The following is a 61,803-nucleotide window of genomic DNA, read 5'->3' as shown; positions in this document are numbered from 1 at the left end:
GCGCGGCGCTCGGCCATGGCCGCGCTGCTGAGGCTCCGCGCGGCTGCTCCGCGGCGCTGGCGGCGGAGCCGAGGAGCCGGGAATGGGCGCCGTAATGCTCCGCGCAGGCACGCAGCACGAACGGCGCGGCCGGCCCCGCTCCCACCCTCGGCGCTCGCAGCGCCCGCCCGCCTCCTCCCCCTTCGGCGGCGAGGGGCCGCTCCTCGCAGACATACGGCGGGGCGGGCGGCCGCGGCGCCGTGAGGCGTTTTTGTCCCCGCGCGGGGCAGCGCAGCGCAGAGGCGCCGCCGGGGCCGGACCCACGGACGGACCCACAACCGGGGCCCTCGGCGGCGGCGGCGGCTGCCCCGGAGCGGCCCTTTCCCCCGCCGTGCCCGCGGTGCGGGGCCGGGCTTGCCTTCAGCTGCCTGTCGGGCCTCGGCTGCCCGCGCCTCCACGCGTGTCCCCGAGGGACATCTGCCCCCGGCTGAGCAGGGGCGAGGCTGGGCTCCCTGTCAGCCCCGTTTGGTAGCCGCTTCTGCCCGAGAAAGGCCAAAAATCCTCCCGTGCCCAACAGCGATTCATGAGGTGGCTGGGACAGGGTCACGACCGCCTCTCCATGCCACCTGGTCACTACTACCATTCCCTAAGTGCTGTATTTAAGGTGGTAGTTTTAACAGGAGGAGGAGGCGGGGGGGGGAGTAAAAGACCATTTTAGTGCTCCAAAAAAGGAGGTTTAACTGTTACCTAGGACACTCTCCAGCAGATACCTCTAAGTCACTGCTACACGACATATGCTGTGCATTCATCTAGACCAGAGAACTATTAATAGTGATCGAGGAAGTGTCCAAAAGTAGCAAGTGCTAATTCATCCGATTCCATCTGTTTGCATTGTGTGAATGTTTCTAGCACATTGCGACTGCAATCCGAGTATACCAATTTTTCCACTAGGAGAAGCCACTGATTTCCAGCTGCATGTAATTATTCTGCTTTTGTGTTTGTATGTGTTTACACAGGGGGTGTCAGGCCCTGAAATCTGCAAATTTATACATACGTGAGTAATCCCACTGGGGTTAATCAGACTCTTTGCATATATAAAGTGAATCCGATGTAGATAAGCTTGTGGCCTACTACCGAAATATGCTGTCATGCATAACACAGATGCACACACGCACGTGCATGCAGATGGAGACCCCGCAAAGCAAAGACCTATTGTATGCCACTGAGAAAGGGCTTCTTTTCCCAAAGGGGGAGGGGAGAAAATATTTAGAACCTGACCTCCCAAATGGTTGCCAAGGCGAAGATTTTTCTTCTTGAGTTACTGCCCGTATGTTAGAAGTGCACACAGGACAAGTCCAACACATAAAGTGGACAAGATAAGCCAATCAGCTATTTACATTCTTACACATGAATAACTTCTCGTACGTGAGTGGGGGCTCACAAGATCAGACCTTAGCATGAGTGATCCCCAGAAATGCTTCCTCTTTCCCATCCCCCATCCAGTATGGAATTTCCTTTCCAAAATGCCATCGGTCTGAGATGCAGGATGGCTGATGTAGTCCTGCCTTAATGGCAAACATCACTCCCTAACTCTTCTACACTGAAACTAGAAATCCATCATTTCTGAAAAGGGAAATTCTTATCACTGCAAGAAGGTGCAAAGAACAGTGCAGCCCCTAAGGCCCTGAAATACAGAGTGCAGAATATCTAAGATTGATCAAGAGACCTCTTGGATTTTAGGTTTCATTCTTCTCTCCTGTCAGTCACTACTACTGACAGAAGAACTTGGCTTGATTCATTGGCAGGACATGCAAAGTTGGCTCACTATTATCCCTAAAATCTAAGTATAGCTTATTTAATACCTTTCCGCACCTCTGGTCTGCGTGCTAGTGCGCTGTTTAAAGTTGGAGGGTACATTTCAAAAGGCAGTAATGGCACAGGAGACTTCAGGGCTCTGCCTGATGAGCAGGGACAGCATAGCTTGAAACTGCTGGCAGGTTACCTACCATCCATCCTGCCCGCCTCACCCCATGCAGGCGTCTGAGCTGCGTGCCAGCCGGTTCCCATACCACCGCAGCGTACCGCACAGGGCCTTGAGCCTTTGATGCCGCCCTTACTCATCTGTCGGAGCCTTGTTCTTCGTTGACTTTTTCTGCAGCTTAGAGCTCGGCGAGATGAGCTCTGGCAAATTTAATCCCAGCAGTTTCAGAGGTTACCACCCTGTCCACCCCAACGCTGTGCTGGAGGCTACCAGCGGAAGGGCAGTCGGATGAGACATGTGCCTGCACCTCAGCCATGCCAGACAGATGTRCTCTGACATCTGGAAATGCAAGGAAGGAAAGTCTGTGCTTGGATACCAGAGTTTGAAACTGCTAACTGAGGTGGAGACACATCCTGCTCTGCCACCCTTGCCAGAGATGCAGTTGCCTCTTTGGAAGGGCAGGGTAATAACTGGGAGCAATCAAGTTTTAAATTACTGCAACGGTGTTTTCCTGTCTGTCCCTTGATGTCCCAGCATCCTAAATCCTTCTTGAAAACAGGGCTTAGATGCACTTTTGACAATTCTCCTTGTTATACAGGTGTTTTGTGGTACTTGTTACAATGGCTTGGCTTGTTGATCTTGCTGCTTTGCTAATTAGAGTAAATGCACTCTTCTCAAGCCAGTACCCATAAAACCTTTATCCCATGCTACTGAGCAGTGTGAAATGCCACTACAAATATACTGCAGATTCATTGCTTCCCCACAATTTCACCTCTCATTGAAAACCTGGCTCTTCCTTCACTCATTAAAGCTCTTACATGCCCTCAGTGGGAGGGTATTGCATTGCAGATAAATAGGCTTTCTCCATATAGTTGGTCTAAATATGAAGAAAATCTCTCAACTCAGTGAACCTCACCAAGTGAATTTCAGAAAAATAATAGAAACATTTCTGGTTACTTTTCCGATAGCAGCAGCCCAGCAACAATCTACCAAGTTGGTGCCAATGAGTTTAAATACTTAGAGATCAGTGAGGCTGGTAGAAATTTATACATGACCTTGTAAAGAGAACCATGAGCTCCTGTAGACTGACTCAAAATTTTGCAGTGTGTGGAACATTAACCAAAAGAAGTGAAGGGAAAAATGAAGAACTGTGAGAAAAAAAATGCAGCCTTTTACTAGTATATTCCAATAATGCCAAACACTAAAATTTATGGTATCAACAAATCTTGTCTCCATGTTGCTGACAAGTCAGCATGACTGATCTTGTGGCGGAGCCGGGCTGTTTTGAGTTGTAAGGTACATGCTGCCACTGACAGGCACCGTGAGTCCCATAATCTTTTTGCCTCTGTTTTCTCATCTTAAAAGTGGAGATAACTAGTTGAAGGAAACATTTTGTCTGAAGAAACAAACTCATGCTTTGCAAAGAGGAGAATGTGACCAACCGGACACAGAGAGCTGTTACTTAGAATTTCAGTCTGCAAAATGCTTTTCCCCAAACGTCTCTGCAGGAACCAGCATCTTTCTCTGATTCGCAACTGTTGCGTGGCAAATTTTACCTGGAGTAGAAAACCGAACTATTTTCTTTTAATTTAAAAATGAAATTGTATGCAATTGATAATATATTTGGAGTGTTATGCTGTTTATTTTTCACAAAGTTGTTTGTGTATATATATTGTCCTCAAGGGCGACTGATATCTCAGAGTGAGGATGAAGACAAATCAAGACTAACTTCAGTGGAGGGACTGTGTACACTACAATTAACACTTCCATATGGCCCAACTTAATTTAAATTAATGTTTGCATGGAGGTTACATATTCCCAGTAACCAATTTAAAGCATGGAGCTTTATCAGCATTATGAGGATAATGAATAGTTACTCTGCCTTAACATACTGCAATCCTTAATCATGTTTTAGGAAGAAAGGAAGAAACCTATGTTGGTCTACATACAATTCCAATCGTGCAATGAATCAGCTGTTGAACAGCCAAGCTGAAGAGTGAATGATGGCTGTAATGGGACTGGAACCAAGCAAACGCTTCTGCATTCTGGACAGGATTCCAGCAATGAAGAAGTATAGGTAAATATTGCCAAAAAGGAGTTAGTCCATTTGTGCAGTTCTCATCAATAAGGCATCTGATGTTCCAGGTAGGAGGTTTGTGAGAAGCTGGGGCGTGATCCTCACTTGTCCTGGATGCATTAGTACTCTGTCAGGACAAAGACTTAAGCATACATTAAGCTGGAAGTTGAGGAACACTGTCAGAGCTGATGGGTCTCCATCATAGCTCTTACATGTCCTTTCTAGTTACTTTGCTGACACGGAGGCTGGGGAAAAGCCCAGCAATTCATCAAAATGTGGACTGTCGTGCTAGAAGTGACCATTTACTCTTTTCAGATAAACCTTGTAACAAAAAGGCAAGGAAGGAACAGCTGAGTCTACATCTGTGAGCAGTACTTATGCTGAGCAACTACCTATCCAAAAGTTCACAGCCTAGACACAGTGCGCTATTAGCATGCATGTATCTCTGAAACAGCATCTGCGCTCCTCTCTCCCACACTGAAGGGGTGTGAATAAAGAAGCACTTCAATCTGTTCAGCAAGGCACCTGTCCATAAACCACATGCACCCTCTAAAATAAGTAACTAAAATGTTTTTTTAAGAATAAATTTTTACTTGGTTATAATAGAATTTGACAAATACATCCTGGGAATACAGATATAACTCATTGAGCCTGATAATTATAAGGTTAGGTCCTGCACAAGAAAAATCTTTTGGATTGTACCCACAAAACAATCTGCAAAAAGCAAACTGATCTTGGGTCTTGTTTGTTACTAATCTATCTACTCAGTCCATTGCTTCCTTGTTCTTACGTAAACTTCCTCAAAGCAATCAAGCGTATTGGAAATGTGTTTCCACTGAAAGTGTGTCCAGCATAATTCAACAAACAATGAAGTAAATATGGGACTGTAAATTAAGAGAGCCATCTACTGGCAGCTAAGTGAAACGTTTTTAATTCAGTAGGGGCCAAATCTCTGCCTCTCTCATGCAATTTCTTTTAAGTTAAGGGCCTACCCCTGGGTCATATGAACTACACAAGCATAATTATCTTTTCAAGATACATATGGTAAGAGCGCAGATGCTAATGCTCTTAGAGCAAGAAGGAGAAACCTTGTTTGGCTAGTGCCCAGAGTGTCTTTCTCCGGTGTGAAAGAGAAACTAAGGATAACAGGGTAAAGAAGGGGTAAGAGCTCTCTGAATGCCTGCAAGCTTCACCACATCCCTCACAGCTGTGTTATTTCTTTTAGAGATGGCTGAAGTCAGGCATAGCAAAGGTAATGACAGCAGAGCTGGAAGCAGAACCAAGGTGCTTCGAGTGCTTCAAAGATCAGTTTTAGAGGGAATTGTGTTCTTCATCCCAGCCATCAGATCACAAAGGATGCACACAACAGGGAAGGGAGATGCTTTGTATTTCTGGATATTGAATCAACCATATCAGCTACTGCATGAAGCAAAACAGCTGTGTGTAAAACAGTCTTCTGTCTAGCACAAAATTTCCCAGCCTATGAGCCGGCCCACAAGAGGATCGGGCTTCCTCCCTCGGGGAGAGGCACCGTACTTCCTTGAGGACCTCATGAGGATGAGGAAACAGCAGCGGTATGGAGTTCCTCCCTTTCTTTTGACTTACCTCCACTGTTTTAGGAAGAACAGCTGGGGACACCAGCAGGCACTGGGCAGGAAGAGTGGCGAGACTTGTGCTTCTACTGCAGGAAAAGCTCCTTTGGAGGGAGAAATGGGAACTTGAATTTCTGCAGACGTCTTCACATGGCAGTATATGATGTCTGCTTTGCTTTTGCCTTTATTTTTGCCTCCCAGCATTACTTCCAGATTTCTTCATTTTGATACATCAGTTCTTAAATTAAATCTCCTCAGACATGGACTCCCAGTCTTCCCAGCTGAACTTTCACGGATTTCTGCTCATGTTTATCATTTTCAGCTACTGTTTATGTTTCTAACCTGAATACTGTTTTCAATCTCTCCCAATTTAATATTATCTGTAAATGCCACTAACGTGCTCCTTATTTCCTCTTCCAGATCTTTAACCAAGATTTTTAATTAAAGGTAGTCTTAGCACAGATTCTTACAGTATCCAATTAGAGCCTTCATTTTCCTAGCCTAAACTTGGGATAAGAAAAATGTTAAAAAAAAAAAAAAAGGTGTGGGGGGAGGCCAGAAAACCTTCGTATCTTTTTGGACAGAGTGAGCAGGACAAGCAGAAGCACGCTGGCCAGATCAGTGGAGGCAAACACCTCAACAGCAGCCTCTGGAGGGGGTACGCTCACTGTCTTGCCCTTTCAACCTGCATTACTGCTTCAAGGATGCTGCACGGATTACTGCCACAATTGCTTCCACAGACAGATTGACATACCAGGCACATTTGAGCAGATTCACTGTTTGGGAGATATGTGAATCTAGCCTGGAAAAGGATCTCAGGGCCACACGTAGCAGAGAGCATAGTCATTGTCATAGCCTGTGCATGCAGCTGGCAACATTTCAAGAAGCAACTTAGGAAAATCCTTTGCTCCCTGAAACGATCCCTCAAATGCACATGCTTCTTTGTGTCTTTGCTATGTGCGTGCATTGACTACTAAGCTTCAGGTCCCAACTTCTTTGGGAAACCCATGACATTCTGGAGTAATGGGTTTGCCTCAGAGACAAAACACTCATCACAGCTGTTAGCTTTTAATCAATAATGCTACTCATCTTTATAAAACTCTGTATCACTACCATTTATCTAACCATTCTATTCCCAACAGCTGTGTTAGTAAGTGCAAACAATCCTTCTACAAACAAATCTGAGGTTTTCTGTTCTTAAATGGGTGGTGGCAACCTTGGTGTATCTATTTTAACAAGTAGCTCTGCGAGCAGCAGGATTAGTAAAGCCTGGCTTCCACTGTTCTCCATTCCTTTATACTATTCCAGGGTCTCTCTTTATGTGAGCAGCCATTTCTACAAAAACTGCAGGTATTTAGTATCTTTGAGGGTCTGCAAACTTGATTAAATTGCAGGGAAACAGATCACAGATGGCTAACTTCTCTTAGAAATGAAACTAAAAATACACAAGGAAGAATTCCCTTCTCCATAACTCCTTGACCCAAGGTCTTCTCTGTTTACACAATAAATGGATGTTTTAAAAAGCGCATATTGTTGGCCACATGTTTAATGAGCTTTTCTAAATGTACTGCAGGTTACTGATGAATGCTAGATGCAAATGCTGAGATGACTTGCCAGAGGCCATCCACTAAGCCAGTGGCAGATATGGAGTAGAAGCTTCATTCCCCAGACTCCACCACAATTCAGGATTATCTTGTCATTATTATCTTATCATCTTCCCCAATATTCAATATTATCTGTCATTATTATCTGTCAATATTATCTTACCATTCTGCAGTATTTGTATTGTTAAGTAAATGTTGTGTAACTGTGGTATCTCTGCAAGATCCATTTAGCCAATAGTATCTTCCCTGACTTTTAATATTCTTGGCTTTGCCTGTTTGTGTTACCTGCTTAGTATTACTAAAAAAATTCAAGACAAATTATGTTTTCTAAGAACATAGATTTTAAGTTTTTGCTTGCTAGTACCATATAATTTAGCACCAGTAAAGCTCAAAGATGGTTTGCATGGCCCTTTTTGGCTATTACAATGTTCAAAGTGTAAACTCTGTGACTTTTGTTAGAAGTTTGCTGAATACAATATGTTCTCCCCCCTATAGTCTTTCCTACAGAAACAGGAATTAGCAAATGTGAAGAAAACTGTCTTTTGATATGTAGTTATTTATGGTTGCCTGTGTAATTATTTTGTAATCAAAGCTTTGTTTCGTATGATCTGACTAATGCAAAAAGCAGAAAATAAGTATCTTCACTCTCATAACCTGATTGCCTGAGGGATTTACAATGTATATCCATATGGCATATTATGTAGCCTATCAAATCAGGACATGGTTATTAAATTTCAAGGCAGGAAGGTGCAGGCGACTAATTTCAGGCAAGGGAACAGTCATTTCATCTGATCAACTGAATAACTCTTTGTTCATAATTTAGCTAAATCCAAGCCACCTTTTCAGCTCTCAATATTAGAAACCATATACAAATGGACAGGCACACTGATCTTTGTCTTTGAAAATAAAAAACAAAGACAATACTTTAGAGATATATTATTTCTAAAATAGGTCATAAAATTCTGAAGGCAGGATGCCTGTTGCCTTCTGTATTGACAGAGCATCCAGTACTCTGAGGGCCACAACATTTCAGGAATTTAATACAAATTATAAGCGTTTTTTGTTTTATCTTTAAATCTTTATCTTTGCCTGGAAGACAAAGATGTACAGTGCATGTGTGGATTACCTCTCCTTTTCAGTGTTAAAAAGAAACCATATGTGACTATTCTTTAGGATTTTTTTAAATTTTATCACTGTAGTGTTATTATTATGCTGCTATATAGAGATGTTCACTGCTCAAACTATAAGTAGTCTCCAGAAGAGATCAGTATTGTAATCTCTAATTTAAAGAAACTGAAACACAGGCATGAAATGCTGTTGGCAAAGGTCAAGCAATGGGCCTAAAGGCAGAGACCATAAGTCTGGTCTCCCACCTCCCAGCTTCATGCCAACAGCTAGGTCTTTGAAACAAGACTTGTCTTCTATTTACACATTAAGATTTAATACCTAAGATCTTCTTTATGATGGATCCTACTACATGAAATTTATTACGTCCACATGAGATTACATAAGGAGATCACACACGAAATACAGACGATATCTACTGTTGACATCTGTCCTCCTGGAGCTTAATTTCAGATCAGATACTATAACCATGTGCTGATTACAAAAAATTAAAAGCAGGCTGACCATCTTCAACCAGCAGAAGGCAGTAAAATCATAAAATAGAAAAAAAAAAAAAAAAAGAACAACTTTTAACTGTTTCCATGAACCCAAGCTCACAGTTAGAATAAGAGCCCTGGTACGCAGAGAACATGGGAGTATATTCTTTATACAGGATGGCGAGGAGTAATGCCAATTCCAGACATTCGAACAATTCAAGTCACATCCTTCCCAAATGCTATACTTTTTCCTTTCCTTCTTTTTTTTAAGGCCATACTGACTGATACACCCAATGATTTTCCAGCAGCTGCACAAACAGGTTAACAAAGAACCCATTTTACAAAACGCTTAAAAAACACCTCGGCCTGTCCAGCCTAGGAAAGTGAGAGGAGAGGCGATTACTCTGGCGTATTTCTAGGGAAGAGACATAAAAAACATTTAAACTGGAAAACAAGCGTCGGCGTTAGAACAAATGGATATGTATTAAGGCTGAAAATACTGCCAGTTTCAAAAGAGGGGGGGTTGGAAGCGCTCTGCAGTAGTGAAGGGGAAAAAAAAAAAAGAGAGAGAGAGAGAAACCCAAACCTGGAAATCGAAGGCTTTTCTGAGAGGGGGCGGCGCCGCCGCCTCGCACCTCGCCTCAGGCAGCGCCCGCGCCGCCAGGACTACAGCTCCCAGCAGGCCGCGCGCGGGCTCGCCCCCGCGCCCCGCGCGCTGCCGCAGCAGCGCCCCCTGGGAGCTGTAGTCTGCCCTGGTCCCCCGTGGCCGAAGCCCTCGGGAGGCCGCTCCGCGGGCCGGCTCCGCTTCGAAACCCGCCGAGCGGGTGAGCGGCAGCCCCGGGGCGCTTCCCCCGCGCTAACGGCTGCGGCCGGGCCCCCGGCGCTCGGCTCCTCCGCCTCTTTACGGCAGCCGCCGAGGGCCAAGGCGCGGCGATGGCGTGAGCGGGAAGCGTAAACCGCCCGCAGCGGTTCCGTGCGCGGCCAGTGGCCCCCGGCGCCGGCCGGCGGAGGGATCTGTGGTGCGGCCGGCGGGAGAGGGCGCGTGTGCCGTGAGGCGAAGCGGACCCTTCCGCGGAGGAGCCGTGTGCGGTAAGTGCGGCCCGCGGCGGCTGCTCCGCGCACCGCGTAGCTCCCGCGGAGGCGCCGTGGGGGCCGCGGCCGCTCCCGCACCCGAGCGGGCAGAGCTTCTGGGCAACTTCAGGGAATGTTGAACAGCGAAAACGCGCGGCCGCGGCGCCGCCGCCGCGTCAGTTAACGCGCTGGGAGCGTTCCCGGCTGCCGCCTCGGCGCCGGCTCGCGCTGCGGGTGCGATAATTTCAAACCGGTGCCTCAGAGTCGCGGCCCGTTGCCTGGTTACGCGTTAGCAGATAAACGGATGTCGCGGGGCGGTTGAACGGCGGCCGCGGCGGGGGGGGGGAGGGGAGGTGTCAGCCGGCGGCGGGACGGGACGGGGCGGCCGCGGCCCCCGAGGCGCCTCCTCCCGCCGCGGAGGGCCGAGGGCGCCGGCGGCGAGCGCGGGGCGGCGGCTCCAGGCCGGGAGCTCCCGCTCGGCTCTGAACCGCGAGCGGCTCGTACGGATTTTGCTGGCTGTCATCGCTTCTAGTTCAGTTTCTCTCCAGGTAGAAAAAAGCGTAGGAGTCTTCACATCTCCATTTTACTCACTGGAGTTGCCTCAGTGCGGTTAGCTTGTTCTTCTGTTATTAACTGTTTATGGAAAAAAAAAACCCCAAAACTAAAAACAACCCCCTCGCTGCAGTCAGCGCGGTCAGTAGGGGCCCTTGGTGACACGGCTTCATTTTGTCTGTCCTGCCGCTCTGAAGAGAAGCATCGTGGTAATAACGCATGTTCTAGATAACCTCTTAAATAAGAGAACTTCAGTATAAAACCATTAGGTTCAGATTTAATAACAGGGGGTTGTATTGTGCCCGTTGGGCTTTAATCTGTATTCACAGTGACCTTCCGCTGGTATCATTCCATTAATTTCAGTGAAACTATTACGGAGAAGTTCTTACGCTGATGGGAAGAAGAACCTGTATTTTCCCAGTGGAATAAATTTGTCTATTTTGTGTGGGCATTCTTCTTAGAAGTGCTTTTCACATCTTTAGCATAATCCTAGGGAAGAAATGTAAAGGGATAAGAGAAAAATGTGCTGAGATGTCCATTGTCCTTTCAAGGAAAATGAGCTGCTTCTCTGAACAGTAGAGTTTGTTTCATTCCTAATTTTAGCCAGAGGGAGCTTTTACAGTTATTGGCTTTTAAGGCAATCACTGGCCTCTATGTAAATGACTGTCCCTGACTGATCATGTAGGAACAGTAACTGGACCAAACCCAGCTCCTAAAGACGTTAATCTTACCAGCTTTGTCAGTGACACCTGTCCATGTAGACTTTAATTCTCTCACCTAAAAAAACAAAAGAAAGAAAGAAAAAGGCAGTAAATTAAAACCCTACCTTAAATAGTCTTTCTCTTACTTCCCCTAACCCAACTTAATGTGAGGCTAATCAAAATGGGGTTGTAGCAGTTTGTGTTAATTATTTTCATTAGCAAAAAATGTCAGTCTTCCCCTGTGTTTGTGAGCTTATATTGCCTCTGCTGTGGAAAAAGTGATTGACAAACATTTATCAAGTAATACCGTGGAGCAGCAGAAAAACATGCTAGGGAAGAATTGGGCAATAGACTTTTTTTCATGCACTACGTACAGACCCAGAAATAGTGCATCTATGTGATTTTCAGGCTCTGAAGTCACCAGGGCCCTGACATCTTCACGCTCTCTTCGCCTCTCAGCATTATGAATTGCACTACCAGTGGTTAGGGTTAGTTTCCCTAATTACTTAAAATAGGTTCCCAGTGGAAATGAGAAGTAACATGGTTTAGTCTCCACCCTGTTTTTGATCCTGATTCAATGGAGAATAACACATGAAAAGGTAGATACAGTTCTAGCTTTTCCCAGTCCCTTTTTACAGTAAGGAGGGTAGGTGGTCCACATCAGTGATGGTGTTTGCTCCTGATCCAAGTTGGTAATTACATGAGATGGTTCACTTTTATGCCCTTCATCATCTGTTGTTGTAAGTACTTCACTAAAAATATGTGAAGGTTGCAGTGATGTACCTCTATTTATCAATTTTTGATGTCCCAGAAGAATTTACTGTTGAAGCAGGAGCTCTCAATTTTTCAGTTATCTATTCAAGGGTTTGATGTACTTAATATCATCAAGGCAATCTCCTGTTCAACTATTTTGGAGTGAACCATTGACAGTACATGAAGTGAAGGCAGGTATATTAATCGATAGCAAGCTTCCTTTTGCTGAATGATACAGGTGGACTATAAAGGGAGTTCTGTCCGGTCTTCTCATATTTCTGAAAAATAGGGATAAATATGTAAAGGTAATATGTAATTTTTCTGTATTATAAAGAGTTTAGTGTGCTTTTAAGGTGAAGTCTACCTTGTGCTGCAATTCAGAAAGAGTGAGTAAATGTGCTTTTCCACACCCTCGTATTTTAACAAATTGTAAGCAGTTTTTACAAAATAATCTGCACTGCAGTGGCTTTTACCACCATTTTACCAATCTCATTTTTGTAATACATACAAACTACTGTGGAAGATGCGATCAAATCAGAAGAAACCTTTTTTACACCGCAAGTGCTGATTAGAAGGATTGTAAAGTAAACACAGATTTTATGACAGTATTCTACCCATTTTTTCATGTTATCCCTCTAACAAGTTAATTCTGTACAAAATGTCTGTGTTACTGCACACATTTTCAGTAACTATCTTCTGCCTTGTACATATACAGCAAAACATCTAGCTCTTTGTCTTTCAATCCCTCCAACATATGTACACTTTGGGTTAGAAAATTCTTGATTAGAAATCTGAAAAAGCAGTGTTTAAAAGGAAGATCTGGTTTTTGGTGCTCAGAAACCCAGATGTGAGAAAATAGTACTTATTCTATTCCATTCAACACAAAAGAATAGTATCTCTTCTACTTAATGAAATACAGCTATTCATTTCACTGTAAATCAGAATGAGTGTACTCGTATGCCAGCACAGGTTATGTGCTCTAGATCAGTTTGTTGTGCAATAGAGAGCCATTGGAGAACATTATACTTTATTTAGCTTTGTATGGTAATTTTATTGGTGTGTATTTGGAATTAAATGTTTTTATTACTTATTCATAGAACATGTGATTGCTTTTCACTCCCTCAAAGTGAGGGATTCTGCAAGTTTATTACTGTTTCTGGTCATGTTAGGCTTAAGTACCTAATCGTTCTGGTGTTACTATGCTCCGTGTTTTCTGTGCCCACAGATATGTTTATATTTTTGTTTTTACAGTAGCAGAATTTAGTGTCTTACAAGACAGCGATGGCTTTTTCTCTAGAATTTGAATATGGAGGCCACAGGGACAGATGAAGTAGAAAAGATAAAATCAAAGTTTATGTCTGCATGGCACAACATGAAATACAGTAAGTGAAACAGTCTGTGGTAAAATCCTGTCTCCATTGAAATGAATGGAACTTTTCTTGTTGACATGAATGGAATCATGAGTCAGAAAATAAAATAATTTGTTAGTAATTAAAAAAAAAGCAATGTGGTCCTTGAAACCATTTATACTGTGATATTATAATAAGCAGCTTGAGTAAGCACACTTGTTTAACTCTTTGTTTTTCAAATAAATTTACATAATTTCTTTTTTAAATTACTGTTGTCTTAAAAATAAATACATTGTGCGAATAAGTACAGAGGACACTAGATTTTTAAATGGATTTTTAAATGGGGATAATGTGGGATCACCTGTGCAAGGAGTCACTGTAAGTATTTCTTTTTCTGAAAAAGTAAGATGGTGCGTGCAATACAAACTCCACTGAAGAACCTAGCTCCACACATTGAGTAACATATTTTTCCACAATTGAACATCAATAATTTGTTTAAAATAAAATAAGTTTTCAAGTGTGTCCTCCGAAATCCTAATCTGTCCTTAAAGTTAATTTTTTTCTACTTTCCTTCCAGGATGGACGTTGTTCAGTTTTATCACTATTTTTCTGATAAATTTTGTTAATTACCATAACTGAGCCTTGGAGATGTCCAGTAAGATGAAAAGATTCTTTTCTTCTGTTTTCTTTAAGGCTTCCAAGTGGCTGAAGGGGAACAGTAGTTGTTACACACTACATGTGAAAGGAAAAATTCAAGAAATGCTAGGACTCAGGATAAAAAACATCATAGGATTTAGACTTAAGTGAAAAAGCTACTAGTTTAGTATTTAAGTAACACTACTTTTTCAAGTCTGGGCACGTTGTCAAAATCTAAAAACTAAATTGTAAATCTAAATACATAACATTAATCTGTCCGAATTTATGCAGCATATTATGACATTTTTTGAAGCAATATGCAGAAGTTGCATTTCCAAAAGTAAAGCTAACTTTTTGACTTCATATGCGTGTAGTAATTTTCTGTATCCCTTTTGTCTGAAATAAACAATTTGATTTTTGTGAAGAAGTATGTTTAATTAATCCTACAGGACATGCCGCATTCTTCATGCATTTTCACTGGTCATATGGGAAGCTTATTCTATATTATAGGAGTTGAAAACCTCACAGAATCAAACTATGCAGTAGTGATTTCACATACAGAGACACAGCAACTTAAATTCGGCTTTAGTGCTTCTGTATCCTTACAATTTACTTCTAAATTATGCAGCATTAGAATTGTATTAACATTCAGACTTTCATACATGGGTAACATTACTATTAAAAGAGATCTCTAATTTGTGTTTTGTGGAGCTATTAAACTTTTCATTATTTCTGAAAGCAAAAAAAAGAATTTCAGTACATTTTCTCTGTATTCCTCTTCTATGGGAGGTCTTTGGCTTAATCAGATGCTATTAGAAATGCCTTTCTGGAATATCTCAGTCAAATGTGCATTTGTTTTGTATTTGTTCTAGGTTGGGTGTTGAAAACAAAAACTTACTTTAGTAGAAACTCTCCAGTCTTTCTGCTAGGAAAATGTTACCACTTCAAATCTGATGGTACGTACATAGCACTTATCTCATTCCAATCTTACTCTGCAAGAGCTCTATGAATATCTTTCTAATTCTCTAGAAGGACCTTCATTAGCAATTACTGAATTCAAGATTTAAATGTGAAAAGCCTACAAAATTCTCATTTGACTTTCCAACAACATTAATGTAACCCATCCTACCCTGTATTATTCAGTGCAAAACCAGCATCCAGTCTTGTTCTTTTTGTAAATATTAGTCCTATAATTTGCACTTTACTTAATTCACCTGACAAATTGAGATTTTTTTTGTCTAAAAAGTCAGCAATGAAATCGTGACAGTACCTGTACAAAGAGTCACTACACCAGACACCTTCATTGTTATTTTCCAATATGCTGTTTTCTACGAACTATTTTTCTGAATGCCTTTCTCTATTTGACCATTTATATTTAGCTGAATTAAGTTGCTCAGAAGCAAGCCAGCAATTCCATTGAAACCTACTGGCTGCCTCATTTTTTGCTCCAGCTGGCACACCTCTATTATGTTTGCCCTCCCATTTTCCCTTCTTGTGTTTAGTGATCATTATTACTTTTTGCAGGATTGCCCTATCTTTCTAACAGAATAGTAGTATACTTTCATTTTCCTCCGAATAACAGAAGTCACACCCCAAGGTATAACTTACATTGTGTTTTGCGTTATAGAATCTGGAGAGCTTTCTACAGATGGATCCAGTTTTGATCAAATCAACACAGAGATTTCAGGAAATGTTGAGGAGTTTCGTAAAGATTTTATTTCTAGAATATGGCTGACTTACAGAGAAGAATTTCCCCCGATAAAGGGATCTGCATTGACAACAGACTGTGGTTGGGGTTGCACACTGAGAACTGGTCAAATGCTGTTGGCTCAAGGTCTTATGCTGCATTTTCTTGGTAGAGGTAAGTTACAAGATGAAGATGTCTGTATTTGGCATGATAAGCACGGGTGTTTTGTAGAGTGTGGCAGTCTTCGTTCATGTAGCCAGAATCTAAAGTGCAGGCTGGTTTTGGTTCTGGATTTTTTCATTAATATTGAAATTGTTATATGGCAGCAGAGCAGTGATCTAGCTAATCTACTATTCCATTTCTGAAAAAGGAAATACCAAGGTGTGGCAAGGGAAGATACTGGAAGTGCCACAGAGGTTAATTGTGAAGTAAAAAAACATAAAAATTTGTGATCCTTTACTTAAGTATTCCTCTTATCCATGTAAACGTCCAATTCTCTTGAATCTTGCTAGTTTGTTGAGCTCAAGATGTAGAAATGAGTTCCATAGTCCATAGCTAAGGGCTATGGCAGAAGTGGTGTTCTTTTATCAGTTTTAAGGTTGTACGTTATTCAATTTCTTCTAGTATTAATATATTGAGTTAATAGAAGGATTCTAATCTGACTTCAATACATCATTCTTTGTGTTGAAATTTTCACTAGTTCATTTCCTCCCCTCTCCCTCCACCCCCACCCCATGTACTTACAGAGGAACTTCCCTTTTTCTCTTACCTTCATCTATCTGCAAAAACCCTTTCAGTCCCTTGGAAGGAGTTGCTTTTAAGAGGCTTGGAACACTGCTTTCAGAGGCTGAGCATGTGTGTCCTCCCTGTTCTTTCAAGCCTGAGTCATGTCCTGCAGAGAGGTATTTTGGTTCTCTAAGTTAACCACCTTTTCCATTCATCCTCTTTTCCTTCATCACTTTCAAAATCCACCATGTTGCCCCTTTCAAACAATTGTTCGTTCCCTCTGTCACCACGGCTTTTTGTCAAAGATGTTCCACGCTGCAGGCCTGAAGCCACCCTGACGTGTCAGTCGGAGAGAATACGGTGTATTGTGTACTCAGCCGTTTGGTGGCCCCCCGGAATACGTTAGTAGCAGATAGTTCTGAAAGCCTGTTTTGATAATAATTTGCACTGTCTGTGTGAATATGATGTAAGCTGTGAACATAGTCCCAAACCAGCTGCATCACAACATCTTCTTTCTTGGCAGTGTCATGGCTGAACTGTCAGATTGGCTTATTGAATATTCTTTTTGTTAAGTCATAAAAAATAAGATTATTCCTTTTCACCTGACTGCAAATACCAAAATGTACAAAAACACTTCTGCTGAGAGAACAAGTCCCTTAAAGATAACTTTTGTTATACATACATTTAAAAAAATAAAAAAATCTGTTTAGAAGAGTACATGGAAGTAGGAATGCATAATGACCCATTTTAAAGTAACCCAAAATAAAAAAAGTCCCAAGTTTGTATCTTTAAGCTCTATGGTTAAAAAGAATTTCTTGCACTGTCCCCCATGCACCCTAATTTGGAAAGTGATTTGGTGTTTCCAGAGTGCTAGTATTTCTGTGGGAAACCAAATGTGTAGAAAAATGGAATATATATGGTCTTTCTGGATTACTTTTCTCATCACCTGGTCTTCTGACGGCTGGTGAATTATCTTTTGAAAAGCTTTTTATGAGATTTGGGTAACTCCTTAAACATATTTAAGTGTTTACAAGAATTTTTTCATTGCTGCTTATTCTTTTCCCAGAGATGTTTTCATTATAATTTAATGGTATTGTTTCTGTTACAAAGCAAAACTTGACTGCGTTTACTAGCTAGAATACTTACAGTTCCACTACTGTGTGGAATGTTCCAGATATTGCAGAATGCTGATGTGAGTTTTTATTTTAAATATTAAGGCACTAGTAAGTTTTACTGTGCTGAAAATGTGGACTTAAATTTGATGCTCACAGTACAGGAACAGTGAGGCCCATGGTGCTCTGCTGAGCTTACGCGCGCGCCTGCCTGGAGCTCTTACGCTTCCGCAGCAAGTAACAGTGCCGGGGAAAATGGATCAGGGCCGTCACCAGCAGTACCTGTGACATTACTGGAGCCGTAAGTTAGATTTTAGAATTAAAGTGCTGTGCCTCCCCTTTATTTCTCAGTCAGAGACTTTTACTTGGACGCTTCAGCACGAATTGCAGGGAGGATTGCAGCTCTTGCTCTGTCAGTATTTGTTCTGACCGTTTTCCTCTCGCCACCGTAACGGCGACTAGCTGAGCCACCCGCAGCATACAGAAACCAGGCTCGCCGAGCGAAAGCACCTCGTCCTTCGCGTGTGTTCTTTACCGCCGTGTGTGTCAGCCTTCCCCCTCCGTTCTGGGATGCTCGTTACAGACCTTCAGAATATTTTCTGATCTAGCAGGACGTTCGCAGTGTTTTGGAGATTTCCTCACATGCTCTGTGTTGCAAGGAGTTGTTCAAAGTTGTGGGAGAGGCTTTCAGTCATCTGGCAAGGGAAGCATTGCTGTTCTCTAGATACGCTGAACCACCGTTATGCTGTTAATAGGAACACTGCACGTAGAGTGTATCGTTAGAGAAACCTGCTGCTAGAAACGCAGACTGCAGATACTATGCTGAAAAACTTAATTTTTAAACAAATCTGTCTGGTAGTCCAGGTAAACCTTAAGAATTCACAAATGTAGTAAATAAAGAAATCGTGTGTATTTTTCTGCTGACCTGCTTTGACTGATATATATAGTTTTACATTTTCCTAGGAAGAAGTGCTTGTTTTTATATGAATGTTTCTCCCAAGGTTTTGTTTGTTTATTTGTTTGATAACTGACAAACCAGAAGAATAAAAAACAGCCGTTGAAACTTCTTGTTTGACTTAGATAAAGCTTTTTAGCTGGTATTTAATAGCTGTTTTTTTGTATTTTTAATATGTATGATGCTTCTAGTCTAGTCTGTGTCTTGTAATCAGGTATATCTTGAATATCTTCACAGTAGATCAGACTTCAAGATTCCAGACAATCTCAGATAGGATAAATGGCTAACGAAGGGTACTGTTATTAATATTTCTTTTCTACTGTCACTCTGCACAAAATAAAAGCAGAACATACTGCAGCTGAATAAATGTTCTTTGTTTAGATTTTAATATTGACATTTGCATCTCAGTATGTAAAGCACATATTATTGGTCAGGGGGGAAGGGAGCAAGGAAAAAGATGTGCTTTGCTAATTATATCAAAAAGTTAATATTAAGCCTAACATGCATCTTAAAATTTCTTGCTGCAGCCTGGATCTGGCCAGATGCTTTGGACATTGAAAATTCAGACTCTGAATCATGGACGACCCATACAGTGAAAAAGCTGACTGCATCATTTGAAGCATCACTTACAGTGGAAAGAGAACCCAAGATCTTGTCAAACCATCATAGGGGAACATTAAAGAGAAACTGTGGTGACAAGGAAATGAGAAATGAAGTTTACCATAGAAAAATAATTTCTTGGTTTGGTGACTCTCCACTGGCAGCTTTTGGCTTACATCAGCTAATAGAATATGGAAAGAAATCTGGGAAAACTGCTGGAGATTGGTATGGGCCTGCAGTTGTTGCACATATTCTAAGGTAAAAATATCTTTATTTTTTGTTGTTACAGTGCCTTACATGTTACAGGAGAAGCRTTCAAAAGTTTCATGAAATTGCTTCGGCTTAATTGAACATCTAACCATTCGTTATTGGCTTTGTAAAATTTCCATATTAGTAGTAATTTTAGAGCTTTTTCAGAGACAGAAGGGAAATAGCAGTAGGTGCAGGAACTGAACTCTGAGCCTTTTCCCAATCTTCAGGAAAGAAAAGGCATTCCTGTTTTCCTGTACTTTGGGCAGTAGAAGTCCCAAGGTCTTTCCCAAACCTGGGCTTTTAAGTAGAGCTGCATTTAATGAAATGTTCTAAAAACTAACCACTCTTTCAACCTTGGAACATGCATAATATTATAGATTTTTTTTTTTATACTGTAACCTGGGGGCTGTAATGTACTGATAGTGTAATGAAATGTCAGAGCTAAAATTGATGTTTTCAGCATTTCTTTGCACACATCAAATTCTTGTGAAACTGTAAATGTATGGGACTATTAATATTATAATTATATCATAGTAAAAGTAAAGGGTCTGTGACATTCAGTGTGGTTTAAAAAAAGTCGAAAGTCAAATTTCTCCATACCATGTACCTTTATATGCCATTCCTTTGAATATTACAGACTTTCTGTTTTTTACAGTCTTATGTTCTAGTGTATTCCAGTTTATCTATAAACTGAATCTCTAATAAGTCACCTAAGCAGCAGAAGTCAAAGTTCATATATATATCTACATACATGTAGGTGGAAGAATTCGATATTTAGTATACAAGTATACTCATCTTAAATGAACCTATACTGAAATAAGGTGTTTTTGGGCGCATACATGCAAGCGCATACAGTGACATGACAGGTTAGCATTATTTATGTGTTTGCTTGCATTTTTTTTCCTGATAATAGAAACTGTCAGAATTCTTTTTGCATATTTTAAAATGCACTAGCCCATTTTCCTAATAAAAAAAAAAATTGGTCCAGTATTCCCTTCAACATAAACCCAGCAGTGATTTTAAACACTGCAAAGGTTTCCTTTCCTTGATCTCCCTTCTCTCTTACAGCAGTACTAAGTGTGTATAGCGCTCTCATAACTTGAGAATGACTATACTAAATGATTCCTCAAAATATACTGTGAAATAAAGGGATAGTGACCATTTAATGCAACCGTGTATCGGAAGTCAAAGGGTAATCTTCTATTTTGAACAGTTTAATTTCTTTACAAATGTTGTCCTTGATTGATGATCATGCTTCACACTATTGACATCTATTTTCTTTTTTAGTTTTTAGGTCCATTACTCTTATTCTTTTGAGGATAGTCTAATATTACATTTACATTACATTTTGAAAGTTTTGGCGAAACCTTACAGCTTTTTTTGTGTTAACTCTTATTTCAGTAGACATGAAGTGCTAATTTGTGGTTAGTGCATGAGTTAAGGCTAGCTAAAGAGATCAATCAAGTTGAAATTAATGTTTTTGTGAGCAAATTTAGCTTTTACTATCACCTTATGCAAGACAGAAAATCATTGTAAACTGAAAGAAGTTAGGTAGTGAATATGTATTTCATTATAAATTAATGTGTTTTCTTTTTTGTGTGTATGTGGTTTTCATTGTTTCTCCTAAATAGCCAGTTGCTGTAATCTTTGCTTGAGGGGAAAAAAATATCGTAATGTTGAGCCTGGAAAAAAAAAAAAAAAAAAAAAAAAAAAAAACCAGAAAAACCCACCACCCTATCTGTATTTATCAGAAATGAAAGGTGTTTGAATTAAAAAAGTAAACAATTAAAAATAACCTTTTTCTAAAAATTAAGTAATTTATATTTGCTTGCTGTTAATTTCTTTAAAATCAGAGATGAGTTAAATAGTTTTTTGTTTGTACTTAGAAAAGCTGTTGAAGAAGCAAGAGACTCTGAGCTGCAAGGAGTGACAGTCTATGTTGCTCAGGATTGTACAGGTAAACGTTGTGGCTATGTAGATTTTGACAAACATTTTAGATCTTTTTATGTCTTTCAGTAAGCACTAATCAACAGACCTCTACAGGAAAAAAATCGAATTCAAAAATGAATCCACAAAACTGGGATTATGTGCGCAAAGGGGTTCTTGATATAGCCATATCTTTGGTCTTTTCATTAAGAATCAGACATCGTAACTTGAAAGCTTGATACATTGCTTGTTTCATATCTTATTAAGATAATGGCGTTCAAAATCCATCAAGATAATTTTCTATTACAGTCTGCCTGTTGTAACTTTGGTATTTTGGGAGTCTGTGGATTTAAATTAGTCCATAATCTATTTTGTACTCTGCTTCAGTGTTGTTTTAGTGGAAAGCTAGTAAGAACCTTCCTATCTTTCTAAAAAAACAACAACAAAAAAAACAAAACCAAAAACCCCAAACCCCAATGAAAAAAATGAAAAATACTTTATTTCAGTTATTTAAAGTAGATTTGTTATTTGTATTTTAAACATTTCAACAGTATTCTTTTGCATCACAACATTCTTTTTAACCCATTCTTCCAGTGGAAAGAAAGTATTTCAGCAGTCTCGTAGGCTAATGAGAAGTGATTTCTCCTTTAAGCTCAAAGGTGCAAGCAGGATAGTGAACCCGCATCGGTGGCAACCTTTCTTCTGCTCCAGCGTGGCATTTTGAGTAATAACAGGCAGAGCAGTGTAGAGCTTTGGATGTTCAGGCGCAGAAAATGATGACAAGACCAACTAAATGTGTGGTAAAACTTTACACTCATGACTATAGGCTTTCAAATCTAAGCACAATGTATTACTTCTGTAGCAATGTTTAGCTGCCAGAAATCTTAGTTATATCATAACCAATCTTGGGATAGGACAGGTAAGAACGACATCCATGTGTAATCAATCAAGCTAGTTTTAAAGAGACGCTGTTAATCATATGTTACAAACCACCTTCTTCACCTGAGTTGCAATGACCAATTTAAGGTATTAAGTGTAGAAACCACTAAAATTCTGTTCATTTTTCACTTCATGCTTGTTCTCGTGACTCTTTTTGCATCTCTTAGTTTGGAGCGAATAAGCAATAACACTGCATTAAGCTTTCTCACTCGCATTCGATGACTGCGTAGTATTAACTTCTGATATTGAACTTGAATATTTATTAAAACCAAGTATTGTCTTTTTTCTTTTAATGTGTAGATGTTTCTGTTAGTCATATTCTTTCAAGTTTTAAATTGCTCCTCTAGAAGAAGTTTTTACTACTTGAATAAATATTTCTTGGCTTGCTCTTAACCTGCCCTTTTTGTATTTTCCTGGCAATGTGTCCTATCTGTTAAAACTCAGTAGCAGCATATATTCATTCTTGAAAATATTGCTGAAAATAAGGAAACATAATATTATCTTTTATTAGCATAGTTTAGGAGTTACATTTCAGGAGGACAGTATTATTTTCACAGGACTGTAGTTTTAGTTTATCAAAGTGATGTCATTTTGTAGGTGTGTCTTTGTAAAAAGATATATTTTAAATATGAATATTTTCATTTGTCTTCTTTCAGTCTACAGTTCAGATGTTATTGACAGACAGTGTTCTTTTATGGATTCTGAAAAAGCAGATACAAAAGCTGTAATTATATTAGTTCCTGTGAGACTTGGTGGAGAGAGAACAAACATGGACTATTTAGAGTTTGTAAAGGTATGAAATGAGAGTTCAATCGTTTTTCAAATAGTAGCACTAGGTGATATGAAAAGTGACTTCATGATGGTAATCTTCTACCTATTAAATGTGTGGTGGTGATTTTACAGTTGAAGGTTGTAAAGTTTGACTTTACAGATTTTAAATTTCCCTATTATAAGATCAGACATAATTGCAGAGCACATGATGTCCCTTGGTAAAGCGGTGATAACTGTTCTACTCCTAAAGTAGCTACCTGAAAAGACATTAATGCAGTAGCTCAAATTACAAATGGTAATTTAGTTACATATGCTATTAGAGTTGTGCTATATTAAGTATTAGTCAGCATTTTAAAACACAAATATACCAAATTCCTTATTCTGTTTCTTACTTTCTTAAATGTCAAATGGTTTAAGATTGTTGCTTGGCTGTTCTTATCTTTATTTCTTTTGTCTTTTACTTCCCCTTAAGAAAGGGGCTTGGAATTTTTTGATATCACTAGTCATTACTGTAACTTCAACTATTATTTCACTATTTGGACATTAGGATGAATCTTTCTAAGGACAGTGATGCAGAGGTAGCACACAGTGACCGCAAATGAAAATGAACTGAAAAAATGAAAAATTTAAGGAGACAGCAGAGGGTATAAAAGTCTGTACCGTCTTATTTTTTCAGCGGAGGTTCTGCTTTGGTGCTGAACACTTAAAGATGGCCTCTAACGGAACAGACCATCTCCTGCCTCTTAAACACAAGAGCGGTTCTCACAGTGAAGAGATTGTTCTCTTAGCCCTGGTGCTTTGTCATTTTCCATGCTGCTATTTATCATAGAAAATACTCTTAAAATAGCATAATTTAATTTATATTCTTAAAATAGCATAATTTAATAGCATTAACAACACTTGGCAGTCAGTCTGTTCTGTTACATCATCTTTTTTATTTTCTCTTCTCTACAAAATTTCTGGAAAACATTTGTTTATTTTAATGACACAGGAAGACAGAACTACAAAGCCTTTTATTTAAGTGATGAACTGTTTTTCTTTCCTGTTTTTTTTCCTTATATTTTTAGACGTTTGGTTTTGGAAAAGTGTTAGTTCTTTTCTGAGCAATCCTGATGCATTTAAAACATGCCTGAGGTTGAAGACATGATCTACAACACCACTTTACCTTCACTGTTACTGCAAACGAGCTTTTGAATCAGTCTTAAGTTTAGGCCCAGGAAAACCCTTCATTTTGTAAGCTAACAAACCTTCGTTTTTCCAACTTTCATAAGAATTTCTCAGCTAAAGTGACTCCAGGTCTTCAATACTGGCTGCTGTTGTTGACAGATATCTGGGGCTAATTCTACACTGCAGAGGCTTTTTCAGTTTAGCTCGGAAAAGCAGTCTTTTACCAGAGTAAGAGATGGTTGCGTGGCACTGGGTTTCATAGCGTGGTCAGGTAATCTAAGTTTGCCTGCTACGACTGGCTTTACTGAGGTGACTTCTGCCGCTCCCTTACCAAGCCTGGTACTGTCTTTTTCAGTCTCTTATAACTGAGACTGTGATAAGAGGGCTTTCAATTGCATATATTAGTCACTCCAGTCTCTATCTTGACTATTCACAAGAAGCAACTAAATTTCTTAGGGTCTGGATTTAAGTTAAAAATGCAGATTTTAAAATGTAGTACAAGAGGTAATTTTTACAAAGGGTTTTATATTTATGGATGAAAATTGTTAAATTTTTTATAATTCCTTTTTACAAGAAGATTCCCATAGATTAAACAGTTATTCATTACTCCAAGTAGCTTTTCTCTCTTTCTCTTTCACTGGCAGAGGATGAACATACATTCTTAGCTGTATCACCCTCTGCCTCTGACCTGCCTACATATGTTCTGTAATGTTCAGCCATCAAGTGTTTTTTTTTAAAAAGCCTTCTCATTCCTATTTTAAATATGCAGCGTTTCCTCGTAACCTGTATAAACCACACTGAGGCTGACTTTGTTAGCATCTCAGATTAGGAGTATGACAGAATTTTTTCTTATGTTACATTTTTTTATCGTCATATAAATAGGGAAAATTTTATCCCAACAAGAACCTTGGCCTTATTGAAACATGAAATATCAATCACGTTGTCGAGAGAAATTTTTTCTATTTAGACAACGACAGTGTAATGGTTATACTTTTAGTGGTCGATCTCTTATAGGAGAGATCAATTGTTAGCCCAGATGATCGCCTTCTGGATTGCTGTCCCAGGTTGGGCCAGCATCCAAGCTTTTGGACTCGAGAGTTGTCTAGTGCCACAGGAAAACCACTGTGATTTATGGCTGTTTAAAGGCTGTTCAGTTTTCAGAGTATTTAATGATCTTGGGCTTCAGTTGCGTTAGAACCCTTGGGCTCAGTTTTCAGAAATGCTCAGTCTTGGCAAAATTCAGCTCCTGCTGGAGTTGGTGGGATAACTAATGGGGAAGTCTGTGTTACGCCAAGACTGAATACTCACAAAAATCCTGATGAGTCCTGTTAAGTAACAGAAGCTTGTGAAAGTGAAAACAGTGGAAATATGTTGAACAGGGAAAAGAAAAGTCCTCCCTGCCTGTGCTTCTGTTCCTTTTTAAGTACTTATTTTAATACAGAAAGGAACAAAGCTGATGAGGAACTCCCAGGTGATGAGCCAGGGCCACATAACCAGGCAAGAAAATAATTCTTAATGGCAAGTACCTGGGATGTTTCAGTTCTACCTCTAATGGAGCATGAGGTGATTATCTTTATTTAATCAAAGGGAATTTAAAAAAGATAAACCCATAAGTATCCCATCCCTCCATTATTTATCTGTTACAGTGAAGATGCCAGTGATAGTTGCAAGTCAATAATGCTGCTTTAACAGCTGATATATTCTCTTGAAACAGTTTTCGGAATAATTCTGCTATTGCAAGCTTCCTCTAGATCTCCATTTTTTCCCTCCATCCTTTTTTAAAGATCAAGAAAACTTTCTTAATCTAGTTTGTTGCTTATGTTCCAAGAATGTAGCATAGGTAGCTGTTAAACAGGCTGTCTGTAATGTGTAAAGCATAACCTGACAGTCTGGCTGGCTTCTCTGCACGTACGGGTGAGCTCGCAGACGCTTTGTTTAAAACGAGGCTCTGGGTATGAGCACAGTGGATTCAGTTTGTGGCAGTGGTGGTTTTTGGTGAGTACTTTGGCATTGAGGCAAGCTTAATCAGGAGCCTTTTGCTCCTTTGGGTGGTTGTATTATTTCTCTCAAAGAAGGTGAGGAGAGGTCAAGGCAACAGCTCCAAAGAGTAAGCGGCATTGTGGGTCTGACTTGCTTGCTTTGGGGCAAAGAGCTGCGGTGGTTCGAGATGTTACTGTCCCTTACCGTAATCCTGCCATTCTGTAGGTGTCAGGTGCTAGGTGCCCCTGAAGAAGGAGCAGCAGAAGCAAAAATGTGCCTGGGCCCAGCCACGCAGCCTGGCCTCCTAGGGCAAATGCAGTTTGGTTGGCTGTTTAAGCTGTAATACTACACTGAGTGTGGTGGACACACAGTCACGCTTTCTGCTCTTTGGGGAGCGGTCGTTTCTGGAAGAGCTGGGGGCAGTAACATCCTGAGCAGCCTCCACAAGAACCTCGAGAGCTTTTCTTTGGTGTCTGTTGTCTGTGACTGCATCTGGAGCATGTGGGTGATACAGGAATTCCAGTCAATTATACTAGTAAAATGTTTTTCCTGCAGCAAAATTATGTGTATACATGCAAATCCTTGTCCCAGCAATAGAAGGTATAACTGTAAGATCACAGTTTTATTACGTAATTATGCGTCTGCCAGGTTTGTGTGCTAGCACACTTACACCGATTACAGATCCCAAGTCTTTACGACCTGAATGACCAGAACTGTGCTAGCGGGACTCTGCGTGACAGCGTTCCCCAGCTGCTATCCCCGCTGCTGCTTTCCTCGCTGGCTGCTAACTTGGTAGTGAGCTGGGGGAGTATATTTGTTCCTTTACACCTCCGGACTGAAATGGTTCCTCTATTTCACCCCACCTCCCTCCATAAATCCCTTTAAGTACATTTGTAATGTCTCTTTCTCAAAGTTGTTACATACCGCGAGCTCTGATTCCCCTTCTCTCGCGGTCAAACACAGCAAGATGGAAGGGCCCTGTCTGTCCTGTCTTTCCTCCTGTATTTTGGGCTGCTCTTTTGGGGGCTGATTCCTACAATGACTATTGCTGTAACTGGCATTTCTCCCTGTGATGCAGAAGTCCATATTCCACTTCAGTCAGACTTCTACATTTGAATGCAAAAAGAAGAGAGTCTTCAGGGCCACAGAATGTATATGAACTCTGTAAATCTGGATACTGTGATATCTTTTGGCTGTGCAGCCCACACATTCTCAGTTTGTATGGTGTTATGTTTTGTCTCCTCCTCTCAGGAAAAGAGGGTACTTCAGGTATTTAAAAATTGAGTTAGAGTTAAATCAATTTTTAAGTCAGACTTTAAAAAAAAAAAAGAAAAGAAAAGATTTGCCTAAAACAGTAAAGGCAGAGCAAAAATTTTAATTCGGTTTAATACACTCTTCTGTTTGACACTGTGCTAATTATTTTTTGTTCTGCTTGTAGGGAATTTTAAGCCTTGAGTATTGTGTTGGTATTATCGGTGGCAAACCCAAGCAGTCATATTACTTTGCTGGATTTCAAGGTTAGTGTTTTAATATGTTATGTCTCTTCAATATTATTCTTTAAGAGTTAGGAAGTTAATATAAGACCAGTGGGAAATAGCATGATTAAAATAGCAAAATGAGTACCTTATTAATTCATCATATCTACCAAAGTCCAGTCATTTGTCATTTATCCCCTGTAGTAATTGGATTTTGTAAAACGTACATTTAATTTCCCTTGTTGCATAAACAAGGCATAATTTATCTGTTTCGCCAAACTTCAGGAGCCTTTGCTGTTACTGTCTGGCAGTTCTTATTTACATATTTACTTTTTACTACTTTAAGTGGTGTTAGCTGATGCTTAAATGACAAGCAATATATTCTTCCTGTCAGGATGAAGTAGAACAATACATTTTTCATATGCAAACTCCAGAATATAATTGTGTGTTTGTAAAAGTAATTTTATCACCAAAAATTAAATGACAGTCTCATCACTTTATAAAAATTCTGCTTATACAAGCATATTTGATTATGCAAAAGTTAATCTGTCCTGCAAAAACCTATGCTTCAGTCAATGAATATCAGCCTGGCAAGCAGTTACTTGCTGGCTTTTTTTTCAGCTGTTCTGCATAGAAATTGGATTGTAAGCAGTGTAATAATAAGGTGTTTTTTGAATTACTTGTCTTCTGTTTTGTCCTTGTAGATGACAGTTTGATTTACATGGATCCTCATTACTGCCAATCTTTTGTAGATGTCAGCATAAAGGATTTCCCTCTTGAGGTAGTATGGATATAGACCTGGCACTGTTTTCTTCCCATATGAATCAAACACTAATTATTTAGAGATGTTCTAGCTAGCTGCATCTGTATGGTTTTAGAGTTACATGTTATTTATCAAAGTTCTGCCCTTCTTTATAGGCTTATAATCAACAAAAATGACCAGAGGTTAAATATTTGATATGTGGTTATAATTATTAGTTCATTTATCTTTGTCTATTTCGACTTAAAAATCAGAAAAAAATCAAAAATAAATGATCACTTCATTAAAGAGACTGGACAATACTTGGAGATCTTAAACATGAGATACTTGGGTTTGTTTGGGGGTAGTTTGTTTGTTTGTTTATTTATTTCAAGTTGCAATGAACATCAGTCAGAGAATTACTGTAGTATTCAGTATTTGGAGCCTGTTGTTAATTTTGAACCACAGTTCTTACAGGTGTAACTGCTGATTCTTTATTCAGGTATTTTCAATATTTCTGTACTGGAGTAGTTGGCTATCATTTTAAACATAGTTTAACTTTGCAGGTCACTTTGGCTTCATACAGGTGGAATTTCTGAGGCTTAGCAGTCAGGTTTGTGGCTGACTACATGAATTTTATTCAAGTTTTCTGAATTATTTCTTTTAATAAGCCATATTATTTTTAATCTAGCTATTTCTTTGCATTAGTAGTTTCCAAGAAACTGACAGGTCTGAAAATATAGGTGTTGGGTTTGTTCTTTTTTCTTTCTTCTCCCCCTTTCTAGGCCATGGCTTGCTAGATGCCTCTTCAGGCTACGCCTTGGTGTTAAAAATCATGCTTGTTTTTTTTTACAATAGCATTCCCTTTTCTTTTAGCCTCTTCGCAAATAACTTGCATTGCAAATAGGGAGAAAACTAAGGGAGGTTATTAAAGAATCATCGGTTGTAAAAGTGTGTGTTGAATATTCGCAGTAGCATGGTGTAATCCATACCCCTCTGCTTGATCTTGGTATGCCCGACTTCTGCATGAACTTCCAGGATCCTCGAAGCGACTTCATGAAGTGTAGAAACGCTCACGGGGTGCATCAGCTGCTTAGGACAGCGTCAGCTGCCCCGGAACAGAGCTGGTTTTTAGTAGTATTTCCTTGTGCCACTGAGTTCTGCAAAAAGTTACATACTCCTAAATGTTGAAACATGGCTTCAGAAAAACCATATTGCACTTGGAGGAGGAGGAGGAATATGTATTTATCTCCCACACGCCTGAAATATTAATACTTAAAGTAGGATTCATAAAGGTTTTCAGTAAAGACCTGCAAAAAGTGGAAGTGAGACTTAAGATCAGTGCGTCCTAAGATTATGAACGCAGCTCTTAATCTCCCATGTTAGGAATTGAGTAGATGATCTTAAATTGATTGGTTGCGCTTAGAATGTAAGTCAAACAGTCTGTAGTAAAGTAAATGTTTTGCGGCTGCTGTTTTGTATGACAGTTTACATTTACCTTAAACTGGGAGAACAGTAGAGTTAACTTCAATTTCTTGTCTATTACTATCATGAAAAAAGATCCGTTAATGTATCCGTTTCAGGGAGGCGATATGTTAAAGTTGATCACAATACCTTAATCAAAATACCATCAAGCAGGATTTATGAAAACAGCTTATATATGTCAAAGGGCTTATAAAGGGCTAATGATAAAACCTAGGGCTGACTTAAAGCAAACACCACGTATTTTTCAGTATTTACATTTAACAGGATGCTTTAATTAAAATGGCATATAATGTAGAAGTCGAAGGTTCTGTAGAAAATGAGACGGTTCTGAATTCAGAAAAGGAGCATAGCTGCTATTTTACTTTGGGTAAAACATATCAGAAAATATCCCAGGCAGAAATTTTCTCTATTTTTTGAGATCTCTTTAGGTTTACACTGTTGAGATCTTTGGAAGGAGAGTTGGTGAGAGTCCCAGCTCTACTTATTTGCCTTGTGGTAGCACCCAGAGATTATAACCAAGATCCTTGCCCCTTTGTGCTAATAACTGTAGTAAAATACAGTGCCTTCTCTTTGCAGTTTAATTGGGCAAGTTTAATTGGGCAAGCCTGACAAAAGGTGGGAAGATCAGAGTTGCAGAGCTGAAGTGACTTTCTTAAGGTCACGCCGTAGCGCAGTGGCCAAGCCAGAAAAAATACATATATTTTTAGTTTCTGTTCCTATGACTAATCCTCCAGATTGTGCTGCAGGCTGGCATTAATATGAATTTCCAAATAATAATAAGGTTTTAAAATGTGTTTTGAAGGCATGCGAGCTGCCAGCTTGGCTTGATCGCATCCTAATGCTTTTCTGCAGATGGAAAATATATTGCTATTTAATGCTTAGTTCATTTAATAGCATTATATCTTTGTCCAGAAATGTCAAAAGTAAACAGAAATTGCTTTCTTCGTGTGGATAGTCGCTTGTTAGATTTATCTGTAGGGAGTATTTTCAAAATTGACAAATTGTCCAGAATAAGTTGGAAATCAATCCACTCTCTATTGGCTTCCAGAATCCATTTGTTTGGAGGAGTAGAAAAAAAAATGCCTACCCGCTTCTCTTTCTTGTACAGTGATTCATGTAGCTTTAGGAATACTGCCCTGAACAGTATAGCAAAACTAGAGCTAGGATGTTGTTGCGGAAATGTAATATGTAAGGCAGAGCTCCGATTTACGTTTTTGATGACCCAGGAACGAATTCGACTTATAAATTCTGCATAGAGAATGTGAACACGATTAGAAGAAAAACGATAAATAAAAACTGTCTTGCATAAATATTATTTCTCATCTTTGCTTACATTTTTTTATTGAAAGTTTAGTAGAAATACCTCCATTAGATTAGTAATCACAAGTAAGGAGCAATACACTTCCAGATGTAAAACCGTTACACTGACAAACGCTCTCCGGTGAGGTAAGTAGGGCTGTCTTCTTCTGCAGATTGACTTTTCTGAGTGGCAAAAGAGAAATTAAAGAGGTAGACTGGATTTCTGTTCTAAAGGCAGCTTGTTATTAACTGTCAGGGGTTGCTGCTCCTGTAGTCAGATGAGATTTTACCAGTTTTTAGTTACCTTTTACAGAGGCAACGCACTGGTGCCCTGCGCTGGGGGGCTGTCGCGCTGGAAAGCCGAGCGGCCTGGCTGCTCCGTGCTGCGCCCCGCGGGGCCGGGAGGGCCGGGAGCGGAAACGGCACGGCACGTGCCCTGGGGAAGGTCAGGAAAAACAAAATATGCATTTCAGTACAGCGCTGTCCCCCTCGCAGTGCATTGCAGACGTGTTGCGTTAGCTTTTAGTGGTTAAATGCTGAGTAGCTGTATCAGGATTGCTCACGATTTAGTAGCGGTTAAATGCCTGGGTAGTTGCATGTTAGTAGCAGGATAAAGACGACCAGCTTTGAGTTACCGGCTTCAATCTGGACAGGCAGCAGTGACCAAATAGTTTCAGTTATTAGATGATGAGGTTCATCAAAACTACAGCCCTTTTCTGCATTCAGTTCTGGTAATAAATGAGCACATAATCAGGATAAATATCATATATTATGCTTTCTCTCATAACCTGTGAGTGAAGGGGTGTGGGGAAGGTTCTTGTTTGTTTTTTGTTTTTTATACCATGACTGCTGGTAATCCCAGTTCACAGCACTGTCAAAGCATCATCTGTCATGATAAGAAATTTCACATAAGGAAAAAAACATTTATAAAGCGGGGCATGTTAGTAGGGTTTGGGGTTTTTTCTCCCCCTCCTTCTTGCGGGTTATTGTAACACTTTTGCTTTGTGTAATACTTTTTTGCTTTTGTGGCTTGTGTGTGTTTCCCTCCCCCCCATTTCATTTACTAAAGAAAAATCCATGAGGTTGGTTTATTCCATTATGTGTCTTTTATGGAGGCTGGGGGAGGGAAGGGGGCAATGGGCGGTGGTAGTAAAGCAGTAATTGTAAGATAGTGCAAAAGCTGTTACAAATTCAATTTGCAGAGGAGCGTTCACCTCCTCTGCCTTGGGAATATTCATAAAGTCCTGTTTGGCGCCGCAGACCTTTGACAGATTTCAAACTAACATGGTGTCGGGCGCAAGTTTGGTGAATACGGCGTGAGCAGCGGGAGGTCGTCAGTGTGGAGAAGAGCGGGATTACTTGAATGTTTTTGGGGGCAGGAAGAAATAACTTCAAAAGTGTGTGCTGGGTTTTAGTACAAGTAATGCAGGAAATTGTATGTTAAAGCTGCTTGATAGAAAAGTAAGTGTTTTGATCTGTACCTTTCTCAGCTTTAACAGTGTGTTTCATGTTTTTTAATTTTGAAAACTGCAGTCATTCCACTGTCCGTCTCCCAAAAAGATGTCGTTCAAAAAAATGGATCCGAGCTGCACAATCGGGTTTTATTGTAGAAACGTGCAGGACTTTGAGAAGGCTTCGGAGGAAATAACAAAGGTAGGTGCTGAAGTTACGGAATCGATTCCTCGGTCGGAAGCGATGTGTATATATTGTGCATGTAAGGGGGGAGAATCAGCATAGCTTTACTAATTAGAAATCATTCTTTTCTTGATATTTATTGCTTCTTTTTTAATGATGAGAAATGTAGCTTGTTTTTCATTACCTCTATTTAATGCCAATATGTGAAAGCTGGAGAGAACCTGAATTGTATTTTGCGAGATCGTCTCCAATGGAGAAACGGAGTGGATAAAAACAATGCCGGGGCTGGGAAGCCGGGCGGCCCGTGGCCGCTCCACGAGGTGGCACTATTGAAATGAAAATATTTCCGCAGCCAGCCCTTCAGAGGCACCGGAATTACCCCGTACCTGAGGAGGAATTTTTAAGAGGCAATAAATCCCTTGGGAGGGATTTTTTTTTTTCTTTTTAAGGAAGTATTTGATCAAGCTAAAATTGTATATTATTTCGTGTTAGCATAAGAGCTATTTCTGATTGTGTTTAAATGTAAAGCAGCGTGTTTACGATTTGATAACAATGTTTTAAAGTCAACAGAGCAGGTATCATTCAGTAAATCTGTCTGATCATGTCCCTTCCACTTGAAAAACATAAGGATAGGTTTATTTAGGTCCAAATGTAATTGCCATTTTTTTCCTTGACTGTTAAATGCAATACAACATTATTAATGTTGTGTTAACTGTGATACTGAATAACATATTATGTAATTTAAAATATTGTCTATGAAGGGATTCAGCGGTAGCAGATGGTCGCAATATTTATATTCTAACCACAGTAGTTATGCAGCAGAATAAAGAATTAATGTTTGTACAATATTTTGAATATCTTTTTAAGTGGTACTAGTTTTATAGCAAAACTGGCATTTTAAACTTAAAACAGTCTTAATAATCATCTTAATGCAGTTTATACATATAATCTTTAGTAGGTTTGATTGATGCTGAAGTTTTTTTTTTCTTTGATTCATACACAGAGAACTAGAAAGTAGATTTAAAGAAGTTCCTAAGCATTAAATATATGGAAGGCTTAAATATTGAAGTTTCTATTTTTTCTTGTTTTCCTATTCTAGCATATATGAGAGAGAATGTAAGAACATGGTAAAAAAGTTGGATTACAAAATCAGTTACATTGGAAGTTCTCCTACTCTTTTGTTTCTTTTCTTTTGGGTTTGGAAAAAAGTATTTTTCTTTCCCTGAACATATGCTATAAAAACAGTAAGTGATTCAAGTCTTGGAGCTATTTTCCTAGCATTTTGGATAAAAGTTCTCCAATATTTAGTGACATTATTTTAATATTAATATATTTCAGACACAGAAAGTTTCAAAATAGAGGAAAGTTTGCATACAAATACGTGAGAGAAAACCAGTGAGAGAGAGATTCTGTGATCTTTCAATCTCTCCTTCACATCCTTTGTTTTTCCTGCTCTTCCATTATTTTTTCCCTTTGTTCGCGATTTGAATACTGTAATCCTTGAACTAGTAGCACAGTATACTCTCAGCGGGTCCTATGTAGGCTAGACTAACAAATTCAGATTCTTGCTTCTTTTATGGGTAATAAGAGGTTGGAGAAAAGATTTATTTAGCTTTTATTATTTGAGGATAAACCCTATATGAGCCATATATTCAGTGAAAGAGAAATCAGGGCATAGAAATCAAGGACCCAAACGGAAGTGATTAGTGAAAATCCATCCAAATCACACTCAAGTTACCCTCTATTGCTCTACTTGCTACTCAGTTAGCTTTTATTAAGTAGTTTAATATTAGCTAGAATTAAACAGCTGATAGATTTAGGAGGCCTGGAAGCACGTGCAGACTTGAAGCACGGACTTCCAGGGGTGGCTGGAGCCTCACCCCCGTGTTGTGCTCGCAGCAGCAGCAGCGGTGACCAGCGGGGCAGGCTCCGCAGCTTGCCTGGCTCCTCCGCGCCCTGGGGCAGCGCAGCGCAGCGAGCCGCTCGCTCGGCCTCCCGCCAGCGCACCTGGGGAGCCTCTGCCGCTGCCTCACCCTGTCGCCTGACTGGTGCCACGCTCATCTCTCTGCTCCTGCTGTGTATTGTTTCCCTATCAAAACCCATGGCCGAAAATAAATAATCAGCTTGGGCCGTGATTGTATTCGCCTGTTTATAGCCCAGATTCTTAGCAGAAATGAAAAGTTCTCAGGAAAACTGGACTGTTTGAGTACTGAACTTGGGTGCACTTCAGTACAGAGAACTCATTAGTGCAGTGGCACCAGTGGCAGTCTGTGAGTCTAACACTGAAGTACTAAAAAAATACTGATATTTATCAATAAACTTTTCTGTAGAAATCATCGGAGCGGTATCTAACGAACCTGCAGGTAAACATGGATCTGTCCAGTGGCATTGTTCAGTAGAGGCTCATTGCACCCATTTCGTAGCACGGGGTCCCAGGCTCGCTTACCTCCCCCACGTTGCCTAGGGTGTCCACAGCAAAGCTGGGAACAGAACACCTCCAGGGCTTCTCAGGTCTGTCCCTTGTCCATCTGGACCTCAGGTGGCTTCAGCTATAATGGAAATGTAATAGATCTGTGCTCTTAATTTTCCATTGATATTATAAAACAGTCTCGCATAGACTGCTTTAGAGTTGCTGTGTATGAAGTACTCGTGGGACATCTGAATATGTGTCACATCCCAATAAGTGTCATTCCCAAAATAAACTTGTGGTCTCCAGGGTCTGACTGATTTTCACAAGAACTTTTTAGTGGAAACAGCCATTTATATAACAAGTAGTATGAAAGCGCGCATTCCTGTACAATTTACTTTTTAAATAAATAAAACCTAAATACCTGATTTATTTATTTATTTATTTATTTTAGATTTTGCTTAATGCTTGGAAATTTTCTGTAATCACTGACTGAGATGTAACTTTATAACCTTAATCAAGTTCCACTTGCTTTTGTTCAGGCTCAGGCTTTTGCCTGTTTGTCCAGGTCACGTTCTGTCTTTAATCTTTCCTCACTTCCCTCAGTAGGCAGAGAGGTGCTACTGGTGCCTGTAGGGAATGAAGTTTCAGGGAAAGTTCAGCACAGACAATAGCAGTGGAGTTGCAGGTTTCCCAGGGATAAAGCGTTTCTATCCTGACCCGGAGGGGCCTCTTTAAAGGCGAGGTGTCTGTTCGGTCCTCCTGCCTGTGTGGCCGCCCCGAGGAGCAGCGGTGAGTTTTGACTTGCGGACGCTTGTCAGTCAGGAGCTGGCCAAAGTCCACAGCAGAGGCCGGCAGACAGCGTTGTACGGCTGTGAATTTCCGCTCCCGCTGACCCGGCTTGTACTCGGCTCCTAGAGCGGGCAACGTTGGCGCCCAGTTACCTAGTCTTGGAGGATTCACAAATGCTTTGTTTCTTGTCAAACTTTCTTTCCTCTGCGAACACTCGTTCTTTCTTTTCCTGTGCTCTCGCGTGTTAATGTCTGCATGTCTCTTCTGTATCTCCTTGCCCTTTTCCCCAGGTTTCACAGCACAATAGCAGAATGCAATTAAAATAGACTAGAACAAAGCGGAAAATTTCAAGCACAGTAAAAGTCAGAGAATCTGATTTTACTGTAAGGGTGACTTTTCCAGCCCTGATTGTTTTTTTTAGTAGCTCTTACTGTTTAAAGATCTATTTGTTTTTACTGTTCTAGATTAATTGTTTGTCATTAAAACTATTTTTAATAGTTGTATATATAGACTATTATATAAATAGTCTACTATTTTTAGAGTTCTTAGTCCCACACAGTATATGCCTGTATGCTAACATAGTTCTGCATCTCAGTGCATCACTGTATATTGAGCTCTTTTTTTTTTTTATCAAAGAAGGTAAGAAGTAATAAAAAGAAAATCAGTGGACATTCAAGAGCTTTAAACAGCCTGAAAGGCTGAAATGCCATTCAGTGTTTGGATGAATATTATCTGCTATTGAAAGTATTTTGCTGTTTTTCTATTTATCGTTCCACACTACCACCCTTCTGCAGCATGCTCAGTATTCTTTTTCCAAACTGTAGATTCTGGTACCCTAATTACCACAGTCTGTTATCATATGCAATCTATTTTAAGTCAAGTGCTCCTGATGGGCTTACTTTCTTAAATGTACGTGTTTAATACAAATATCGATTATCGTACTTGCTGTTTCTACAATAAAAATATCTCCCCAAGTTGCCTAGTTGCTACAGAATTCATACCTGTAATCCAGGAGATGATTAATTATTTTGCAGGGTTTTTTCCCCTCTAGCTCCATTAAAACAAACACCTATTGCACAGAGAGATGAGGGGTGTGGAACAAGTTGCAGGGTTAGTCACAAAATTGTGAATGAAGCTCTGTACTATCTGCAGAAGATGAAATGGAAATAAATGTTTGTTTAGGAGGGGGGAATGTTTAGATATTGCGATGCTTTTGTTTGTTAATGTGACAATAATGAAAATAATTTAAAAATGCATTTTGCATTCTTCCTTTTACAGCCATTAATTAGATCAATATCACTAGTTCCTGTATTTGTTCATTCCCCATTAACATTTTATCTGGTATGTGTTTTACATTATAGATGCTGAAATCTTCATCTAAGGAGAAATATCCCTTGTTTACATTTGTAAAGGGTCATTCTAGAGACTATGACTTTGCTTCCAGTCCGCTCCATGAAGAAAATGACCTTTTCTCTGAGGATGAAAAGAAAAGATTAAAAAGATTTAGTACGGAGGAGTTTGTCTTGCTTTAAGGACATTTTACACAAGATTATTGGCAGCTGTCCAGGAGAACACTTGTCTTTTAAGAAATATATATATGTGTCCTCTTCCCTCCCCCCAAAAGGCAAGCTGTGCTGGAAATGGTCTATTTTCGTAAAGATTACGATGTTTTATATGTTAATAGTCTTTAAAATGTCATTTATAAATGTACGTACTAATTATTTTTGTTCATCAGTAGTTGGGTGAGTTTAATGCGACGTTGCGCTCGTGCAGAGGGACGGCGTCGCTTAGAGCCGGTACGCGGCAACGTGCCTCTGTCCTGGGCTGGTCCTCGCAAAGAGCTTGGCCAGTGCCTGCATCCTACCTTGTGACGCTGCCGGTGCTTCAGCCCAGGACAGATCCTGAGCAGAGGCTGCCAAATGTCTGTTGGTTTTATGTCACGAACATCCATCCACAGGTTTTGAGACCAGTTTTTTTCTGTTTGTAAGCAAAATTTGAGCTCTGCATTCCAGTGGCAAGAGTAACACGCGAATCCGTTGTGCTGCGTAAGCCCTAGTAATGGTTAATATTGTAGTCGTGGCATACCTTTCTTCCAGTGTGCTGCTCAGGATGTGAGTTTGATATATCAGCAGTAATTGTTAGTTGCAATACTGATATAATTATATAGGCTGAATTGTGAGTTAAGATACTATTTAGCAGTATGATTTTATAATGGTTTCTCATTAAGCTTGCTTTGGAGCCTTAATATGAGGAGTGAAGATAAAGTATTAGCTTTCCCCACAATTTTTAAAGGTTATACTATTAACTGCAACCAATCAAAGCAGATAAAGACAGTTATTAGAAGGGAGCAGTGTTTGTTTTCTGTTTCAGCTATTATAATGTTGAGGCTTCTCTGCTATTAGTGCAGCTTTTAAAGCAAGCAGGGGAGTAGATGGTAAAAATTCTGGGGTATGATTTTTTTTGATACATGTTGTTATTGTACAAATGGTTACTCGATGGTCTGTGTTCTAAAATTGCAAACAAATGTACATAAATAGTTTCATGTTTTAACAAAGCAAATGTAATATTTAAAATTCATATTAACACTGCTTGGAAAATAAAAAGTGTGAAAACATTAAATGCATGTGGTTTTCATATTAATATTAGTTCCTCTAAGAGTGGATATAATCCTGCATCTAAAAAAATATTGTAAGGTGTGAGTACTCTGTTTATTTGTAATAAAGGCAAATTTTACTGTTGTGTTGTAAACCAAATGTTAACCTATTCTAAGTGCCATTCAGGCACAGAAGGCACAAATGCTGTCTATCCAAATAATAAGCATCACATGTATTCATTAAAGTGCCTTTTCTCCCTTTATGAGAAAGAAGTGACTAATAGCTAGGTTTCAGGCAGAACTGGATCGAGTGTACGTACCTGTCAGGGTTGAAATGTGCATTTTCACGTGTGTCCATTGAGTTAGAATTCCAAAAAGCCCAATGAGATTATTTGTGGTTTCACTTTTTTTCAGAAAAAAACATATCATTTGTCTAAATTAGTAACCTCTGCACTGTTAAATCATATTAATAATTGGCATAATATTACTTATAGATGCTGCATGTATGTGAGGATGTTTGGCTTGATCTTCCTTAATATTTTTCATTAATAGCCCAGAAGAGGGAGTAAACAACGTATTTATGGAATTTAGATGTCAAAATGAGGAGAATTGTGAATGTCAGTGAGAACAAAATAATAGCAGATTCCTGTTTAGTGAAGCAGTAGTTAACGTAGCTACAGCAAAAACAATGCCAAACTGTTGAGCAGTTCCTTTGGGTAACAGCGGGCAGGAAATTGGACATGAAGCTGTACTTTGCTTTCACATTTAAAAAAAAATGCAGTTCTGTGCTGCCCCATTAAGAGCTTTTGTCACCGAGCAGAAGGATCTAATTGGTAGAGTCTGGTCGCACTGATGCTCCGCTTTCTGCTTACCTTTCCAGGAGGAAGGCATTAACGAATTAAAGTTCACAGAAGAACAGTAAAAATGATCAGGAGCCTGCAGGGATGGATTGAAGAAAGATAAACTTGTAACTGTGTGGCTCCGTCACTCTGGGGCTGAAGAGTGAGCGCAGGGTGAGAGGGGAGCACGGCAGTTTACAGATATTTAGCATATACGCACCAGTGCGGAGGGGAGGGAGCGGAGGAAATGCTAGAAGGACGTACAGCTTCAGAAATGGGAAGAGACTAAAGGAAAAGCTTCCTACAGGGGAATACGAGCTTGTGTAATAATCTCGCAGAGAAGTGTTGGAAGTGTTATCATGCAAGGCTGTTAAAAACCAGGCTGGCCCAAAGGCTAGCGAATGCACAATGAAGAACAATCCTGCATTCAGCTGATTAGTTGAATCAATAATGTCTTTTCCATTTACAACTTCTGTTGTTGTAGTAATAATAATAAAATGTAATAAGCTTTACAGACTTTAATGCACCGGAGTCTGCAATATTTGTAATGAGGAAGTCAGAAGTAGTATTTAGTTATGTGAAACGAAGAAAAACATCTAGCTGCCCAATGGACTTTTCCTATTGCCATTTCCTTTGTGATATTTTTATTTTTGAAAATGGAAAGTAACTGTACAAACACTGCTACATGTCTCAAGCCATTCCAGCCCTGCACAAAAGACCACGTCTCTTTTGAAAGACTTGGTCCGTCCTGTCCTGTTGTAGACTTCACCCTTCACAACGTTACGGGTAGCAAGCCGGTCGATCGGGCAGGGGTCAGAGGAATGGCTATTCCAGTATTGGTCACTACGCAGCCTTACGTTTTGAAACAAGCAGTTCAAAACAGAAGTATGTTTCTGAAAATACACGATAAAAACGCTAACGACTCTACTTGGTGGTGACAGATTTTGTCTTCAGACTAAAACAAAATTGCTCTGGGCTGGTAATTCTACAAGTTTTTCCTGTCTGTGCCTTTGGACCTGTTCACCTGCTAAATACGTACAAGCACAGGCTGGGTAACTGTTTCATTGCAGTACTTGGAACTTTAACCTACGGTAATAACTAAAGAATTAATTTTCTCGGTTCCTGAACTTCACTGTTTGAAATTAAAGTAGCTTAGAAAATCCTATGTGCATGTACCCGCATATGCTAGCTATTCCTCTAGAAATATGCTGCTCTTTGAAAGTCTTTGGGTTTGGCATTCCTTTACCAGAAAGGGTTAAATGGAAATAAAAGAGTTATAGTACATAAGTGTTAAAAAGAAAAATGTAGTTCTGCCTTCCCAACAGCAAACTTACCTGCAAGGGAGAAATAGTTTCATTTGTCTCAGTCTTTCTGCAACTTGTTCATAAAGAAACATAAGGGTTGAAACACCCTTGCTAGGTTGGTTTATTTATTTATTTATTTTGCTTTTTTTGGATAAGGGCAAGACTTTGGTGCTAGAACAGCTCACACTGTTTAGTCCTTAAATCTGTTATCGAATCCTTTAGTTTACCACAGTGGTGTTTTATTTGAAGCCTGCTATAAATAGTTGTTAAAAACTAATAGTTATTTCTAGATTTTTTTGTACTGTTTCTCACACAACACACTTCAGCACAGATGAGCCCATGAGCTGCCCTAGTGCCGAAGACCCATGTACAGTGGTGACACAAGTTAAATTACCAAGTTACTAGAAATTAATGTTTTTCAGTAACTACAGGGGACTTTAATTGGAAACTATGTTAATCGCATAGTAATTCTCTTTACCTCGTCTGCATTATCTCCTGAAAACTGTGCAATTAATTTGTGTCATCACTGTTGCTGCTGCTGCCTTCAAACACAAACCAAATGAGCATTAGTTACTCACACACCCAGCAGTGGCCTATTTTCTGAAAGGACTTTCACAAATCACTGCCTGAGGACTTGCTTTCCTGCCAGAAGCAGCCTGCGCGTACCACAGATGGTGGGAAACGGCAGTTCTTCTCAAAGAAGTCCCATCTTTTAATTCTTAATAACCTTTACTTTCTCTTTTCTGCCATTTCCCTTTCCCTCGGAAGGAACGCTTGCTTGTGTCTTTATAACACCAGCAGGACGCAACCCTGGGACTCCACATAAGGAGCTGGGCCTCCGTCTTCCCCTTCTGGCCAAGACACTGGCCTTGTTTTTCAAAGCGATGGGAGGCCTCAGGCTCCTCTTTTGCTTGCCTCTAGCCGACCAGGGACCCAACCCCATGGCCCCTGGAGCACCGATGGCCGCGGGGTCCGCGTTCGCTGCTCCCCGAGGTGCCGTGCTGTCCTGTGCCGCAGCTGGACGCTGTGCGGGCGCAGCGTGAAGGACCTCGGCGGGGAGCTGCCTGTGCAGCTACGCCGTGGGAAACCCACCCTGCCGTGTCATCCCCTTTCTGTTGGCCCTCAGCTTGTGGCCGCTGCCATTTCAAGCCAAAATCCCAACCTTTAAAAATGTCTGTGGGCCAGGACCTACCTGCCCTGCAGACAGTGAAGACAGTGGCTCGTTTCTGACGACTTTCCAACTCAAAGCGCTACCTCAGATGGGGTGGAGAAGGGCAGAAAAATCCCGCGCACTGGTTTAACTTCGCAGGGGCAGCCAGCAGCCGCATGGGGCCGGCGCTCAGCAGCGGCTATGCTGGAAGGATGCTGCTGCCCCACAGTGACTGTTGAGTTGGCGGTTTCCAAAGTGACTGTTTAGGAAAGGGGTTATTGACTCGTGTTGCTAGTGACAACTGATGTCAAAGAAAAACAGTGTCTGGAGATCTGTACAACAATTTCTACACTGTCTAGAAGGCGAAAGAGGTTCGGGACGGTTACAAAGTTAGCGCCTGTTTGTGGCTTCAGGTAGAATTGCTTGCTCCATGTTTCCTTTCGTTAAAGACTTTTACTTTTCTCTTTTCAGGCCCCAGTGCTTCAGCTGAGCCATAAAACTGTGGCCCTGCTCATTCGTTACCGCCGGTCTCCAAGCAGGTCGGCTCCGGTGAGAACAGCCTGGTGGGAATCTCCCAAACACATTTCCTGCTCGACAGTTACCTTTTCGCCACGGTATTAACGAGATGCTCCCAAACGACAGCGGCGTGAGCAGGCAGCAGTAAGGCCCGCGTGAAGGGCGGCTGTTGCCTTTCCTTACAGGGGCAGCGGCAGCTTCTGCCAGAGTGACCCCACGTCTCCCCACACCTGCCAGCGAGGTTTCAAGCTAACATGTTCTCAGCAAAACCCCTTCTTCTTTGACTCCCGCAACAGGCAAGGCCGTGTGAAGTCTGGATCTGCTCATGGTGGGTTCACTGGCCTCTGAAAGGAGTCCGCACCATACTGCGCTTCAGGAGTGGGTAAGTACACCTGACCGACGTTTAGCGTGGTGATGTGCTCCTCAGTTAAAGCATTATAAACAAGCAGTTGCTCTGTGTCTGCTAACTGCCACTTAAACATCACTTTCTTTCTTCTACAATCCATATGAAAATTTAGGTGGAAAACAGCAAGTGTGAACGTGAAAGAAGGACTAGGCCTGTGCTCCTGGGTTCCCTGGCTGCGCGGTGGCCACACGCAGTGCGTGGGGAGGGCTGCACGGGTCTGACACCGTCGCATAAGCTAGCGAGGCAGTAACAGGCCCTGATCTTGGTTTGTGCCCTTGCCCTTAGCTTTGGTTTTTATCCTAAGGAAAGTCTTTTTTTTAATTTATTTTACTTATCCCTCAGCAAGAAGAAGTGCTGGCAGCGGAAAGCAGGCTAGTCCTGCAGTCGCGCGCAGCACCGTCAGAAGCACGCAGCAGCGTGCCTGGGGAGGCAGGGAAGGGATCGTGTGTTTGCCATTAATTACAGTAAGAACCTGGACTTACTCGGGAGGCCTGATTTATTTCCAGAGTTATTGACGAGCTCTTAACTGGAATGATGGAATGAAAAGCAACCGTAAGTGAGTTATGAAAGGTCAATACCACCACAAATGAACACAAACAGCACGTTGGAGGTCCAGCCCACCCTGTGCTCAGTTTATGCAATATTTTCATTGAAGCTGATACCCACAGACAACTTTGCAGGGGGGCTGGAGCATTAGCTCGTCTCGTAGTACCAGGAGCCTCCAAGGGGGCAGAATATTTTATGATCCGTTGCCACCCTGTAGTTGATTACTGCGAATCATTTGGGAGTACGGATGCATTCTTTCTTCCCAGTGCTTGGAGAGCAAACCCCTAATCCTGCGCTGAAGGCTGTGGATCACGAGCAGGTATAATTCCCATGGCAGTATTTCAGCCTAACATCTTACGTGAGCCTCACGGCCTGGGGTTAGTCTACAGCTGCTTTCTAGCAGTACAAATGAGTTACAACCTYGTACCATCTTAGGTCATGATGCTGTTACGTAAAACGGTCTTAAAATGCAGGTGTCTTAAATGCACTGCCAAAAAGGTGCAAAAGGGCATTTGAGTGAGTCAGGATAGAGCCTCGAGTGATCATCATTTGACCATATGATTGGGTATCTTCATGAGATGGTTTCTGTTGCCTARTTGGATGAACTGAGCTTTATAAACAATTCCCTTCCCTGTTTGTAAGCAGTTCACAGACAGCTGTAATTGTTTGAATCCACGGTGTGAATAGTAAAAAGAGCTTTACTTAATGACTGCAGGAGCCCTTCTCGTGTGAGAGCTTTCTGATATTTATTCACACCAGAATTCACGACGCTTTTGTTTTCTGCGAACGCTCTTGCAAATAAAAACTTGCTCACTCTAATGTTTATGAATAAATGTGGTCGTAAATGCCATCAAAGCAAATCAGCAGGGCTTTATTTATGCAAGAAGATGCGCAAATAAATGTTTGCTGTTTTCGCCTAGCTCTAGTGGGTGTGTAGGCATGTGTTAAAACCAAGACTTTATGGGTTCTCTGCTCAGCATTCACATTATTCTTATTTTCCATCTACTCTTTTCTTACACTCCGATCCTGCCAGTGAATCCCTGTGCCTCAAGGGAACGTTATTAAAGTCAAAGGGTTAGGGATTTATCCACGCCCAGCAGCTTGGTGGGTCAGTGGATAAGGTCATCTAGGGCAGTAGGATCATTTGTAGTGAGCCCAGGATTGGGCCTTACGCTTAGGTGGACAAGACGCAACTGGGACGGTAATTGCAGCCTTATGCTGTCTCCTGTATGGCACACAGCGGGCGCCCACGACGGCTGTACTGACSTGCGCTGGCTCGTGCAGTAAGGTGGCTTAGATTTGGTCTTCTACAAAAGAGGTGGGAGAGGTTATTGCCATCCTGTCTCAGTCAGTGCCCTAATTACACAACGGAGTGGATTTTATTTTTTAAAATGTAAACGTCAACCCCTGTTAAAGAAAATTAAAATGCACTGAAATAATTGTGGTAAGAACTGTAGAGATGCTTAAGTTAGAGTCTCTGTATTTTTTAATTAGAAAAGGAAGTATTTACTCTTTTGGGTTATTGCATCTCCACTAACAAGTGCAAATCTAATGAAACATTTCACACCATTGGTGAAAAAAATGCAGGCAATCCATTCTCCTGACCTGCTATGCAACAAACTGATTAAAGTTCAACCCTTAAGCTGGGACATTTGCAAATTATTTACAGAATGTAAGGAAGTTATGCCAGTTTATAAATTTCCCTGCAAAATTTGCAGCTGGGTACTGGTTCCAGTGGTGCTGTGGACTCTAAAAGCTATGAAGGAATATGTTCTGAGACTCACCATCATCACCGTGATGTCTCTGTGAATTCCTCCTCTCTTAGCAACATCACTCGGGACTTTGGGCTTGGACTTTGGGCTTGCCCATGGACGTGCTGACTCAGGCCGGTCCCTTCCATGCCATYGTTCCTTTGAGTTCACAACAGCAGAGCACAATAGTACGGAATTTAAAAATATACATTCAGTAATGCGATAATCCCAATTTACAGCTAACACTATATAAAGGTATCTATTATTTCAAACCACACAGAGCCAGAATCTGAATATACCAGAACTTTATAACTCTGCAATCGTCAAAAACAAATTCCTAGACATGAATGCCCTAGGATGGGGGGTTCAAAGAGAGACCTGAATTTTTTTCAAAGGCTCACGGTGAGGCGATTTAGCTGGTCAGAGAGAGCGATTTGACCTATGAACTGTGATCTCAACCCGCTCAAGGTCAAGCCTCCAGCTCAGACCTGTCGGAGCCCCCCCGGAGCAGGTGAGAGGACGTGCCATTTCATGGCAGCGAGGAAACACAGAAGACACTATTGGTTAAATACAGCAAGCTCATGTCTTTGCAAATATATGAAGTTCTTTGGCCTTTGCAGTTCAACCAGTGGTTTGTTGTTTTCATGCTAATACAAATTCTTGTATTAATAGGAGCATGGCCTTGGGTTTCTCCATCCGTATGGGAAAAAGTTGCTTGTCTGATGGTAAACAAAGAACAGAAGAATTGATTCACTGTCTTCACTTTAAAAAAGATGGTATGAAGCAATAGTGAAGCAATTTTAATTGTGACTATGTAACACTTGCAATCAGTAAGATCATTTGTGTTCTGTTTTTAGGAATTGGGGTACTAAAGAGTACATACAGCATTAGAAATGCAAAACATGACCGCATGTTCTCAGGATTTTGTCAGCGTTACATGAAAGAGCACTTGTGCTGGGATGCTCAGCTCTGAGGGTATTCTCTGTTCAGTGTGTATTTACAGAGATGTATGAATATTTGATTAATGAGTCATGGTCTCTGGAGAAATTTAATAACTGTACTGCTGTACAAAGCCAGCTCCTTAACTGTTAACACAGCTGCCAATAGTGTCACTGACACTGAAGCCCTTTCTGCATCTAATATATTCTGTGGAGTAAATTCCTTCGTTACAAGAGAATCCATGGGACACATTACTCAGTTATCTGTTTTGAACTGTTGCAGGCTCCATTTACAGACCGTGATTTGTAAAGATTTTTCCAATGGAAACAAGCAGTGACACATGAACCATAAAGTAGCAGTTTCATAAGGCTATGTTGTTACAAAAGTTAGCTGGAAAGTCAATTTTAAAGAAGAATCGCTTTAAAAATTCTTACAAAATTAATAATAAAATAGGTGTTAATATTTTCTGAATTCCTATTTTCATCCAATATTTGTATAAGGTAATGTGACAGCATATCTAATATGTGGATGAAATAAAAACCGTCAAAGCTATTGTTTGTGTGTGCCTTGTATTTGTGTAATCCAGTTCATAAAATGTAAAATGAGCAATGAATGGAAATATTGATGTATAGCAGATTGATCCTGCAAATCCTTACTTCCTTGAAAACTGAATTCAATGGGATTACTCAAGCGAGCAAAGGTTGGTCAGGGGTGTATGATTTGCAGGATGTGGCAGCACTTTGCTCCCCCCGTCATGTCAGAGCAGAATTCTTATTCATTTTTTGCTGAGCACTTTCACAAGAATAATTCACCGCTAATTTTATCATTTCTCCATATTCATTCCTAATACCTGTGAAGAGATCAATTTTCACTTACAAAGTTAGGTGTATATTTTAGTGGTGTTACCGCAGTTCAACTGCTTTAAATAATAGGGGGAAAAAATGTCAAAAAAAGATAAATTTAGTGCAGAGGCTTTCACTGGAAGCTTTAACTGCAGGTTAGAATTATACATGCTATGCAGAATTTCCTGCAACACTTCTCCTTAGGGCCACAATGCATTACAGCAGACATATAATGAAGCTGCTATAAAATCTGTGGTAATTAAGGGGGATTTGACAGTAATTGCAACAGTGAATCAACTTAATTATTACCTGCTTCAAAGAGAGCTAACCTGATGTTATAATCTAACCTTTTCTACTTTTAAAACGAGAGATTAAACAAGTATATGTAGCATTTAAGAATTAAATCTGTTGAGACAGAATTCTATTAATATAAATATACATTTTACATGCATTTATATATGTGTGTGTGTGTGTGTGTGTGTATGTACAAAGGAGCTAAAGGAATAGCCATAATCTGACAAACTGCAGATACACTGGCTGTACGCATTCATAAAATAAACAGAACCTCGTCTGCATCTCTGAGGCAAGCCAGCTTCTCCGTTTTTCGCTAAAAGCACGGGGACCTATTGAAAGACTGTTGCTATAAAACGCTACGACACACACAAGCCTAGTTCCTTCAACAGCCTGGTAAAGAGGATGTGATGGATGTACTGTCTTTCTGTGCTTAATTTTAAGCAAACTGTTCTGAAATACATTTAGGATGTGATGTAAAGCTACAAAAGTGAGAAAAAGACGCTTGAGGACTTCATAGCCCTGTTGCAGCCCCCCTGACCCGCCAGCGTGGCTACAATCCGTTAGCAACGGTGAACCCTTTGCAATGAAAAACATAGTACTGGCGGTACAAGTGTTACACACCTAGATGAGCTTGTCCTCTGCCCAAACTTGGTTTGCTGTTTTTCAGTGGCACATGACCTGCCCTTGCACTAAAAAGAAGCTTCTTATAGAGAAATGTATTTCAATTCCTTTGAAACTGAGACCAGGGCTGGAGACCTCTACGGATTACAGGGCAGTGACGTCCAAACCTCCAGGAGCTCTCTCACCATGCCTCCAGGTGGTCCTCAGAAATACCAGTGAGACAGTCGCCTAACATAACATTGGTCTCACCAGTTCTGGCGTGATCGATCCAGCTCTTTCAGCTACTGCATCAGCTATACACCGAATCTCCTGTCTCTCACTCTTGCCCATGTTTTTAGAGCTTTGAGATGTGTCACCTGAGCRTAGGGGGTTGTCAGCGAGTCACTGACCCAAATTCTCCTTAGAAGTCTTCCACGACGTTGCACTGGGCTGGTAATGCAGCTCCATGGCTACAGCATGGGCATTTCAGCAGTCCTGTTCTGGAAGATGGGAAATAAAGCTAGCTTCAAACCAGAGAGCAGTGGGCACCAGTGTCATGAAAACTTGCCACAGCAACTTCCACAGGAGCTTCATTTGCAAAACTCACAAGGTTGGCTTCAGCTCTGCTCTGAGTAGGGGTTTGACAGTCAGAGGCACTGAGGGACTGACTCATGCAGGCCCTTAAAATAAATTTGCCAGTGTTTACTTCTGCTTGTTGTGTTGTGAAACGATAAATTAAGAAAGWCTTTTTGATTGTTTTTTTTGTGTTCTGGCCCCTAACATGCTGCTATTTACAGCTAATCTCTATTACTACAGGCCTCAGTTTTCAGGGAGTTAAACAGGCTGACAATACTGAATGGGCAAATACTGAACACAAAATTAATACTTAAAAAAATTTTTTTTTGGTTAAACATATCAGCTCCCATGAATATGTAATTTAGCTGTATGGCAAAGAACAAAGTCAGTGATTGCATGAGGCCAAAACAAATCCATCTCTAGAAAACACTATTAGAAGATCAAAGCTGTTAAATCTATAACCTTAAAGTAAACTTGAAAGTCCAAAAGGGTTTCAATAGTGTTGTACAGTAAAAAAAGGTGGAGTCACTTTAGCTTGTCAGTTATAAAAAAAATCTCATTCTATTGCTAGCCTTGTGATTGGAAATTAAGAACAACTGTGTAACTTGTTGGGAGAAGCAGCCTGTGATTTCTCTTTAAGTATGGACGACATAATCTCCCCATCAATAACCGCACCTGTAAACTGTGGCAGCCTCAAGGTACCTGGCAACTCGGTTCAGAGCCATGTGCCTGAAATGCCCAACCTGGGCATCCGCTCCCGTGGCCTTTGCCTGATTAGGATGCRCCCCTCTGAAACCACGGCGGGCCCCTGCTCTGCAGCAAACCCCGGGGCTGTGCGTGCGCCTGCTGGGCTGGGCTGGGGTCGCGGCCGCGCGCTTGTGCAGCCCCCTCCCTGGAAGGTGCTTGGGCGCGGTGCGGGCTAAGCGTATGTTAGGAGGTGCTGGGGCCGTCTTTCTGGTGGCACCAGTGGTTTTCTGCTCATGTGTAAGGAGAGGAAACGGCAGACTTTAAATAACAAATTTTTGCTGATGCCGTTTGCTATTTTTACAACGCATTTTAAAATAAATGAGAGATTAACACAGGAAAAAGTACTTAAGGTGCATGCTTAGTAACTATTTTTTCATAACGTTTTAATGGATTCAGGGTTGAACTCCACTAAAATCTGGATTTATTAGAAACGCTCTATGCATTTCAATGGAGTTTTTCTCATGAATCCAGATATTTTACATTATTTCAGTAGAGCTGACCCTCTGATTCATTAGAGATGCTCCAATATAACCAATGGAGCATTTCTAATGATTCTGGTTTTACAGCAAATCCAAGGGTCAGCTGTACTGAAAACAATAGTGCTAACCTCTAGGTTTATTAGAAAAATGCTTTGTGTCTCAATGGAGCATTTCTAATAAATCAGATAAATACGGATCTCCCAAAAAAATGCTCCACTGGCGAAATCAGCCACTGGATTTGTTATTATTGAGATCTTTTAAAAACAAAGATTGTTTAACAAGCTTTTTGTGTTGCTCATTCTAGTGTAATCCCCAGCGATCTAAAATTTAGCTCTTCACCATTAAAAACAGTAAATATTTCTCATAATGCCAGTGGGCTGAGAAACAACCACTACTGCCCCAAACTTTGGAGTACTTTTCACGGTGCTGCAGCGGCAGCTACGGCACTGCAGGCGTGCACGGAGCAGCAGGCGTACTTGCCAGATGGGCGCTTGGGGTTCGGGGCTGTGCACGGGCTCCAGCACCTTCTCTCGCATTTCTGCTCACGGTCTCTGCTTCTGCCATAGAAATGGGGGGGGGGCAGGGGTGAGTGTTAAAACAACTCAGCAGTGGGTATCTCCAGTGAGCCCCTGCTATGGGTGCACACTAAATGTATCTGCAGCAAATGGCACTGAGATTTTTATAGCTTTAAGCTATTTAAAAAAACAAACCAACTTTTCTTCCCAAATTCTTCTAATTCCACAGAAAAAAGCTCATGAAATGCATAAGCCACAATGCCAGCCCATGGAAAAGATTAAAGAAACAAAAAAGGGCTCTCACACATACCACCTCAACAGGCCTCTTCCCACTCACCAGAGCGCACTCTTGGGCCATGGCTCCATGTAGCAGTTACCACTGCCCAGCCCAAAGCTGCAGAGACCCATCGTCATCTCTCTTCGGATCACCCTCCTTTAGAACTGGCCTCCTTCTCATCTGTGTAGATGTGTGTGCACACTTAAATACAGACAGGCTCTTTGGAAAGTGCTAAGACAGCTGAGGAGAGCCTGTCCGTGTGCCTGCAGATGTTGGCGATGCACCTCAGGAGCCGCAGGGAGAGTTGGCCATTGAGATCCGCCGTAAGAGTAGTCTTTCTCGGCACGTGGAGGTGCTGCGTCGCCGGGTGCCTGCAGGAACAGGAGTCACAGGCCTGCACTGAGGACACTAACGTGCTGATCTAGCCGGGGAGCAGTAAACGTCTGTGCTGTGAGATGCAAAAAGCTCCTTGGTAAGCTGGGACAATACTTTCTGTTTAAAAGGGAAGGCCAATGAGACAATTTTAATTACCTCAGATTTGGCCAGAATGTTCCATATTTATTGAGTATATTCTGTACTGTCCAGATACTTTCCTGTGGTTCAAATATAGTAAATAAAGCACAGTTGCAGCATTTGGACTGCTTGTGCTCTTTGTGTGAATTGCAGATACTCAGCTAAAAGCCATTTAGTCTCGGTCTGAGCAGTATTCTAGCTCTCCTCGCTACGGTCCCCAAGAACTTCAAGAAATCTGCTGACCAGTTCCTCTTAACAATCTAAAAATGAAACATGCTGCAGTTGTGACAAATCCACAAAAACAGAAACTCCACTTTAAAAATGACTGGTGTGTCTGAGTGGCTGTCTTTTTTTATGAAGTTAGATGATGTTTCCTAGCAGTGAAAACAGAAATTCAGGCAGGAGCCAAAGAAAGGGATTTTTTTTTACCTATGGGATGCTGGACGGCTGACCTTCTGCCTATTGCCTGAATATAGGGTTGGAGTGTGAGAAGATGCTGAACCTGTCCGCACCAGTTACGGGGAGTCCTTCATAAGGAGCAAGTACGAGAGTGACCACCGCTGATCTCCTTCTTGTATGGCACTTCCTCTCCCATAGCACGAGTTTATGCTGCTAGTACAGTTGTCCTCTACCTGGTAAGTTCTTTGCAAAGACTGCAGGTCAGGGTGGCAGCCTGCTTGGTCAGGGGGATTATAGCAAAAACAGCAACGGGATTTCAAGGCTCTTCCTGCCCCAGAGGCACTGGCAATATCACCACCAGGCAGCCTCCCCCCTACCCACTCAAATGAGCTACAGCAGTTTATCATGTCAAGCCTTGCTGCTGAGTGCTGTGTCTAGGGCCTCTGGCTGTCAGAGGCAGGATTTCATCTCGGGGTCCCTAAGGCCATATAGAAAGTCTAAAATGTTCATTTATGTTTCTTATTGTCTGGCCAAATCTGTGTGTGCTTAAAAAATATCCAAAAGTTTAAAGGCAGCTCCCTGCATTATTATGACTTAGAAATTTACTCAATATTTTAAAAAGTTAAATACCTTTTCTAAACAGCAAGGCCTTTTTCAACTCTGAGTTGTTTTACATAAACTGTTTATAGATGAAATGTTTCTCTCTGTGATGTTAATTCCTGAGATTAATCTCTCTCATTACATTTTTGCCAAGCAGCTCCATTAAAGATAAATATTGCTATACAGGTCTAATTCGCAGAGATATCTGTAAAGATGTATGTCTAATATATGAGTATATTTATGCATATGGGAATTTGTACCTCTGTATATCAGAATTTACATATGTTTGTGTGCATATATGCCACAGAAGGCATCTCTCTCGTAATCAGCGTGTGCGTGTGTTTAGAATGTGTGTAAATTTATGTGCTTTATATATATATGCAGCGTATCTGTATAGCCATAACTTAATCTGCTTTCAAAATGTATTTCAGCTTTCCACATGAGCTCTTTTAAACAATGTTAATTGTTCCAGAACCAAAGTCATTGATGATAACTCTTTTAGGAATTGTCATGCTGTCTATAAATATTTAGCGACTGGATTGTATTTGCCAATGTAGTCCTGTATTACAGATGAAAAGGTAGCATCTGCTGAAATTAAAAGTGGCCACATTTTCACTGTAGCTTAATTAAATGCCAAAATTTATCTACATTAACAACAAAGTGGTGAAATTTATTGATCAATTCACATGATATAAGTTGACAAATGGCCCGAGCAATTTCCATAATTTTCTACACGTGTTAAAATTTGTAATGAAAAAAGAATACTATATTAACATTAAATGTGAAATGAAAGGGGGATTTTGTAATGGGAGCGAATGCCCCGGGGCAGGAGGCTGCGCTTGCCGTGCCCTGTCCGGCCGAGGCTGTTGGAGCCGTGTACAGATGGGCCTTTGACAGTCCTACAGCTGTTCTCCTAATTGTCCATTAAGTGTTCTATTGATTCCCTGATTCAAAGTACATGTCTTTCAGCTCAAGCTATCGTGTGAAGTGGCAGACACATTCCTTGTAGAATGACAGAGCTGCTTGAAACCTAAAAATGTGGGCTGCCAGTTTCAATTGAGGATCCTGCTTTCAAAGGAGAAGGCTTGGTTAAAGGAGCTTTGTAATAGCTGGCTGGATTTTAGTTTCTAAACTTTTAACATCAATCAATTAAAGCAGCAGCAGCACGGAAAGTTTTAATTCCTTGTTAAGCATTACGGATTGCACCTGGCTGATGAAGTGCTGCCTGAGGATACCAGGTTGTGATAATAAGGATTAGGTCTTGTTTAGCTGTATGCAGATTTTTTTTCTCAGACCCCGTGACATACGTAATGATATTCTCATTTGACTTGCAAGTTCACTTTTAGCATTTTTCTAGAGGAAGATCATCTGCAATTCCAGATTATGCCAGTCAGAAGCCTGTTTAAAATCATCTTCCTTTAATCTGAAGAGTGAAAGATAAGATGCATATCTGTTGCAAGGATCATAAATCTTGAAAGAAACAAATAGCCATAGATAAAACTGTAAAAGTTATTTAGTTCTCTTCCAAAAGAGGTTTATTAATCTAAAATTTCCAGTCCATTGTGTCATGATTTGGTTATCACACTGTATCTCATTTCTTGCAATTGTATAAGCCCTGTATCTCAAGCAAAGAGATGAGAGCCTCATAGCTTAAACTTGATCAGTTGTATTCAGATATATCACTAGTGCTAGGAATAAAAAATAAATAAATTGAAACATAAAAAATAGCCACCTGAACACAGATTTGGACTGTGCACGAATTTTTATTCAGAATGCTTTCCCTTGTTTTACTGAGATTGGTATGAATTGATTTTATTATTTAATTTAAACTGAATTTAAATTCTTGTTTTTCTGGCTTTTTAAAGCATAATTCTTGATAGAATGGACACAAACAAACTGTTTATAAACTTATTACTTGGGAACCATCTGTAGTAGTTCTGCACAAAATGAGCTTTTCCCATGTAATGAAAGTTTTATCTGTCTTGTATATTTTTCTTAAAAAAAATCCCCATCATTTAAATGAGACATAAAACTGTTTCCGATAAAGCTTAAAATAAGGAGCATTATTTGTCTTCCAGAAGATTTTTATCCTTTATAGTTAATGAAAAACCACTCTCCTGTGAATGTTTAAGATCTGCTTATTCTTTAATCATCCCTCCTTGCATTACTGCCCACGGTAGTTTTTGCACCACAGCCACCTTTGCGTGGTTGTATCCCCGATAACCTTTTCCGCCCGTTCACTATTGGTGGTGATTCAGTAGTCAGACTCACCAACCTGGAGGCTAACAGATGACTTCGACCCATCAATCAAATTAGTTACAGCCTTTTAATTTAAACAAGAAGCTTGCTGCTTTGAACAGAATTAGATTTTTTTTTTAACCTTAGCCTATTTGTCTTTGGGACATCAAATTTACAAGCATCAGCAACGTTTAATGCAAAGCAATAAGTGACCTAACTAGCTGAGGATTCCAGCAATGCAAACAGAATTTCTACTCGTGTCATCGGTAAATAAAGACAAAAAGCGCAAAGAAAAAGAAAGAAAGGAGAAAAAGAAAAAATAGTATGTGGGGGGAGGAGAAGTATTTGAAATTTTATAACCAGAGTTTCTCTCCCTATTCCATAAAAAGGAATATGTGCCAAATTAAAGAAGTCGTCTAGGAAGTTGTAGAATATGTTACAAGGCACCTTTTCTCAATTTAGGAATGTGCGTTTCCGGTGCCAGGCGCTGGGCCGACGCACTGAAAGCCCCATGCATCAAGGGGACTGTAAACTACCCAGTTGTTTTCACTATCAAAAGAGGAAACTGAAGAGTGTCTTTCATGTAATAAACCATATATTGATACGTGCAAAACATTTTGTGAATCTACTTAGATTCCAGCACTTTCAATTACACTGTTAGCCAGTTTTTTAAAAAGATTTTTAGAAGCTTTCAACTGTAGACTTTTGTCTTGTTGAATGAACTTCAGCTACACTAAATTTTAAGTAAATTTGTGATGACTGAGCAATATACATTGGCTGAGCTAGAATCCAATAACCCACAGGACAAATTAATTTTCAACAAAAAGGGCAGAAACCTCAAGTGCCATGAGTATATGGAATCTCAGTCTATCTCTCTGGAGCCATTTTTGCAAATCACTACAGCTATTCATAATCTAAATCAGTCTCCTTTAGCAGCAGAAAGATCTTTTTTCATGACAAAACAGAAGATGACATTCATTAGTGCCTAACTTGCATAAGCTACCTTAAATTTATTGGTGCTCTTATACTTATCTGGGTAAGAATTCCTTTGTCTACAGCTATAGGAAAATTCCGGATGTACTACTTAAAAATATAAACTGTCACTTTTATCAGAACTTTTGGCAGTTTACTTTATTTTAGAAGTAAAACTGGTGGTTAAGGTTTTAAGACTTCCAATGGGCGTTGTTTCAATCATGGTTAATACGCACCCAGGATAGCAATACCAATGTAAGTGAGCAGTTGTACAAAAATCCGGAGAACTGTCGCTGCTCAGAGCACAGGGTGCTAACTTTTCTCTGCATTTAAGTACAACTTACAGCATTATAAAAGAACCCTGCAATGTATGTGTGGACCCAGGGTGGAAAGCCGAACCCTTGGCTGGTGCAGGCAGGTGGAGCGCTACTGATTTGCAACAGAATCGCCTGCAGAAACGGTGTCTCCCCCCTCTCCTCTCATAGACCGCTACAGACATGGGAGGCCTACCAGGCCCTACCATTCCACCTGCAAATATCACACATCCTGCAGAAACTGCAGACCCTGATTACTAGAAAAAAGTATGTTCAAGTTAGCATACAGGAAATAAAACATAAATGGATTTGCTTTAATGTGATGCAAGTGCATACTGGTCTTCACCTGCCTGTTTTATAAACTCCATTTCCAGTCTTGGGTACAGACTGTTAATTCTTAAATGCCTTCAGTTTGATGTCTCCTACTTGGGATACAACTGCAGGAAGTATTGTAACCTAAAGATTGACATACATGTCATTTGTACAAGTGCACTTTATATTTTCATACAGAAGAAAGTGGAATAAGCATCTGTGGCAGCATGGATAAAGCTAAATGATCGCAGAGTCCCTCTAGCCTCAAAATATATGAACTGCTGCTTATCTTCAATTACAATTTCTTTTACAGGGTGAAAGTGGACATGGATGTTTGAATGACAAATGAGAGATATAAAATAACGAGTATGTTAGTGGCTATGTCTGCTCTTTCTTTCTGGGTGGAACGACTCCTTGTGGTAGGCCCCACACTGACAACAGATGATGGTAAATGTACTCGAATGCAAGGGGCAGGTATCTAGGCTTCAGAAGGTGAAGATGGGATCTCAGTCACATTTGCTGTTATGGAGCTCTGAACAACCCTAATGCATAAGTTCCAAATGGCCAAAGATCTGCTCTGTTGCTTAAAATGAAGCATTTTCTGAATTCTGCTTCCAGTTCTCAGTTTACATTGCTGAGACCATCCCTGAAAGGGAACTACTGGAAATAGTTCCAGTTCAAGGTAGCAGAAATGCGTCTTCAAGAAACAGCTCCCACAGAGTTGAAGTGACTGCTCTGATTCTCATTTCTGCCACAGAGTTTTGATCCCAGTCACTGGCTGGAAGCAATACGTAGCCGTATCCTTACAACATTTAGGGGATGGGTCAACACTGTGTGGGTTTTTAACAATATTCCCCTCCAAAAGGTTTGCCACATAACAGATTTCAAAAGTCCTTTGTTCTATTCATCCTCTCTTGTAGTCATAATCCTTTGTTACTGACTTTATTTTCTTTACTCAGAAAATTCCTAGGCATATTGTAAACCCCTAATTTGGGTTCCTTTGCAGGCTGTTATAATAGGTAAATGAGACTAAAACTTAGTTATAGAAAACATATCAGGACTGACTTCATACATCCACAAATTTAGGGAATCAGGCAAACAGCAAAAAAGAATTACTCATCGAAGACTCCTACCATGAACATAATTTCTGCCATAATCATTCATCAAACATAGACTTAGTCTCAGATGGAATGAGGGTGTTCAGATTTAGGGGTGAGAAATATAACAGAGCTTTCATGGTGGAGATGGGAAAATTCTTATGAATTGTTTTGCACGTATTTTTTTCCCCTAAATTTGAGCAAAAGTTCAGGTGAGCTCTTATTTTGGGCCACCTTTCTTAGGAGAAAAGGCAGCTGTATAATTCTTGTTTTATCGCCTACATTCGATTCCTGGCTCTGCCTCAGTGGATGACCTTGGCTAGTCATTTCCTTTCTGTAAAGTGGCAATTGGGCTATTTACTCCCTTCCCATAGGTGCTAGGAAGCTTAATTAATATCTGCTTTGAGATCCTCAAAATGTGCTAAAGTGTTACTATATACTAAAAACAATCTTTGTAGCTCTAAACATTGAGGAGAAAAGGGACTATTAACTAGCTGTCAGTTTAGCAGGTGCCATAGGAAGTGCGCAGGGTGAGTGTATAATATACTCCTACCATTCCTGAAAGCACAGACCCTTCTGCCATGACCCTTCCATATGACACTCTTCTCTGTAAAGCAGTTCTCCCACCCAAGCTCCAAACACTAGAAAATGACTCTTCTCCAGGCTGTTTTCTTCAGGAAACTGGGGAGCATACTTATAACTGAAAAGGAACATCACTTTGCGCAAAGGAACACGGCTTGCCTCATGAGGTCCTAACACGGAACAGAAATCCTGTTGAAGGTGCTCCCCTTTTGCTCCTGCACACCTTGAATGTGCAATTTGCAGTTTTTCATCAAACCGCATGATTTATGAAATAGGGATGGCTATGCACTGATGCCTCAGCGCAACTTGGCTATGCTCTGTGGTTCTCTCACCTGACGAATGTGGATGACACTCTTGGTTAGTCAAGAGAAGCTGCCACGCATCCTCTGATATATAGTACAGAGATTGCAGCACACAGAACTTGTAACAAGAACAAAATCAAGTTCTTGGCCTCCAGGCATTAACATGTATCTCAAACCAACCTTCAAAGAAAGTTATTACACTGGAGTGAGAGCAGATCAAATCAGACTGTAATGTTTGCTTATTATTGTCAGTTTTCAAACTGCAACCTATACTATCTTTGAGCAATTTGTCCTTTGCTTTGAAGCTGATTGAGAGCAGAACAAAATGGCTCAATTATAAAGCTACCATAGTTGGATCTCTTTAAAAGTGAGCCTAACTTAATTTCAGCTCTGCCTCGTTCTGAGGAAATCTCTGCTGTAATTTGGCAATCTTCTCAGGATGTTCCTGAGGGGGTAGCATAAAATAAGAAGGCAATTCACTTCCATCAGGTTTCTGGGTTTGCAGCTTAAGCTGATGGTATTGAAATGAAGGTGAGATTTGTTTAAACCTCTTCAGGAGTGAAACAGCCATTTCCAGCAGGTGCCATATCTCAGCACAGAGTGGCAGTGGGGAGGGGAGACGGAGCTAGGTGCAGGCAGGATGAGATGAGCCGTACAAAAATTCAGCATGTCCTCCTGGAGAACGGTAATGTCTTCACAATTGAAATCAGAGTGGTTCAAAGTGTCCTCTTCAGAGCATATAAGGATCATACGCTTTAAAAAACAAGTAACTTCTAAGTGTGGAGGTTAGAGTCTGCCCTCTCTGTTGTGTCCACAAGAGCGGTAAGCACAGCCCCAGCTAGACCGGTCAGCTGAGCTGCCCCTTTGCTGTCGGAAATAGGAACAAAGCTGCCTCTGGCCGTTGGCCCTTCCGTGTTCAGCACTGCTTCTAGCAGCCAGGATGCCCAGCTAGATTCAGGACAGGAAACTGAGCAAAAGGTGCAGCTTCAGTAGGAAGCATATAACTGTTAGAGAGCAAGTACTGCAATGAACGCCCTAGAAACCTTGCTTTGGGCCACCACATCGGCTTGCCGTATAGTGGTTACAGCCTCTGGACAACTGCTGTAGCCACTCGCTCTCTCTTTCAAGATTTGGGGGAGTGAATGACTCAAAGCATTAATAATATATAATTATAATTTATAACATAATTATATATATTTATAATTAATAATGAAACAATGAGCCTTTTCACCTCCAGTATTTATGTTATCCTACAACAGAGCCCAAGTACCTCCCAAATGTGAAACACAGTACTGCAGTAGGAAAAGAAGGATTTCGTTTAGGATGGTGCTTGGTAGACATAGTCTAGGAAAGCGCTGAGGTAACTCGCTCCTGGGCATTACCTACTCTGGACTACTGGCCTTGGAGTGTTTCTGTTGACCTCGCAGGTAGTCCCTTCAGGCTGATGAGGAGGCATGTGGGCATATATATATTTACATTGTCTATAGGAGCGCTGCTTGTCTCCTGCCTTCTCTGCTCTGTTATGGCCTCAGCCTATTGAAGCTGCCTCTCCATCTGCCTCTCATACAGCTGCTCACTCTCTCTCCCACTTTTTCCCAAGAATTTTCAAAGCCTTCAGAATCAAGAGACTGAGTATTATAATAAATAAATAAGTAAGAACACCAAAAAAAATCAAGCCATGAAAATTCAGTGCCCAAATTCCTCCCTGGTGCAACTCCATCAGAAGTACACAAGAGCTACAATTTACTTCTGAGCTTGGCTGAATTTTGCCAGCTTAAAATAAAAATACAGCCATTCTAATAACAATTTTTGACTGTGTCACTTTTCTAAGTAACATGGAGAGAAAAATCTAAGGCCTGGAGAGAACACCAAAGAATCAGATGTTACCCACCTACTCATACAGAGACAGGATTTGGCAATAATTATTATGTGTGGCCCAATCTGTATGTGTTATCTATGCATACACTTACTTTATTTTTTATACACTCAGGTCAGAGCATCTAGAACTTCACATTAGATGTAAAACAAATCTTTGTAGCAGAGTGAGTTTTTGCAAAAAGATAAATAATCCTTTTCCTTGGTGACCATGGCTAACATGCACATTTCCTTTTACACTTCGCAAGTGGTGAATGAGAAGTCTGGTTAAACATGATACAAAAAGAGCTTGGAAGTAGCACTGTTTACTAACATTTCAATTTCTATGCCTCATTTATTAGACTTAGAATAAAAAGGTTAGAGGGGTGTTTGGGATTGTCTTTAACCTTGATGATATTTCCACTGAAGCAGCATAATGGCTCTTAATTGCTTAAGTGAAGAGAACATGTTGACATGTCCTTCTTTGTGCTTAAAGCTCTGTGCCTAAACCATTATGCTAATTCAAGCATTATATACACCAAAGTATTTATGGGACTGACACAAGTGATGTTGCAGGTAAAGGGCTGTGAAATGGTCTGTAAACAGAGAGAATTGATTCCAGGCCCAAAGCAATGCTGTTAAAGTCACAGACATTGAACAGCCAGCCCTACAATTTCTATCCAGATTGTCAAACTGGGTCAGACAGTGTCAGCAGGGCTGCCATTATAGATCAGATGGGTGGCTTTAATAATATGTAAACCAACCACATAAACGCAAATTAACATGGAAGCAATACGGACTTGACTGTGCCTTTTTTTTTCCTGTGCACAGCAGTTTTGGTCACAGAATACTCAGTTGTAACAACCGCTAAAACATTTAGGTGTTAAAAAAAAAAGAAAAAGAAAGAATATCAGCACTGTGACTTGCAACTGCATTTCTCCTAGTCCAGAGAGCAGCACTGCAGTTTGAAGGGAACACAAAGACTATATGTATCACGTGAATCCCTGAACAAAAATAAACAGTCCAATTGGTGGACTCAACATATCAACATATGTAGTTGTATAGATTATTTGCAGTTTCCTCCCTGGGTGTAAAGTTAACAGTGCGGTTTTACATACTGATGAAATAATAATTTATTATCTTACTTGTCTTATTAATAATAACCTATAGTTTTTCAGCACTGCATAGAAATTTGAAAGTACAGTTTCCTTTAAACACTTTCTGCAATTTCTTGTTTGCATTTCACTGATTTTAGACAAGTAAAATCAGACTGATCAGCTCTGGCATTCTGCTTATTTTTATTTTGGGCTCTGAAGAACTAGACTAACACTTTTCTGTTTGGTTTTAAACAATACAGAGCACTGTCTTTAGTCTCTGTATCTTTCTTATATACTCACAACAGAGATTTCACTGGTATTTTGATCTTTTTTAAACGTCATGAGAACAGTATCATTCATCCTAGACTTCACATGTAAAACATAAACCTCAGAGAGAGGTCTTAGGTTCACAGTAGTCTGTAAAGAATTATCATACTTTGTTGATTATCTAAATGACACTAAATACAAAATAAAAGATTTTATAACACCTTTTTTTAAAAAAAGAAAAATACGTTTAACCTAAATGCACATGAGTGTCCTTTGAAGACAATTCTTCAATAAAAGAGATATTTGAGATTCAACAGACCTGATTATAGCTTAAAATCTAGAAAAATATGGAAAACTTGAAGCCTATTTCTTCATAGTGGCAAAGCTATGCATTTTCCAGCAAAGCACACCTGGTTCACACATAGGCATTTAGCCTTTTTTTCCACCCTGGAACACTTTTGATTTTATGCCATTTTATAGATTGCTGCATTGCTAAAAGAGTTTCACTGCAAAAACATTACCTTACCATCCTACTCAAAAAGATTTTGTAATTATGCATCTCAGATGAGCATGTCCATTGAGTTTACCAGTATATTCACTGTATGCTGACTTTTTTTGGATCAAATATGTAATATCATAAGAAAATATATGATGAGATGTATTTGATAGTCTACATGTTGGAATAGCAGAAGGTGCTGGAGCCATTTAAGCCCCAGGAATTCCCAAACATAAAGTCCCTTCAGTTGTGAAGTGAGTAATTTTACTCTTACAATATTCAGAAAAGTCAAATAAATGGATGAAGGACTTGTAATAACTGAAGGGAAGTAGAGGATGCAGGATGCAAAGTGGTATCAAAGATTGCCTTTGTGAATTTGAGCAAGACACTTAACTTAAATCTCACTTTTCAATCTGTAAAATGGAGCTGACAATATTTCCTTTTCTGTTGAAACAGTAGGACAGACAAGGATTACCCTAGTTCCTCATCCAGTGGGTCCAGTAAGTGCTAATGCTATAGCATTCCAATATACATGGTTGTTAG

General features: G+C 40.4%; 1 protein-coding gene and 1 long non-coding RNA gene across 7 annotated transcripts; both read left to right on the top strand.

Annotated features, from left to right (window-relative positions):
- Window positions 1-9,594: 9,594 nt before the first annotated feature.
- On the top strand, window positions 9,595-38,462 carry ATG4C (autophagy related 4C cysteine peptidase). Of its 6 annotated transcripts, none has more exons than XM_026074491.1 (11): window positions 9,595-9,923; window positions 13,163-13,293; window positions 14,769-14,852; window positions 15,524-15,757; window positions 18,904-19,234; window positions 21,115-21,185; window positions 22,750-22,886; window positions 27,450-27,528; window positions 28,191-28,267; window positions 32,543-32,662; window positions 37,205-38,462. In XM_026074491.1, the coding sequence occupies exons 2-11, from the start codon at window positions 13,218-13,220 to the stop codon at window positions 37,373-37,375; spliced, it is 1,380 nt and encodes a 459-aa protein (XP_025930276.1). In that variant the 5' UTR covers window positions 9,595-9,923; window positions 13,163-13,217; the 3' UTR covers window positions 37,376-38,462. The 6 variants fall into 6 exon arrangements, with proteins under 6 accessions (XP_025930276.1, XP_025930282.1, XP_025930281.1 ...); XM_026074497.1 differs by lacking the exon at window positions 37,205-38,462 and adding an exon at window positions 35,658-37,198; XM_026074496.1 differs by lacking the exon at window positions 37,205-38,462 and adding an exon at window positions 33,744-35,649.
- Window positions 38,463-39,325: 863 nt separating this feature from the next.
- Window positions 39,326-43,036, top strand: LOC112970292. Its single transcript, XR_003254940.1, has 4 exons — window positions 39,326-39,449; window positions 42,201-42,389; window positions 42,542-42,627; window positions 42,764-43,036. It is a non-coding gene; the product is annotated as an uncharacterized LOC112970292 (long non-coding RNA).
- Window positions 43,037-61,803: the final 18,767 nt, after the last annotated feature.

This window comes from Apteryx rowi, unplaced genomic scaffold (genome assembly GCF_003343035.1).
Source record: "Apteryx rowi isolate R43461 unplaced genomic scaffold, aptRow1 scaffold_39, whole genome shotgun sequence".
NCBI lineage: Eukaryota > Metazoa > Chordata > Aves > Apterygiformes > Apterygidae > Apteryx > Apteryx rowi.
Note: the sequence above shows the minus strand (reverse complement) of the source record. Positions and strands in the feature narration are given on the sequence as shown.

Excerpts from the sequence above, each read along its gene's own strand:
- ATG4C (XM_026074491.1), top strand. The coding sequence starts at position 13,218 with ATGGAGGCCACAGGGACAGATGAAGTAGAAAAGATAAAATCAAAGTTT. Across the intron at positions 13,294-14,768 it reads ATGGCACAACATGAAATACA|GTTGGGTGTTGAAAACAAAA; the intron begins GTAAGTGAAACA and ends TATTTGTTCTAG. Across the intron at positions 22,887-27,449 it reads ACTATTTAGAGTTTGTAAAG|GGAATTTTAAGCCTTGAGTA; the intron begins GTATGAAATGAG and ends TTCTGCTTGTAG.